Raw genomic sequence first — 72,089 nt, 5'->3', positions numbered from 1 at the left:
ACATCTCATTCACTCACATCCTGATTCACATGACATCACATCTCATTCATTCACATGACATCACATCTCATTCATTCACATCTCGATTCACATCACATCACATCTATTCACGTCCATCACATCTATTCACGTCCATCACATTCATTTACATCACATCCATTTACATCCATCACATCACATTCATTCATATCCATCACATTCATTCATTCATATCCACCACATTCATTCTCATAACCATACCATCACATGCATTCTATCCACATTATATCACATCACTTCTATCCACATCATATCTCATTCATACACATCTCATCTCATTCATCCACATCCATCCAATCGTTCACATGTACGACTACTCACATCTATCCATACATTCATATCTATCACTTCACATCCACATATATTCATGTCACATCACATTTTTTCACATACACATCCACATCCATTCTTTCAAATACATCCACATCCATCCTTTCACATACTCATCCACATACATTCTTCACATACACATCCACATCCACATCCATTCTTCACATACACATTCACATCCATTCTTTACATACACATCCACATCCATTCTTCACATACACATCCATATCCATTCTTCACACACACATCCACATCCATTCTTCACATACACATCCACATCCATTCTTCACATACACATTCATATCCATTTTCATCACATACTCATACACATCCATCCATTCATTCACATCTATCTGATTCACATCACATCTCATCACATCTCATCACATCACATCACATCACATTACATCCATCCATTCATTCACATTTATCTGATTCACATTACATCCATCCATCCATTCATTCACATTTATCTGATTCACATTGCATCTCATCACATCTATTCACCTCACATCTCATTTGAATACAAGGAATATTTCTTGAATCAGTATCCTCAAAACTTCTTGATCAGAATTTTGAATTTCATACCAGAATTCCTTGAATTCTCTATAACCTTGATCCACATATCAATTCGAAGGGTCTCAAACTTAGTTCTCAATTCGCTGTGATACCAGCTAAAAGATCCCTGTCCCCTCCGCGCAATGAATTCAGGGGTGCTAGCAGTGGAAGTAGCACTTCTAGCGCGGGGTAGGGTCCCTCACTCGGGGCCTCGCCCAGGGATATCGAACAAGAGACTAATCCCTCGGTTCTTCCAAAATTGAACCTGGAAAAAACTTCCCTCGCCCGAAAAGCACAGGCGATTCCTCCAGCATATTTTTACTCTAACGTAGTCAAGAGCCTTAACTAACTGAACTGATCTGACCGAACCCGTAAGTATCATAGTTAGATCAAGGAAAAGACTTGCACTTGGATCATAGAGACCAACGCTTTTTTCTTCATTGAGAGGCACAGCCGTTGATTCTTTTCCATAGAACCCCATCCAGTCCCGTGGGTTAGCCAACCGCCCAACCACTAGTTTTGTCCCGGGTACCAGGGAAAAGAGTTCCCAGGCCCCCTAGCCCCGGATATTCATGCAAACTTAAAACTAGTCACACCACTTACACACCCAATATGAAATTGACTTTATCACAGATTCAGCCGTCTTTAAAACGATCTTTTAATATGAAACTATAGTATCATTGATCATAATCTTCCAAAATATCATAATCTTCCAAAATATCCGGTTGAAACTATAGTATCATTGATCATAATCTTCCAAAATATCCGGTTGAATCCTAATTTTTAATTTTTCCTTCATCGGTAATTTATGGCATCATTGGCAAACCAGAACGCTCACCACCTGTCCACTCAGGGGCCTTTTCAATAGTTCCTATCTCATAGTACCTGGCAGTATAGTCACTTATAAAAATCAAAATGGAATCTCCGTCGAAGATCAGCAAGATCAACCAACAGATCCATATAAAAGAGCCATGGACTCATCCATTGAGGACCAGCAAGGTCAATCAACCAGATCCATGCCCGAATTTAGAAAACAACTCTTACTCCTTGTTCCAATATCTTCCACGACGTACGTGTGGGTATCTTTGGCAACCCAGAGCTCGAGCACCGTATGGTCAGTACCCTCTCTAGGATCCTTTGCAAGTCACCTAACGCTTCACTCATAGGCTGCTTCCTTAGTCCCTCATCCACCGTACCGGAAGCTCACCATTTAAATCGCTGGTCAAGACCGCGGCCGACCTTGCTACGTGAGACGTCCTCCGTTGACTCTCCGTCAGTTGTTGCAACTTTATCAGATAGGTCTCCACGACCTCATTCACAAGACGATCAAAATGCTTCCCAAGTATTTTTGACATAAAACATCCATTTAAAAACAGGTCATAAATACAGTTTCTATAACGAACTCTCGTCTTTCCACATTGTTTCACATCAATCCTCATTTATTTCATATGTATTCCCATTCTCATCACATCATTTTCCATCTCATCACATCTTTTCTCATTTATCCGCATCAGATCTCATCACTCGTATCTACCCATATCCACATCTCATCACATCATATTCATTCACATCACATATCATATCTATCCCAATTTACATCACATCTCATTCACTCACATCCCGATTCACATCACATCACATCTCATTCATTCACATCCCGATTCACATCACATCACATCTTTTCACGTCCATCACATTCATTTACATCACATCCATTTACATCCATCACATCACATTTATTCAAAAAGTGAGCTCCTAACCAAGCAAACTGATTCTAGAATTTTCCAGGTCAGTTTGGTCGATTTTTGACCATTTTTAGATCAGTTTAGCTTACTTTTTGGAACTAGACTTGAATTAGGAGAGAGGAGAGATGAAATATCTCAATTTTTTATGATTTAAAACTCCATTACACATGTGAAGTAGGTGCCTCATTCATGAGGGGGGAATTCCCATTTTGAGGTGTCAAAAATCCATTTTTTTAGAATTCCTTTGGTCCTTAGTCCACTCTTCATCTTATGTGAGTATTTACTCATTTTTGGGGGGGGATTTTCTTTATTTATTCTATTTATCTTCTCCACACATTTGGATGAATTTCAAAAGAGGTATTCTCATTAATTTTGATTTTATGCATAGAAAGATTTATAAATTTATTTTTATTTCAAAAGAGTTACTCTCATTAATTTTGATTTTATGCATAGAAAGATGCAAAAAGAAATTTATTTTTATTTCAAAAGAGTTATTGTCATTAATTTTGATTTTATGCATAAAGAAATTTATTTTTATTTCAAAAGATTTATTCTCATCAATTTTGATTTTATGCATAGAAAGATGCATAAAGAAATTTATTTTTATTTCAAAAGAGTTACTCTCATTAATTTTGATTTTATGCATAGAAAGATGCATAAAGAAATTTATTTTTATTTCAAAAGATTTATTCTCATTAATTTTGATTTTATGCATAGAAAGATGTATAAAGAAATTTATTTTTATTTCAAAAGAGTTACTCTCATTAATTTTGAACTTATGCATAGAAAGATGCATAAAGAAATTTATTTTTACTTCAAAAGAGTTATTCTCATCAATTTTGATTTTATGCATAAAGAATTTTATTTTTACTTCAAAAGAGTTATTCTCATCAATTTTGATTTTATGCATAGAAAGATGCATAAAGAAATTTATTTTTATTTCAAAAGAGTTATTCTCATCAATTTTGATTTTATGCATAGAAAGATGCATAAAGAAATTTATTTTTATTTCAAAAGAGTTATTCTCATTAAAATTGAATTCATGCATAGAAAGATGCATAAAAGAATTATTTTTATTTCGAAAGTGTTATTCTCCTTAAAATTGAATTTATGCATAAATAGATGCATAAACGGATTTTTATAAAAGTGTTATTTCCCACTAAAGTTGTTCTTATGCATAAATAGATGTGTAAAGAATCTTTATATCAAAAATAAGAATTCTCTTACATTCCATAAATAGATGTGATAAGATGTGATATGAATCAAATAGATGAGAATGAATAGAGATTGGATGTGATGAGAATGAATAGAGATTGGATGTGATGAGAATAGAAGTGATGAGAATGAGAGGTAAATAGATGTGATGAGATGTGATGTGAATCAGATAAATGTGAATGAATAGATGAGATGTGATGTCATGTGAATCAGGATGTAAATGAATGATATAGGATGTGAATGAATGTGTTAGCATGTGAATCGGTATGTGAATGAATGATATAGGATGTGAATGAATAATAAGGGATGTGAATGGATGTGATGTGATGTGAATCAGATAAATGTGAATAAATAGATGAGATGTGATGTCATGTGAATCAGGATGTAAATGAATGATATAGGATGTGAATCGGGATGTGAATGAATGATAAGGGATGTGAATGGATGTGATGTGATGTAAATCAGATAAATGTGAATGAATAAATGAGATGTGATGTCATGTGAATCAAGATGTGAATGAATGATAAGGGATGTGAATGGATGTGATGTGATGTGAATTAGATAAATGTGAATGAATAAATGAGATGTGATGTCATGTGAATCAAGATGTAAATGAATGATATAGGATGTGAATGAATGTGTTAGCATGTGAATCAGGATGTGAATGAATGATAAGGGATGTGAATGGATGTGATGTCATGTGAATCAGGATATAAATGAATGATATAGGATGTGAATGAATGTGTTAGCATGTGAATCGGGATGTGAATGAATGATATAGGATGTGAATAAATGTGTTAGCATGTGAATCGGGATGTGAATAAATGATATAGGATGTGAATGAATGTGATAGCATGTGAATCGAGATGTGAATGAATGATAAGGGATGTGAATGGATGTGATGTGATGTGAATCGGGATGTGAATGAACGATAAGGGACGTGAATAAATGTGTTAACATGTGAATCAGGATGTGAATGAATGAGATGTGATGTGAAATGGATGTGATAAGATGCGATGTAAACTGGATAGATGTTAATGTATGTGAAGTGATGAGATGTATGGGTAGATGAGATCTGATGAGGATAAATGAGGAAATAAGTGATGAGATAGAAAAAGATGTGATTAGATGAGAATGGGAATACTTATGAAATGAATGTGGATTGATGTGGGTTGATGTGTGGATAATGTGGATTGATGTGGATGGATGTATGGATGATGTGGATTGATGTGGATGGATGTATGGAAGATGTGGATGGATGTGTGGATAATGTGGATTGATGTGGATAGATGTATGGATGATGTGGATGATGTGGATGGATGTATGGATGATGTGGGTTGATGTGTGGATAATGTGGATTGATGTGAAGGGATGTATGGAAGATGTGGATGGATGTGTGGATAATGTGGATGGATGTATGGATCATGTGGATGATATGGATGGATGTATGGATGATGTGGATTGATGTGTGGATGATGCGATTGGATGTGATTTGATGTGGGAATGATGTGATGTGATAGGGGGATCGATGATGAAAAAAATTTGTGGGAAGATGAGAAAAGATGGGGACTAATGTGAAAGGATGTGGAGTGATGAGAAAAGATGAAAATATTATTGGAACTGTATTTGTATGTGAAATCTGTTTTTAAATGACTGTTTTATGTCAAGAATGCTGGGGAAGCATTTTGACCGTCTTGTGAATGAGGTCGTGGGGAGACCTATCTGTAAAAGTTACAACTGCTGACTCAACGGAGGACGTCTCGCGTAGCAAGGTCGGCCGAGGCCTTGACCAACCTCGGTTTGATTTAAATAGTGAGCTTCCGGTACAGTGGATGAGGGACCAAGGAAGCGGCCTATGAGTGAGGCGCTAGGTGACCTGCGAAGGATCCTAGAGGGTGCTGACCATACGGTGCTTGGGCTCTGGGTCACCGAAGATACCCACACGTACGTCGGGGAAGATATTGGAACAAGGAGTAAGAGTTGTTTTCTGAATTTGGGCATGGATCTGGTTGATTGGCCTTGCTAGTCCTCAACGAATGAGTCCATGGCTCTTTTATATGGATCTGTTGGTTGATCTTGGTGATCTTCAACGGAGATTCCATTTTTATTAAAGTGAATACTTGCCGGTTACTATGAGCTAGGAACTATCGAAAAGGCCCTTGAGTGGACAGGGGTGAGCGTTCTGGTTGCCAATGATGCCATAGGTACACCGATGAAGGAATGTTTGGAAATAAAGATTCAACTAGATAATTAGAGGATTATGATCAGTGACACCATGGTTTCATTAAATGATTGTTTTAAAGACTGTTGAATCTGTGAAAAAGGCAATTTCATATTGGGTGTGTAAGTGGTGTGACTAGTTTTAAGTTTGCATGAATATCTAGCTAGGGGGCCTAGGAACTCTTTTCTCTCGTACCCGGGATAACCTAACAAAATTCTTAATTGGATCCCATCACTACAGTGGTTGGGCGGTTGGCTAACCCATGGAACTGTAGGCTGGACTGATGGATCCCTAAATTGAGACTCAATTCTGTTCTGGTTCGATGGATGAAGTAAATCCCGAACAAAAATTAGTCTATGGAAAAGAATCAACGATTGTGCCTCTCAATGAGGAAAAAAGCGTTGGTCTCTATGATCCAAGTACAATCTTTTCCCTGATCTGACTATAGGACTTACGGGTTCGGTCAGATCAGTTCAATTAGTTAAGGCTTTTGACTACGTTAGTAGAGAAAAGTTATCCTGGAGGAATCGCCTGTGCTTTCCGGGCAAGGGAAGTTTTCCGGGTTCCGTTTTGGAAGAACCGATGGATAAGTCTCTTGTCTGGATATTCGTGGGTGAGGCCCCCAGTGTGGGACCCTGCCCCACGCAAGAAGTGCTACTTCCACTGCTAGCACCCTTGAATTCGTTGCGTGGTGGGGATAGGGACCTCACATTCACGACCACCTGTTGGTCAAGGAATCATCATGTGCATATGTGTCAATGACAACATGTGCACGTGTATCACTATCATCATGTGTATATGTCATGATCATCACCATGTGTACATGTGTCAACATTAATATCATCATCAACATAATGTACATGTGTCAACATCAATATCATCATCAACATGATGATCATCATCACTATCCACATCATCACCCCCCACTGAGTGCATGGCATCCTGATACCCATACTTGGGCATATAATCATCTCTGCTCAACGAGTGTAGGGTACTCAATCAAGTCCCCACATACATCATCCCATGCAAGCAATGCCGAACCATCCATGTAAAGATAGCCACATAGATCCTCAACAAATCACCATGTGTAGATTGTCTAGACCATCTAGCAACGAACATCCTCCTCATCAAATAACTGTCTAAAGTGGCTAGGCAACAACATCTCAAGCTCAAACATCCTCCTCATCAAATAACTGTCTAAAGTGGCTAGGCAACAACATCTCAAGCTCAAACATCCATATATGACATGAATCCTCCTCATCAAATAACTGTCTAAAGTGGCTAGGCAACAATATCTCAAGCTCAAACATCCATATATGACATGAATATTATGTGTCATCATAGCATGATGTCGGTGAAGAAGGATCTAGAGGTCAAAACCATGATGTGCTAAGTATATGTATGAGTTGGGCAAATGATATGCATCTCCACACTTGAAATGGTAGATCAAGATGACGGGCATGGAGCCAGAGTGATAGGATACGAGCGGATGCCACACAATCAACGTCGTCTGGGATGGAGTCAACGACGATGATGGTAGGTAGCACGACGATCGTAGGCGAGGTAAAGGTAGTAATGGATCCCCATGTCGTCCGCCAATGCTCGAGAGTTAGGAAACCCTCCTTCCCAAATGTGCCCAAGAATGCCATACCACGTGTGGAAAAAGAACCAATATTCTCAAATGGTAACCCGCATGTGAGGAAAGGCCAAAACAATGACCAAAATGCTCACAATGACTGCCCGCACGTGAACAAAGGCCAAAACTAAATGCAAATCACCACCAAATGTCTACAAAAATCAATCCACAAGGTAGGGATCACAAGTGAACACCCTCAAATGCACCAAAGTGGCCAAAAACACGCGTGTGAACATCCAAAATACACCAAATGACAAAAAGTGTGCGTGTGAACGTCCAAAAAGAAACATAAGCATGTGAGCAAGCACTAATAAAAGCACAAAATTATGTGACACCTCCCCAATAAACCAAATGGTTTATGTGTGTGTGTGTGAAGAGTCCAAAACCTCAAGACGACGGAAAAGGGTAAAGAGGTTGGACAAAATAGCATGAGGAAGTGTGGACAAATGGAGTATGGTCCAAAGCCATGGGTTGGACAAAGTGGGAATGGTGTGAAAGATGGGAACGTGTGAAAAGGGTTTCAAACCCTAAGTTGGGGACTAAAACCATAAGGTGACCCTCTTTTAGCTCTCTTCTTCTCTTGCTTCACAGGCAGGCACCCACTAGGCAATTTTTTTAAGGTGACCCTCTTTTCAGTCAAATTTTTTTTTAACTCTCTTCTTTTATATAAAGAGACTCTCTTTTCAGTCAATTTTTTTTGTAACTCTCTTCTTCACCTTTTTAATGATAAGCTAGCTGCACGTGTTAAGAAACCAGGTGAAACGACTGTGCTCCACGATGGCCGCCCCGCTTCAGCTCATTAGCACACTCTGCTAGAGTGGGTTGTATAGTCGGCGAGGTAATAGATCTTCCCCACAGTGAAGAAGTACCACGGTCGCATATGTTGAATTTCACTTGGTCTCACAGCACCTCCCTGAAGGTTGTAGATCTTCTTGATGAAGCATGTACATTGCATTGGCCATACTTTCCTCTAAGCTTTGATGTTGCACATACAGAGCTCCAAGCTCCCAAGAGAGAGGAAAATTTAAAGGATAATAAAAAATATAATTATTTTAATATAATACTGGCATGGTATAGCTCTAATATTTCATTACAAATGACTGAGGGTCTATTTATAGGTGAGGGGGGCCACTAACCAAGTCCAACTGGGTTCTAGAATTTTCCAAGTTCAGTTTGACTCAATTTGGACAAGATTTGGACCAGTTTGGCTCCCTTTTTGATTTGGTTTGATCCAAGAGAGAGGAGAGATAAAAATGTCACAATTTTTTTGAATTAAAAACCCTTCCACACATGTGAAAGAGGTGCCTACCTCCAGAGTCCCCCTTTCCTTACCAAGGTGTCAAAAATGCATCATTATTTTAAAATATCTCATTTTTTAGTAATATCTCATAATTTTTAACTAATAAACCTTGTACTCAGTCAACTCTTCATCTTATGTGAGCATTTACTAATTTTTGGGTATTTTATTTTATTCTCTTAGATTTATCTTATCCCAACACTTGGATTAATCCAGTTGGCCTATTGGAACCTTAATTGGACCATAATCCAAAAATTTCTAAAAATGTAGGCCCTTAAGCTGCTAAGGTCCCTTATACCATTTTTAATTAATTCCTAATGCACATTGGAAAGTTCATTTTTAACTTCTGTTTCAAGGGAATCCATTTTAGACACTAGGAGGATTTTTATATCCAAAGATATCTCAATTTTGGATTATCTCTCTCTATACATTTTCTCTCTCTAGGCTAAAACAAGGTTCTATTTTAGAGAGGGAAATAATTACAAGAACAGAAGGGGAGGTTCTTACACCTTTACACCTCAAAATCTGGGGGGAGGAATCTTACAGTAAGCTCTCTAAGCAAGGTAATGCAAGAAAATTTCTCAATATTAGTTACTAAAATCTCTACAAATCCTAATTTTGAAAATCAAGAAAATCAAGATTAAGAATATCAAGAAGTTGAAGAAATCAAACAATAAAGTGGATTAGGGTTCTGAAAAGAGTGATTAATACAAATTTAAAAATGAATAACATAAATTTCATTGCTAATCTTATCAAAACAAGAAATTAGTAAATCTAAAAAGTGTGTAAAAATCAATTCTAAAAATGATTAACACTAATCATGATCAAGATAATGCATTTTGGAAAATTTGATTAACAATAATCTAAAAATGCTTATCACTAATTAAGATAAGTAAAATGCATTTTGAGAATTGGATTAAGCATAATCCAAAAATAATTATCACTAATCACTCTCTAAGCAAAGATCTAAGACAAGAGCTCTAATACCAATTGAAATGGAGTGATCAAAAAGTCAGATTAGGGATAAATCATCATGGATTAATATAAGATTAAGGATAATCTCTTACAATGGCCATGATGCCCAAGTGAGTTAATCTCCCACCAAGAGGATGGTTATCAAGTTTGCCATGAGCCCTAGACCATGAAAGGCCATCTTCAAGAAAGGAGCCAAGATGTCAAAAGGTTTCAAAAGGTAGAAAGGTAAAAAGGTTAAAGGTATAATAATAGTACATGAGCCCCCTTTTATATTTGAGCCCATGACCAAGGTCCTAGACCTAAACTAAAGGTGTTGCTTCATTACACTTTTGGTACATTCATAAGTACAAATCAAATAAATATTGATTGTGAGACTAAACAAGGGAGAGCCATATGTATAAGTTGTGATAATTGGTAGTGCAAATATTTCCTAATCATGTGGCCTTCACACAACACAAAAATAAGACTATAGCAACACAACTATATTGTGTTGCTATCCATTTGATGAACCAAAAAAACACAGGAATCCATAAGTAAAACCATAGCAAACAAAAATCATATCCCAACACCATCGCTACAAAAACCATAGCAATCAAAAAACATAGGAATCCTAACCAACTACAAAAACCATAGCAATCAAAAAACATAGGAATCCATAAGTAAAACCATAGCAATCAAAAAACATAGGAATCCTAACCAACTACTTTAAAAAAACACAAATGACTAATCACCAACATTAGTATGAGGAAGGCTCATAAGCTTACTAGTCGTATAGGTTTTCTCTCGCACGTGCATCAATCTCATCATAGCAACCTATGAACTGCTAGCATCCTCATGTCTTCCCTGCTTCCTAGCATGTAGTAAGGGTTGAATGTATGAAGACAATAGTATCTCATCCTTGTCCACCATCAATGCACACACATGTCCTCTGTTCAAACATGCCTTGAAAACAGGGACTATACCATATCCCAACTCCACGAAAATATTATTACGGTGGAAAAAAAACTCAAAAAAGCAATGTGAAGCTCCTCTCTAAGCTACCACACCATGACACCTCTAGCGAATGGTGGTAAGCCACTAACTCCAAAGGTCACATATGTAGAGCCTTAAATAGTGGTGAGACTCTCCAAGCAAAACATAGGAGTCACCATCCCTCGTCTCGATGCACCACAAAGAGCATAGAGGAAGAATACTACAAATTAAACCCAAAAAATGGTCAAATCTAAGACAATTCCACAGGCATAGAGCACCAATCAATAGTGACAACACCACCACTATCCAAAATCTCCCAAGGTCATGTGGAGGAAACCTTGCACCTAAGCCACCTTTGTGTGTCAAGGCAGCCACCACCACCATCAATTAATTGATACAATTAGAAATGTTTCATGCATATGTATGAATTAAACAAAATATTCAACCTTCTCCCATTTATTTTAATAAATAAAATAAAATATCCAACCTAAGAAAAAGAGAATTGTTGGATAATGTATTTTTAAGGAAATATTTTTTTGATATATATACCTTATTTTGAATCTAGCACATTTCCAAGAAGCTATTTGCCTTTGATACCATTTACATTGCTCTCTCTCTCTCTCTCTTTATTTTTTTGTGTGTGTGTGTGTGTCTCCTCAGGCCATATTTTTTTTGTAAAGCTCCATATTTTATTGCTGTATTTTTTTAGAGCACCAAGTGCCATATTTTCTTGCCATATTGTTTTTGCAGAGTGCCATATTTTTTTTAGAGCATTCTACAAAAAAAAAAGCTTGAGGAGGCCGCACTGGCATGGCCTCCTCAAGCCATACTTTTTTTTGTGATTGGAAGGCCATATTTTCTTGCACTCAAGCCATACTTTTTGGCACGTTGTATTCCACATGTCTATGTAGTCTTGGTGGAAAACGTGCTTGCATGTGGGAAACTGCTAGAGCGGTTCATTCTCTTCGAAGTTCATCAAGAAAACGACAAACTCGACATTGGAGCCCTCCTTCTTGGAGGAAGAGTATGCCACAAGAAAGCACTAGTTTGAGGGACTTCTTTGTGTCGTCTATGATGTAGGCAAGCCAATCAGAGCCCCTCTCCAAGATCCACTAGTTCTTTGCTCTGATGATTTATGCACTCTGACATATATGTAAAAACGTAAAAACCCACACCTATCTTTTGCTCAAGGAAATTAAGCTCTCCCTCTCTATTTGCAGATGGCCCTTCACGCTCCACTGGTGCACAAGTGCCCTCACATGCTTTCACACCTTCACGTACTAGGTGATGCCATTGGTTTACTAGGTAGGTGCTCTGGCTATAGTGTGGAAGGTAGGATTTCTTTATGTGATGTAGTCTCCATACTTCCATCAACGTTGAGGCTATGGATTCTTTATGTGATGTAGTCTCCATACTTCCATCAACGTTGAGGCTATGGAGTCTGAATGACTAAATGTAAGCCTTTCCATGACGGTTTAGCCTTTATTTTTTCTATTGGCCATATGGCCTTTCGCAAAAAAAAAGTATGGCAAAGGAGGCCGGCGCGGCCTCTTCAGGCCATATTTTTTGGTGATTGAAAGGGCCCCATATTATCTTGGACATACTTTTCTAGGCCATATTTTCTCGGATTAAAGCCATACTTTTTTTATTGTGAAAGATTATATTTTCAAAAAAAAAAGGTATGGCAAAGGAGGCTGTGCCGATGTAGCCTTCTCATGCCTTTTTTTGTGAAAGGTCATATTGGAGAAAATATGGCCTGTTCACAAAAAAGACGTATGGCCTGAGGAGGCCGCGTCAACACGGCCTCTGCGGGTCATTTTTTTTCAGGCTCCTAAGCTTCCTTAAGCCATATTTTTTTGGTATTTTGTAGAGCATGCAAAATATGGCATATTTTGTAGAGCATACAAAATATGGCCTTTCACAAAAAAAAAAAAAAGGCATCTCTTGACCAAGTTGTTCCATAGCCCCAAACCCCTCGAAGAACAAATTACCCAATTCCATGGCAAGATCAAACATAACCTCATCACCACATCAACACACACTAATGTATACAAAACACACTAATCCCTAATAGAAGTTCCATATTCTTAAAAACTCTCACTTCCAGAAGGCACAATGAGTTTAACAACCTCACAAACACCTAGATGCAAGATAGATAAATCCTCATCATCAAAGAAATTATATCATCCCACAAGATCCAACTCTGGCAAGAAGGTAGCACCTTCACATGCTCTCTCATAAATATCATCTTCCTCTTCATAGATGTTTGATTGAAAACTCTACATTTGTTTGTCTTTAAGCACCTATAAAACTATCTTTCCTTAAAGTCAAAAAACCAATGAAGAACCCCTCTTTCTTCTCATGCCTTCCTTCAGCTTACTTAACACTTCTTAGCACCCCAGTGAACTTCCTTTCTAAAAGTGTAAGCAATCACATCCTCATAACAACTCCACTACTCCTTCTTAGCTATCCTCCTAATTTTAATCCTCTTATAAAATAAAACATTTTCAAAGTACTAAAATAACTGCTTACAGCACAAGGCATACCTTCAAGAAAGACCTCTTTCATGTGTACAACGCATACCTTCACACACAATGATGAGCACATCATGTCATAGTTTCACATGGTGGCCTTCATCTCACGGTTTCACACCTCATGTCCGATCTAAAAGGCCTCACATATCAATGCCTTCTCTCTTGATCCAACTCACACCACCTCACCATATGATAACCTTGCCTCATGGGCCATAACCTCGTAGTCTTCTTAACACTTATACCTAGACTCTCAAGCTCCCTACTGTTGAGAGGTAGCGATTGCGTTTGTGCAATGCTACATTGATATGGGTGATGGATGATGGGTGAGTTGTGGAACACCTCGATTAAGAGGGGGTGTTGAGAGATGTAATCGCGGTGTAATGTGTATGTGGGAAAGCACCCTAAAGGTGCAAGATATTGTGGCAAGATAAGAATGCCACGTGTAATATTGAATGGTGTGTGAGTGTTGACCAAAAGAAGTGGAAAAGGGAGTGCCACATGGATGATGATGTGTAAAGTGGGATAAGGCTAGAAAGCCTAGATCATTATATGATTCATTGTGAATGAATAGAAAAGAACTTGTGTTGAGTGTGCAATCTCTCTCTCTCTCTTATGGAGTTTTTAGTGTGGTATAACCCACCTTAATTATGTTGCTTAATCTATGTCTATCACCATGATCAATCCCATTTTTGGATTGTTAACATGGTATCAGAGCTTGGGTGGGCTCTTGGTCATGGTGATTATTTATGTATAGTTTTTCTTGGTTATGAGTTCTTTGATTAAGCATTATTTTCAGTTATATGAAAAAAAAATTATGCACACTCATATTATCATTTGGATTTGCATTTGTGAGGATTTGAGAGAGATTTGGAGCTGCCATTCTCAAGTTTGAGAGGAGATTTACAACATGGAGGTTGCATAGAAGCTGCCCAAGAGTTGCAAATGGGATTTTTGCAACATGGGAGACCTGCTCATTATCATGGAAGCTGAAAATGGAGATTTCAGCAAGTATGAAGGCTATGGAGTGTTCGGTGTCAACAAGGAAGCTGCCAAGGAGACAAAGGTGTCTCAAGAAGGTTGGTTCTGGAAGTTTTACCTCAAAGTTTTGGTTTTGAGCATGGAAAAATGCTCAATGTTGAAGGGTTGCTGGTTGTTGGGATATGTGGATCCCACGGCTCTTGCATGTGGGCAAAGAGCATGTTTTAAGGTGCATGTTCTGCTTGGCTAAAGCAAGCAAGGTTTGAGACTCAAGATGGAGTAGTCCATGTGTGTGCATCAAGAGTGGGATGCACTCATTTGTGGTGGAGACAATGGCGGAGTCTTCACAAAGTTTTTTGCACCTATGGTTTCAAGAGAAACCATAGGTGAAGCACCCTTGTAGAAGTTTCACTTAAGTGGTTTCAAGAGAAACCACTTAAGTGAAGCACCCTTGTAGAAGTTTTGGGGCATGCAACAATGGATGCATGCTTGTGTGGAGCACCCTTGTAGAAGTTTTGGGACATGCAACAATGGATGCATGCTTGTGTGGAGCTCAATGGTGTGCTCGTATAACTGGCCATGGAAATGGTCGTGAAACCTTATTCAAGGAGATTTGCAAAGATATTGAAGGCTTGGGTGCATATTCGGCAAAGAGGCAAGTCTCAAAACAAATTTTTTGTGCAGCATGGGGGACTGCACAAGGAGGTTTTTGAAGAGCTCTGTAAGATTCCTCCCTTCAGCTTTTTGAGGTGTGCAGGTGTAAGAATCTCTCCTTTTGATCTTATAATTATTCCTCTCTTTGAAATAAAAGAAAGATTCTGTTTTATCCTGTTTTGACCTAGAGAGAGAAAATATCTAGAGAAAGGTAGTCCAAAATTGAGATATTTTTGGATATAAAAATCCTCCTAGTGTCTAAAATGAATTCCCCTAAAACAGAAATTCAAAAAGAACTTTCCAATGTGCAATTGGAATTAATTAGAAATGGGTATAAAGGACCTTAGCCTAAGGGTCTAGATTTTCAAAAAAAAATAGATTATGGTCCAATTAAGGTTCAATTAGATTATGGTCCAATTAAGGTTCCTATGGGCCAATAAGATCAATCCATGTGTGGGGAGAAGATAAATCCAATTTGTAAAAGAAAAATACCCAAAAAAAAATGAGTAAATGCCCACATAAGATGAAGAGTTGACTATGTACAAGGTTTATTAGTAAAAAACTATGAGTATTATTTAAAAAATGAGATATTTTGGGTATAATGATTCCATTTTGACACATGTGTAAGGAAAAGGGATCCCTTCAAGGAGGCGCCTACTTCACATGCTTGAATGAGTTTTAAACTCAAAAATAATGTGATATTTTTATCTCTCCTCTCTCCTAGATCAAACCGAATAAAAAAGGAACCAAACTAGGTCCAAATCTGGTCCAAATTCAACCAGACTGAATCTAGAAAATTCTAGAAATCAATTGGTCTTGGTTAGAGCCTCCCTCTCCTATAAATAGAACCTGAGCCCTTTGTAAAAAAATATGAGAATTACACTATACTAGAATTATGCTGAAATAATTATAATTTTTACTATTCTCTAAAATTCTCTCCAAATTGAAGAAATTGGAGCTTCCCTCTTTCTTCAATCTCCATTGGTGACTCCATCAACATACCAAACCAATTGATTGGTTGGGGGGCTCTACCGTGATCAAAGAATCAAGTAATTTGTAAGGTAAAGTGTGAATTTTGATCAAAGAATAATGGGTTAATGATCCAATTAGGGATCATTCTAATCATATCTATAATGTTAAAGTTCATTCTTTTAAAATAAATTGAGATTTATCTCAATAATAGCAGCGGAGCTATGGTGAAATTTTTGTAAAATTTACACATAAAACATTTTCATTCAAAGTATGAAAAGAGGACTTCCTACCATATTCTAGGAATTATCATCCTAGATTAATTGAAAGATTTTCATTGTAATCATGGAGAAATTGATTTTTATATTTATGCATAATTATTGAATTAAGAAAAAGAGAAATTTCTAGTAATTAAATTTTATGTTAAAAGAGTAATCCCCATGACCTTGGGAATCCATGTATTCCATTGATTTAGAGAAAAGAATTGGAATGCTAAGATTATGTATAATTTATGTAAAAAAATTAAAGAAAGATTTTAGTTAAAGTTGTCTTTTTGTATAGATAAATTTTTATGTGATGAAAGAGGAATTTCCACCATATTGGAATTCAAATATTTAAATAAGGAAAGTGTAATTCCTAGTGCAAAGGAATTAATGGAGATTTTCTTTAAATTTTAAGAGAATAATTTAATTAAATTTATCTTTTGCTTAGATAAGTTTAAATGTTAAAAGAGGAATTCCCATTACAATTGGAATTTCATGATTGGATGAGAAAAGAGAATTTCTTATCATTTTGAAATTATGAGATAATTCATTTAATTTCAATGATGAAATTTTTAGATAAATTTATTTATCTATGAGAAATAATTAAATGTTAAAAGAGGAATTTCCTTTACATTTGGAATTCCATGATTGGATGAGAAAAGAGAATTTCTTATCATATTGGAATTATGGGATAATTCATTTAATTTCAAAGATGAAATTTTTAGATAAATTTATTTATCTATGAGAAATATTTAAATGTCAAAAGAGGAATTCTTACGACATTTGGAATTCCCTCATTTAGTTGGGCAAAGAGAAATTTCTAACATATTGAAATAATGGATATTTTAATTTAGATGAATCTATTATATGAGGAATACTTGATGGGAAAAGAGAAATTCCCAAGACATTGGAATGTAATTAATTAAATGCAAAAAGAGAAATTCCCATGGTAATTGGAATCCTAGAAATTAAATGGGAAGAAGAGGAATTTTTAGTGTAAATTCGATTTATGGTTATTTTTACCAATGAAGAAATATGGGTAGAATTGATTTCTATAAATCTCATGAATTCTTTTATTCAAAAGAAGAATATGAAATAAAATTCAATTGAGGAATTGAGAAGCAATATGGAAATAGTCGTCAGAAAAGAATCTTTAATTTAAACCAAGCAAGTGGCTGAAGTTTAGAAAAAGTCCTATTATCGGTATCAATCTAGAAAAAAGCTATTAAATAGTAATAACATGTAAAAGGGACGTGATAAGATGTGTATCGAATGTGATAAGATGTGTAACGGATGTGATAAGATGTGTATCTGATGTGATAAGATGTGTACGGGATGTGATTAGATGAGATGATGCGATAAGATGTGTATGAGATGTGATAGAATGTGATAAGATGCGTATGGGATGTGATAGGATGTGATAAGATGTGTATCGAAGATGTGTATCGGATGTGATAAGATGTGTAACAGATGTGATAAAATGTGTATCTGATGTGATAAGATGTGTACAAGATGTGATTGGAGGAGATGATGTGATAAGAATACCTATGTTTCAAACCACGGTACAGTGGAAGGGTAATGAAATAAACACAAATATGAGGAGAGGGACCAATACAATGTTTTGGTTGCGATGGACGATATTGAATCAATGTCCGAACAAGAATGTGGTTCATACGCGTGGGAGAGATGCATGCATCAAATCCTCCTCCTCATCCTTGTTTGGCCCAATCTCTAGCTCACACACTTGTACTGACGTAGTGTGATCAATGATGATAGGCTCATTTCCAAAGAGGTTACCCTCCATAGGGCGATCCTTCCAAGATTGTAAATCTACCTTTAGAACTTGGGTATCCTTTCATAAATAGATTTAATCTAAAGCTTGTCCAAGAAGATTGCGGCGTCCACAATGGAATATCGACGTGGTGATACGATGGCTTGGCAGCTACCCTGATAACAGCATTCTATCTTCAAATATAATGGTTTTACTTGATTTAGGGTGCACACATTGTAAATGCCACAAGTATGCTTGATAAATACTTTGGTATGGTAGATAGGCTAGTGATGTGGAAAATAAAAGTGGGCCTTCATGCTCACATGGATTTTAATTGTATTATTAATGTAGTATTCACCATAAGGCTACAAGTTGGGGAGTGGGAAGGCATGTGGAGGAGTGTGTGTAGGTGCATAATTGGGAAAGATTCTTCTAGAATGCCTACATGATGGAAGAGGAGAATTCCGCCATGTGTAAGTGGGATCTCCACCTACATGCCACTTAGACTTGGCTATTATCTCATCACACTTTCAAAGTCAAAAAGTCTTCAATTTAATAATCAATAGAAGACTTAGCCTGAGAGGACAATTGATGGTGGCATCTACCCTTATGTCTCACTGAAGGGTTGAAGATTTTTATGTTGTAATTTGTAACAATGGAAGAGAGGGTGATTCTCCACCTATAAAAGGAGCCCTCCTCTCCCTTTCAAATCAAGGAATGAGACTCCTCAATTTAGCATTTTGTGTCATTGCCATTCTCTTATCTTTAAACCCTTATTCAAACACTCTCTTTACATGTGAATGTCTCATTTAGCATTAGCTCCTCATGCTCAGCCCAATTTTGGACCTCTTTGATGATTCATGATAAGTGGGATAAGGAGTTATTATCTTGGCGGGCCTGTGACTTCGCAAGGTAGCCCTTGCCTTATTGCCGCCCTCCTTTGGAGGTACCAATGGTTTTAGCGATAATGAGCATGTGGAAAGACTTTGGGAACCATAGGTAAATCTTTACGATTGTCCGTTGAGCAATGTTAACCCTTACCCTCTAGCTTGAATCATGAAGGAGATGAGAGGCAAGAGGCTATGTGAAAATTGAGGTTTCATGCAAAGAGAGGGAAGTGCAGTTTTTATGGTCCAATACCCAAATTTCAACCGGTAATTACTCATCACTTGGGTATTGGTTTCTAAAGTTGATCATATGGCTAGGAAGCTCTTTATATTCTCTTTCCACTCATATAACTAATTTCTTAATCCTTTACTTCATTGATGATCAAAATTTCTCCCAAAGTTGCTAACTTTTAGTAGGCGAATTTTGGTCTTGTAGTAAAATGCTCATAACGTTTCGCTCGGTTACCCATTTTTGAAAGTTTTTATATGGACGCGAAGCTCTCTTCAAGCTCTAAGCACCTATGTAATCCTCTTTTATATATTCTATATGGATTTAAAACTGCAATTCTCTATGTATCTCTATATTTATAGACTTTTGGCTATTATTTCTTCTTAACAATGATTAATTCCTCTTAATCTCTTATCAAAAGAAAATCCCATGTGTCTTATCCTCTTGTAAGTGATTGCTATATTCTTTTACTTTAATATGTTCCGTCCAAATTGCCCAATTCGAATGGATGAACTTACCAACATTCCCCGTATGTTTCCGTTCACATAATTCTGAGTCGGAAGATTTTCTTCCAACAAAGAATTGCCCTCTTGTTTGGAGCTGCAAGACTGGCAGAAATTCTTGCTTCTCTGGAGTCTTTCATCTTTTCTTCCATGAATTATGATCTCACCTTTGATGTGTATATCTTTATCTTAACCTAGGGAGAGAAAGGGAGGTGAGGAGGCTGTGAGGTTTCATACAAGTGTGTTTTGATTCTAAGAAGTGACCGAAGTCAAAACCCCAACTTTGTGTCACATCTTTTGGTAGAGACGACGGACAGGTTTTACTTAGAATTATTCTATTTTAACCTCAAGGTCCCGCATGATTAAAGAAAAGTTATTTTGAAATAAGTAAATTTTCCTTGTTGCTACTCATCTTTTGGTGCAAGATGTTCAACATTCCGGTGTTCCAAGGATCGGAAGGAGAAGACCCGGGGAGTTATCTCCGAGAGTTTAACCGAGCATGCCGCTTGACGGGTTGGTCTATGAAGGAGAGGGTAGAAATACTTCCAGATTTCTTAGAGGGTGTGGCCTTAACTTGGCATGAGGCTTTGCCAGAGGAGTCCAAGAATGATTGGGAAAGGTTAACCAAAGCAATGAAGGAGAGATTTGGGACAGTGGAGTCACCAAATACTTTACTATTGTAGTTGGATGCCAAAAGGAAGGAGAGTGAGTTTCTGCCTTTTCAGTGAGGTATGAAGCCTTGTTTATCAAATATCAACAAGCTGCTTTACATGTTGCTTCTTCTTCTTCACCTTCTATGGGAGATTCAAAGAGTTCTTTAGCAATGGAGCACCTTAAGATGAGCAAGCTTATCAGGGCTTTGGATCCCCGCTTGCATGGAAAAGTTCTTAGCAAAGATCCCACTAATTTTAAAGAGGCTCTTCGTATTGCTTTGAAGAAGGAGGCCACTCTTCATATTGAGTCCACATTCCAATCTTCTTCGAGTGTGCCAACCCCACCATGAGTAGAGATAGCCTCAACATCTCAGGTACAAGCTCCATCCTTGAATCATAACATTACACAACTTATGGTAGAATTTGCTGATTTGAAGTTATACTTAGTCAATGCTGCAAGGCCACCTAGAGTTCCACGAGTTGAGGATAAACCTAGGGATAGAAGTAGTGTCACATGCTATGAATATCAATAGAAGGTGCACTATCGCACTGAGTGTCCAAAATTGAGGAAAAGAGAGGATAAAAGTTTAGCACTTTTAGAGGAAACATGCTCATAAGAAGAAGAGGAAACATTGAAGCCATTAATGGCAAAAAGGGGTCGTAAAACTAGGAGTCAAGAAGAAGAAGAACAAGAAGATAAATCTGAAGAAGAGAAGAAAAATAAGAAGACGAAGAAGTCGTCTAGGAGAAAAATTGGACAATCTGACTTTCCTCTTGGACAAGGATCTCTTAGTTATGACCTCTTAACAGATCTTAGGGAGAAAACGGCACAAATCACATTTGGGCAGCTGTTGGCACTCTCTCCAAAGCTCAGAAAGGAATGGGGTAAGCTGGCTAGCACAAGGGAATCTAAGAAAAAGAAGAAGAGGGATAATGGGACTCCTATGGCTCAAAAGGTGGATATTGATGTAGGAGATGATGTGCCTGTATTGATGTCATCATTGAGGGGCAAACAATTTCTAATGCATACATTAATGGAGGTGCATCAATCAATGTCATGAGTGAAAAAACAATGAAAGATGCTGTTTTAAAGTTGTCTTCTACCAACTCTCCCTATCACATTAAACTTGCTGATAATACTAGGGTGAAAACCTTAGGAATTGTCAGGAATTTGGGAGTGGATGTATGTGGTATTTTTGTGCCTACAACTTTCCATGTCATTCCTACAAAGCCTGATGCTAGGCCTTGCCCATTGATATTGGATAAGCCATGGCTTCGCCAAGTGAAGGCAATTCAAAAGTGGGAGACAGGTGATCTTATTCTACAAGGTGAGAATAAGAAGGTCCACTACAACATCAAGAGTCGTCGCAAGAAAGTGGTAAGAGGTGAACCTTCAACTTCCAAAAGTTCAGAGTCAGAGTCATCCGATGAAGAGAGGAGACAAGTAGTAGCTCCGAGGATTCCATCATAGAAGGGGAGGTGGAGGGAGTTGCATTGGGAAGGGATCGAGGGGATGCTATGAAGACAATGGAGCCTTGGAAGGGGAAGCTTCTTCAACCATGTTCAAGAAAGGAGATATGGACCTCACTACTCTTCACCAACAGAATGAGCTTCTTCCACCAAAACAAACAGATCGACTAACCCATGATAGAATTTGTCTTAGGCTTAAGAAATTAAGCATAGACCAGACTTAAACAAGTACAAAATAAATTATCATGGACAAGTGTCAAAGGCGAGACACACTTTGAACGCAGATTCTAGCCATCATTGAAGAAAGTAAGAAACATGTCCAAAAAGAATGGTTAAACAATGGGGTAAAAACATCGTTTAGAATTAATCCAAATAGAAATGATTACTAATACGATGTATAATCGCATTACCCGAATCTATCTAATGTTAGTACGTGAAAACGTACTTCAACACTAAATAACCTTGGAAATTTTTAAATTCTCGAGAAAAAAGAATTATCATGAATTTTTTCATTTTTTCTTGATTTTCTAGGGCCTCAAAATCTGCTAATTTTGAATTCCATCAAACCTATCTTATGGTATTCCTACCTACATTTTTCCAGAAAATTTTTAGCAATTAGATTTGCCAAAATACCATGATATTTTTAAAAATACCAATTTTTAAGATTTCTAAAAATAATTTCTAGAATATTCCTAATTTCTCATAAGAATCCCATCATTCATGAAATTTCCAAATCCGCCTGACAATTCTCAAATCCAATGAAAATTTATAATTTTAATGGATTTTCTATTTTTTTAGGCAAAAATTAGATTTTTAAAGGAATTTGAATGGTCACGGGCGCCTGAATGGACACACCACATGCCACTAACCCCACATTTTTCAAAAATTTAAAATAACCTTTATCTAATTTTTTACTAATTTTTTAATATTTTTAAAAGAATTTTAATTTACCCCGAACGCATTAGAATACAAACGATCAAAAATTTTGGAATCCCAATGGTTTTTCCAGAATACGGAAAGCCAACAGTTTCGAAAAAATGAAAAGACAAAAAAAAAAATCAGAATGTGAAAGGTCAAAAGTATTCGAAATCCGAAAGGTCAAAAGATTTCCTGGAATTTGGAAAGTCAATAGGTTTCCAAGGAAAGCGGAAAGCTAAAAGGCTTCAAGAAAATAGATTTTCAAAAAAAATTCAGAGAAGCTTTTTTTTTCCTCAAATCTCTTATTTTCTCAAAGCTTGGAAAAAAGAAAGAAAATAAGAGATCTGAAACAAAATATTTTCTCTGATTTTTTTGAATTTTTTTTCTCTTTGGAGCCTTTTGGCTTTCCGCTTTCCCGGCGGGAAACCTATTGACTTTCAAAATTCTGGGGATCTTTTAACATTTCAGATTCCGGAAACTTTTGACCTTTCACATTCTGATTTTTTTGTCTTTTCATTTTCCCGAAATTGTTGGCTTTCTGTATTCCAGGAAGACTATTATGATTTTGAAATTTTTTGACCGTTCGTATTCTAATGTGTTTGGGGTAAATTAAAAATTTCAAGAAATCCCTAGAAATTAGTGAAAAATTAGACAAAGGTTTTTTAAATTTCTGGAAAATCTGGGATTGGTGATTAGCATGTGGTGTGTCCATTCGGGCACCCGTGATCATTCAAATTCCTTTAAAAATCTACTTTTTGCCCAAAAATTTAGAAAATCTATTAAAATTGTAAGTGTTTATTGGATTTGAGAATTGTTAGGCAGAATTGGAAATTTCATGAACGATGGGATTCTCAAGATAAATTAGGAATATTCTAGAAATTATTTCTAGAAATCCTAGAAATTGGTATTTTTTTAAATATAAATGATATTTTGGTAAATCTAATTGCTAAAAAAAAATAGGTTGGAATGCCATAAGATAGGTTTAATGGAATTCAAAATTGGCGTATTTTGAGGCCCTAGAAAATTAGGAAAAAATATAATTTTTTTTTCTTAAAAATTTAATATTTTCAAGGGTTATTTAGTGTTGAAGTACGTTTTCACGTACTGACATTAGATAGATGCGAGTTATTTGCATATTATTAATACGATTATACCTCGTACTAGTAGTTATTTCTATTTGAAATAATTTCTAAATGATGTTTTCATTATTTTTTAGCATTGTTTAGCCATTCTTTTTGGACATGTTTCTTACTTTCTTCAATGATGGCTATAATCTGTGTTCAAAGTATGTCTCGCCTTTGACACTTGTCCATGATAATTTATTTTGGACTTCCGTAGAGTTGTCGTAGAGAGAGAGAGAGAGAGAGCTCCAAGCTCCCAAGAGAGAGGAAAATTTAAGGGATAATAGAAAATATGATTATTTTAATATAATACAGGCATGGTCTATACTTAATTTCTTAAGCCTAAGATAAATTCTATCATGGGTTAGTTGATGTAGTTATTTTGGTGGATTTTATTGGATGGTTTTCAAGTTTTATATAGACTCATCAGGTTCTGCCTAGATCACTTGTGTGCTACACACGTGTTTCACTTTCTTACTTTGGAGTTTTGCTTGAACGACACCACGTTCGTATACTCCCGATTGATGAGTTGGCTACCAATTTTAATGCTTCTTTTGGCATGATTAATGACCATTACATGGCATGCATTGATTTTTATGATCAACTATGGTTTTCATGGATTCGAGATGCTTCTATGCTTTTATCCATGGTTTTATAAGGATCTTTTAATCTTTTGGATAATTTCATGTGCTTTGAAGGTAGCATTTGCCTTCATTTTTGTACATAATTTTGGAGTATGTTCCTTGTACTATTGTACATATTCTAATTTAGATACCTAGTTGCTTATATATCTAGGTGAATTGATATTTTTTTACCCCAACTGTATTGTGTTTATTGGGTAGTTATCATTAGAAAGGTGCCAATAAATCAAATTGTTTTCTAATGATGTACATGGAAAGAGTTATTCCTTGATGTGGTCTAAGGTATATAGAGACAAGTTTTTAGTATATGAAAGTCTAGGATAAGGCCATCTTATTTCTTTTATGGACTTTATTCATTTTTCCTAGACGGCATACTAGGGATTTGCAAATTGGTAAGACATGTATGGGTGGTATCATGGTGGTATGGGACGCTAGTGATCCCTTACATATATTATCTTATAGAATAATTTGGTATCATGGTGGTATGGGACGCTAGTGATCCCTCACATAATATTATCTTATGGAATAATTTGGGCTCAAGATTGTTGCCTTACTAACATTACTTGGCATGTTGACCCCAACATTCAAAAATACTCTCATTTTCTGAATTCATTTGAAGTTGTAGTGTAGGAATTTTCTAGATAAATGTCTTTTATCTATAGCCTGCATGTTCTGATGAGTGTAATCTCGTTGGCATTTTCACTTGTCGAAATCTCTTTCTTCCTTTGTAGGCATTTCTTTCTCTAGTTTCATCCTTGAGGTGATTTATACAATCCACCTGATGGTTTATAGATGAACATATGTGACTCATCGAGACGTTAATGACTCTGTATGTTGATATGGGTAACTCAGGATGCCTATAATTCCCTGTGCAGATGTGGGTACATCGCCGCCAATGGATCCCTCGTTCCTGCCATTATAATGCCATGTCTTCCTACTTTATTCCGAATGGTTTACAACGAGGAAACTACTTTGAGTATGAGTTCCTCTTATCATTCGCAGTCTGATGGGCAAACAGAGCGTGTGAATCAGATTGTAGAGAATATGCTTCGTGCATATGTCTCTGGAAAACCATCAAATTAGAAAATGTATCTTCCAATAGAAAATTTCCCAAGTTTTCGCTTGCTAAACAACGACCACACAGTAGCGTTTTTTTGCCCCGTATACCCCATCGAGGTCTTTAACCAAATCTGTCAGGCATTTGAAATTTTCGACGATGCAACCAAAGTCCATCTCCTTGCGCTTAGTCTTGAAGGCAATGCAGAGCAATGGTTCCAATCCTTGGACCCTCGACACAAACACACTTTCAAATCAATGAAAGAGGCCTTCATACTTGGCTTTGCACCTTACGGGTCCAAATGGAGCCCCATCATCCAACTATTCCAATTGGAACAAAAACCAAAGGAAACATTCTATGACTACATTTCACACATTAAGTACCTTAATTCGCATTGCGAAGAGAGGGAAAAATTGAGTGGCAAGCACTTAATGGATCGTTTCCTCTTGGGGTTACACAATCCAAGACTACACGACCACATGTTGGTCAAGGACCCGTCCACCTTTGATTAGGCCTGCAAATGGGTGATCTTTCTCGATGACAGCATGCGAGAAAGCTATTCCATGCAATTGCCCACCACGTCAATGACAACCCAAAGCTCATTTGTAACATTAGTTCTCTATGAATCTGGATTATACTTTTCTTTACCCTTCTCTTGACCCCTCTTGACCAAAAGTTCTAGCAAATTAATTTACTAGAAACAATTGCACATGAGAAAAATGCTTCAATTAGCATTTGGTGGCTAGATATTGGCTAAAAAATCATGAAAACATCATCTAGAATCAATCCAAACCGATAAATTATTAATACAAGGCATGCTCGCATTAATAATATGCGAATAACCCGCATTTATCTAGTGTGAGTACATTAAAACGTACTAGAACACCAAATAACCCTCGAAAATAAAAATTCTCGAGAAAAAAGAATTACCATGATTTTTTTCTAATTGGCCTAATCCTCTCCAAAATGAATTGGTGGCCACTCTTTCTTCAAACAAGAGTAGAACCCTCAATCCCTCAAGCCAAAGGAGAGCTTACAAGTTGATTGGTATTGACCAAATACTTTGCCCTCCAGAGAACCACATATGCTGATGTCGCTCTGCTGGATCAGGAAAGTATATGTTTCTTGAGGCCAGATAATTGTTCCTCTCCTTTCTTTTTGGTCTTTGTGAAGGCACCCTTCAATGAATGCATTACTCCCGTTGGTGTACGAAAAGAGGCGATCACACTTTCCACCTTAATGTGCCCCCTCTTGGTTAATACCCACGGTGCCTTTGATAGGACTATTTTGCCACTCTCACTTTCAATTGGCCATGCACTTTGAAGGCGTCCAATGTTTGTAAGTCATCCCTTGTACCCTTTATATCTCTTTTACCAATTAAATGGTCCCAAATATTTGTTGCCACATTCTTGAAGATATGCATTGGATCTAAGATATGATTGATCTTCATGTCACACCAATATGGAAGCCGAAAGAAGATTGGGTATTAAGCGTTGGTAATACTTTGTTTTACTACCCAAAATCCTCCTTACCTCCCTTACATTGGTAGGTGGTGGGAGGACCACAATTGCCTATACCTTCTCAGGATCCATCTCTATGCCTTCTTCTGAGATAACATGTCCCAAGAGAACCACCTTCCTTCGTGCCAAGCGGCATTTTCTAGGATTAAGACACCCTTTTGCATCATCAATACTTTGCTAGGCCAACCTCAACTTTTCCAAGTGATCCATGCAGCTTGAATAAATGCAAAAATCATCCAAAAAGATCCTTATAAACTTTCCCAAGTGAGGTGCAAATACCTAACTCATGAAGCGTTGAAAAGTTGCTGGTGCATTGGTCAAGCCAAATGGCATCACCCTATAGGCATACACTCCCCAAGGGGTGATAAATGAGGTTTTTCTTTGATCTTCTTCACAAATCCGGATTTGAAAGTATCCAGAGTATCCATCACACACTGAATACAATTCATGACCTGCAACTTGATCCAAAATCTCATCCTGAAAGGGTAGAGGATAATAATCCCTCTTTGTGCATGCATTCAGAGGGCGAAAGTCCACACACACATGCCATTTTCCACCCTTTTTGGGAGTGACTACAACTGGGGAAATCCACTCTGAATTCTCTACTAGAAAAATAAATCCAGCTCTGAATTCTTTACTAGAAAAATAAATCCAGCTTCAAGCAAATTAGTTACCTCATTCTTAAGCACCTCCGCTTGCACTACTCCCAAACGCCTTAGCCGCTGTACCACTGGCTTACTCTGGGGCTTGAGATCAATCTTGTGCTCTACTAGGGTAACTTGGCGTACTTGTGAGTAGCTGTTTGCAAAAAGGTTAGGAAATCCATCCAACATTTTTAAGTAATTCTCCCTTTGAGTACCTGCTAGATGTTTTTCGAGTTTTATATGGACTCATTAGCTTCTGCCTAGATCACTTGTGTCTAGGGGATTTTAATGAGTGCTACATACATGTGTTTCACTTGCTTACTTTGGAGTTTTGCTTGAACAACACCACGTTCATATACTTCAGATTGATGAGTTGGCCACCAATTTTAATGCTTCTTTTGGCATGATTAATGACCATTACATGGCATGCATTGATTTTTATGATCAACTATGGTTTTTATGGATTCGAGATGCTTCTATGCTTTTATCCATGGTTTATAAGGATCTTTTAATCTTTTGGATAATTTCATGTGCTTTGAAGGTAGCATTTGCCTTCATTTTTGCACATAATTTTGGAGTATGTTCCTTGTACTATTGTACATATCCTAATTTAGATACCTAGTTGCTTATATATCTAGGTGAATTGATATTTTTTTACCCCAACTGTATTGTGTTTATTGGGTAGTTATCATTAGAAAGGTGCCAATCAATCAAATTGTTTTCTAATGATGTACATGGAAAGAGTTATTCCTTGATGTGGTCTAAGGTATATAGAGACAAGTCTTTAGTATATGAAAGTCTAGGATAAGGCCATCTTATTTCTTTTATGAAGGACTTTATTCATTTTTCCTAGACGGCATACTAGGGATTTGCAAATTGGTAAGACATGTATGGGTGGTATCATGGTGGTATGGGACGCTAGTGATCCCTCACATATATTATCTTATAGAATAATTTGATATCATGGTGGTATGGGACGCTAGAGATCCCTCTTTGTGGAATTCAAAATTAGCGTATTTTGAGGCCCTAGAAATTAGGGTGAGCTCCTATGGAGAGAGGGACACTTTCTTATGATGTGTGCACTTGTTGTTGGGTGTTGTGGAACACTTATTCCTAGTGGTATAGCAAAAGAGACATGTCCCATTGTTCCTCCACTCGCATGTGTTTCATTGGCTTATTGCTTCCCAAAGCTCCATGCTTGAGGTGGATCCGAAGAAGTCTAAGCCACTTGGTGAATCCAGAGTTTGGAGGACCATGATGACTCCTATTTCTCGATGTTCCATTGGTTCTCCACTCATGTATGTGTTTCATTGATTTCATTTCTTCCCAAAGCTCCATGCTTGAGGTGGATCTGAAGGAGTCTATCCTTCTTCATAGGGAGCACTCGGCTTAATGTTGATCGATTGAAGACTTGGTGGGAATTGAAAGTGTGATTTTATGCGCTATAGTTGACTGTGTTATCTTATCCAACAATTAGTCCAGATCGGGTTTGTCAAAGGTCCTTTGCATTTCATATACATGTCTAAAAATGGCCTTTTTTGTTGATAGTCTCACGTATGCAGGTCCACAACTGTAGACTCACATGTCCAAGCTCACATATGTAGGTTCATGTATCTAGGTTCACATGTCCAAGTTTTTTTCTCTAAACTCATGCCTCTAGGCTTATGTATGTAGGCTCACGTTTACAAGTTCATGCATTCAAGCTCATACCATGTGTCCAAGTTCACTTCTCCAGATTCATGTCTCTAGGCTCAAGTCTGTAGGCTCACGTTTACAAGTTCATGTATTCAAGCTCACATCTTTCTTGTTTAAACTTGGCTCGCGTACTTCCCTTATAAGAAAATAAGCCTACCTGGGGTACGAAAATATAGGAAGTATAGTTTAATTCCCCAATAATTGCAAAGAATAAGAATTTTTCTTGGAATTTGTAGCTGGTACAAGTTGTATGAGAAGAAACTCTTCTAAGAACATGAGTAAGTATATCCGTAAGAATCGTTAAGGCAGTAATAATTGGTACCTAAAATGTTAGGTATACCTATCTCTAGACTCATGTTTCTAGGCTTATGTCTACAGGCTTAGATATCTCCAGGCTTATGTCTATAGCTCACATGTCCACACTCATAGCTTGTGTCCAGGCTCACGTCTAACATGTCCAGGCTCATGGTTGTAGGCTCACGGCTCCAAACTCACATCTTTTTGTGTGGTACTGTGAGCTCACATCCCCAACCCGATAGTTGGCCCGGTTTTTGGTTTTTGGTGATTTTTTTGACTTAATGAGATGTGATTAATGATCCTAATCTTAATTAAAGATCATTAGTTTTCTAAATTGTTTCTTATTGGATTTCCATGCTTCTAAGGTACTAATTCAACAATGCATGAAAACATTATGAAAAAAAATGAAATGCATGAACAAAATTAGCGATCCCACTCTAATCCAACCTAATGGAGCTCGATGCTCATGTTTTTGGAGTGAATTCTAATCATAATTGCTAAGCTAATCCTTAGATCAAAGCAATGAAACCTAAGCCTCTTGGGCTCTAATTACATGGAAATCACCAATCAACTAGGGTTTTACCTTTCCAATAGATGAAAATAGAGTTTCCCTAATGAAAGCAAATTCCAATCAAAATCAAAAGTAAAAAACAAACACATCCAAGGCTCCCAAAACCACATGTTTTTTGGAGTGTGACCTCCTAATCAACACCGGGCAATATCTTAGAATAGGTAGTCAAACATAGCTAAGTCCTAGGCTAGTCCCCACCATCGGCTGACAATGATACCAAATATGTTCAAGTCAAAATCTTATCTTAGCCTTGCCGAAGCATGTGTTGTTTGGGTCCTGCCATAGAGCTGCAATCTGCAACTTCCCTATGTGGGTGTATTAGCTCATCCCCGTTATGACCATGTCGCCTCCATTGTCACACATAAATACTCCCTTGCCAAAGGGGTGAAGAGAGACTAGAAAGAGGCAACAAGAGATGGTCCTTTGTGATGGTTCTCTCTCACAAAAGGTGGGGTAAGAAGAAGCTAATGGAAGAAGGAAACCTGCAATTAAACCTATTCAAACAAACATTCATCTAGGATGTAAGAATCCAATAGAATGCAAGCAAGTAAGAAGAGGAAAGAAGGGGAGCTCACAAGAAAACTATTGCAATGGAATGATTATGTATTGCTTATTGTCAAAAATGACTTATATACAAATGACTAGTTTTCACACTAACTCTCCATATCATTTTCTCATAAGGAAGCTTGTCATCGTGAACTTACATGCTTGGAACTTGTTCTTATCCAGATTCTCACTCACAATCTACGATTGACTGTTTTGGGTAAAATTTGGTAGGATTTTCTTTATGAGGTTGGCCCCTAGTAAATTTTTCGAGCAATTTTCAAGCTTGAATAGCCTTTAGTCATACATCCAGTGCATCAAGCCCTAGGCATGCAATGGGCACAATCTTCCACCATGCTAGTCGTGGGAGCTATGTGAGATTCCATGGTGTAAATAGGGGTTTGCAGCCAGGGTTTGCTTGTGAACAATTACTTGGAGAATCTAAAGCGATCCAAAACCTAATGTAGATCATTGCTTTGATGGATGCGGATCGTTGCTTATACTGCTCAATGCGCATACGTGAGGGTTACAGTTCGTTAGCAATTTGGAGCTCCGACTGTAATTTTCGCAACATCAAGGCTCACACTTGAAATGCTTCTGTGAATAACATCATATATTTATATAAAGTGCGCACTTGGATATCATCTATGATGGCATGGCAAAATAGGCCAAATCAGTGATCTGACTATGGTGCAATCTGAATCCGGTTGATCCAAAACATGGCAATCCGTGAAAAGGTTCATGGGATATAAGCTAGATATTTGTCACTAAAAGTTTTTTGATGTATGTCTTATGTGCATGTACCTTATGAAAAGAGGTCAAAATTTTACCCTAAGGCAAAGAAGTGTGTATTAATTGGATATTCACTTGATCTGAAAGGCTACATGTCTTACAATCCACTCACAAAGAAATGTATATTCATCGGATATTCATTTGATTTCAAAGGCAGAGAAGTGTGTACATTGGATATTCACTCGGTCGAAAAGGCTACATGTCTTACAATCCACTCACAAAGATATTGGTGATAAGCAAGGATGTTGTCTTTGATGAAATGAGTGGTTGGTATGCATCAAAGCGAGGGATAATTTGGATGATGGTGTGGTTGGTCACAAAGCTACATAAAGTATAGGTACTATGTCAAGACCACAAGCACATCTCGGACCACAAGCACCTCGAGATGTCCACCGCAGATCCAAATGAGCGGCCATCTTGAGGACACCTATGGGTCCATATTTACTTTACCATAGACAGGTAGATTGCAGCCAACTAATCCATGTGATGTGCCAAGTGGAAAGGGAATTAGTAGTGGTGGTAAAAAGAGGAAAATGTGCATGTCTCAAGAAAAGGAATTAGTTACCTATAGTAACTTTCACGCACACCAAATACAATATTCTCTACCAAATATAGCTTGCAATAAGTTTTGCAGTAGAAGTAATCCTACAATTTCCAATAATTTGTCTCACATAGACAGTCACCAATGGTACTATAAAGTTGTTAATTATGCACTTTATGTAAACTAATCACATCACCATACATCTACCATACATGTGCACATCCCAAAATCTATGTGGGCGCTTCAAATCAACCGTTGTGTACAATAGACTATGCAAAACATGCACAGAAATACTGCACAGTCAAAAACTATCACTCTTATTGACACTTTTGTAAAGTGTGCAAAAACCTTACAAGGTACTACATGGTCCGAAATGATCGCGGATGGCTAAATGTGTTTGATGCTTGTATCAATCAACTCTATGAATTAATTAGTATAATTTTCTCTTTCTTTGAGTGCTTTCATTTGCAAGACCTTAGAAAGACCTTCATGGTCTTCATGTTGTGTATTTAATCATGATGTTATAATATTTTTTTTTCTTCTAGTGTCCTCTTTTTCAAGACCATAACTTTGACTCAAACCTCAATGATTACTTTCTTCCAATGTTCTCCTTTGCAAGACCACAATTTTGGCTCAAATTTTCCATGGTCTTCATGTTATGTATATGGTCTCGTATGTCATTTTCACTCACCTTTCACACAAACCTCTCTCTCTCTCTCCACAATTCCCCCTTTACTCGCTAATAATGAAAAAAACAATGTAAAGTTCACCAAAGTTTATTCATCATTGGTTTTTTCAAATCTATAATTGTGTCGACAAGGTGTATATATTCTACCCTCGTAGTTGCAATTGTGGACGTGGAAGTGAGAAAATTTTGTCATTAAAAATGGAGGATTGGAGTGTGCTTGAGGTAAACGCTATGTCAATGTTTTAAAAAATATAAATGGGATCACTTCTCTTGTTTTGTGCATTTCTCCTTGAAAGGGCAAAAAGAAACTTGGGCATCAAAAAAAAAAAAGAACTTAAAGAAAATCTTTGATTGATCAAGTTAAGTGGTATGCTTGAGGAATATTCACCGATCAATAGAGATTGCCCTATATTTTCATATCTTTAGAGCTTTTATTTCTTTTTCTTTTTTATTCAACCCTAGAAAACTTAGGCTATAGCTTAATGGTAGCACCTATGCATGTGCTAGGTTCGAATCTACCCTATGGGCATCTAATCTATGCACCTACTCTCACATCCACACGCGCGCGCGCACACACACAAAATTCCACCTTAGATAACTTATGGCAAGCCTATGGTGTTCATTTCATTCCACGTGTTTGCATTCTTTTGGGATTGAGACAAGAAGTCTCAAGGCTGTAGAAGCTGAGTAGGGCAATAGTGTGACTATTCTCCATCTCCAATGATTTCTAGTTGTCGCATTTGCTAAGCTACTTGTCTTAAACAGATTATTCTCCATTAACAGATATTCACAAGATTCTTGATGGGCCTTGCAAGCTTGGCTAGGACATTGTGAGAGAGAGAGAGAGAGAGAGAGAGAGAGAGAGCGACAGAGAGAGACAGAGAGACAAAGAGCTATCATGATGGAGAGTAGGTCTCTTTCTTCTAGCCAACAAAGGCAATCCCTCATAACATGTTTCTTCTCTTGTTCTAGTTTACGGAAAGCCAAGGATTAGTCCAAGAAGGTCAGCCCATACACTCTTACAGTAAGCATAATTGTTCCTAAGAAAAGCATTCTAGTTTAGGCAAAGCCAAGAATTAATCCAAGATGCTTGGCCCATACATTCGTGGAGTAAGCGTAATTGTTCCTGAGAAAAGTATATATCGAGAGACCCTGCAACATAAGTTGCTATGAAGGACTGTCTAGAAATGGGTTGCTTGTATTGCTCTGCTTAATCATGACCAGATCTTGCATTATCCACAACTTTTATGCACTACCTAGGATTGCACGTTAAACTTGGCTTTTGGAACATAAGCATTCGAATGCAACGCAGTGATGCCTTAGTAAACGAGACTGAGGACACGGGTAAAAATCGAGGCGAGTGGATGGTGCAAGGTAGGAAAGAGATCAAGCCTTACCTCTTAAATGAGTAATGTGCACAACATGCTTATTCTCGTACTTGCAAAGCTTCACAGTCCACATCCATTGGGACTTTGAATGGCTAATAAATCAGCCTAGCTAGATTTGTATAAACGCTTTACCTCATATTTGTGTTGATTCTATATACCTTGTTCTGGGGGGCTAGAACCTGAGACATCAAAAAGGGCACTAAGCTTTGGCCGACTCATAAAAACAAATGCAAAGCAAAAGGAGCATGCCAACTTGTTACAAATATTTGATTACTCTTTGCATTCCATTAAAAGGGTGTATAACTGCTATAATAGGCTTGAATCCAAGACCCTTCTAAGCCCAAACCTTTTACAATTCTCATCTTACACAAAAGGATAAGATATTTTGAAACACCTCATTGCACGCACAACAGAAAGTTCAGCGTGCCCACAAAATGGAGGAGAAGAAACCAAGTCTTCCATTGGAAAAAATGATGATTTTGTACACGCAAAGCCATAATAGCTGTGTTTATTACCACTAAAAGAGGAACAGTAGTTAGGAAATAACATGATTTTTTTAAAGAAAAACCACTACAGTCCTTTTAAGAGAGCTTTTAGTGATACAAAAAACAAACCACGACATCCAAATTCAAACCTCACAACTAAGAACCACAGCCGCCCTACTTAGTACTCATTTCACGTGTAATATCTCTTGTCATGCTGAGTTGATGTGCGATTTCCCATGGGAAGAGTGTTCTTGTGACTGGAAGCTTCCTCCGAAGCTCCTGTATGCATGAATCAACCTTTGTATCAGACCCTTTAAACACTTTTTAAAACTTTATTTGGGTTTTTTAACTAAACCCTGAGTTTGACAATCTTGCATTCACAAACCTTAAAAGTGTTGTCTGAGAGTTTTGAGTAAGAATCCTGCCCAAAAAGCAATTCGACAAAAACAATACATCTCGTTGGATTGGGAAACGAAAGAAACATACTCATAGCCTTTGGCATGTTTAGAAGCTGGTCACAAACCCACCTCTAAGCAAGCCAAGTATTCTGATTCATAATGCCGGATGATATTTGCCATAGCTAGCGCTGTTTCTGATGGGCCCTGCCTCAGCACCAAAACACAGTAAACAGCAAAATAACAATTAGTGATGAGAAAACCAGAATGCGAGTTTACGTCTATAGATGCAAATTTCTAGATTGCCAAACATTGGAGAGGAGCATTGTGTGGCAGGATGGGAAAGATACCCCAAGATGAATGACCAGCTATTTGCATGCGATCTTTGTTGTACATCATGAGAGAGAGAGAGAGAGAGAGCTATTTCAACATCATAGCCAACCAGCAGACCACACATGATCCATATCACAGCTGCCAAAGAGTAGGGAATGGAACTTGAGCCCAGGATCTCTTGGTTAGGAGCTTGATGCATCAACTGCTACACGCTGACACTCCAACACGCATGCATGCGCATGTATACACATACTTGAGATGACTTTTCACATCATAGCCAACCCCACCCAGGTTTGTGTGTGTGTGCGTGTGTGTGTGTGTGTGTGTGAGAGAGAGAGAGAGAGAGAGAGAGAGAGAGAGATGAGATGGATCTTTTAATGTCATAGCCAAGCCAGCAGACAAATACAAGGACAAACCTGAAGGAGAGTGCCACCCTGTCATGTGCAAGACATACACTGGCTGAGCCCAAATCTAATCCTGAGGAAACCAGATAAAGACTGATTAGAACCAACGATTAGGAGCAGGTGTTGCTGATTTGGCAGGGGATTGACTAATTGTGGACATGGAGGAGTTGTCGGCCAGTACCTACAAGTGGATGTCCAGTTGGCTGCAGCAAGAAAGAGATATTTGTCCAGTTTGCTGGCCGACCAGTTGATTGTGTCATATCCAGCCTATAAAAGGCATACATGCTCATTGTTTTGACCATTCAGCCCTTAGCTTGGCTGGGTCATAGGATTAGATTTATGTTTGGGGTTTCTACCTTTTCCAAAAGGCAGCGTATGGCTGCAAGGACACTTGTACCTTTTTGTACATTATGAATATACTGAATACTCGGCTATCTCTCTCTCTTCTGCATGCGTTTTGCATCAGCATGTTCCTAGATGGTGTTTAGGGCTGAAAGAAGACTCACAGAGCTTCTGCATGTGACATTGGTATCAGAGCATCAGGCTCAGCAAAGCTAAACATTGATTCAGTCCCAAATGAAGGTGCACAAGTCCAAGGCATAAGAAAGTGCACAAGTATGAGGCCCAAGACAAGGAACACAAGACGGAAAATTTCCCAAGAGGTTGGTTGGTGGTGTTTAACAAAGCCCGAGGGGATGGCAGTCCTGTGAGTCGGGTGCCACTTGGGGCACACCAAGAAAGGCTTTCAAGCAACAGTTCAAGGGGAGGTTGATCCTCCAAGGGGTGGAGTGAGTGCCAGACTCATTTCTCAGGAAAGAAGACCAAAGACAGTGTTCAGGGACAGGGCAGGAACGGAATGGGGACTGGATGGAATCGATGCATAGATCTTCATCAGAGTTAGAGTGGATTTGGAGACCGGGCCGGGTGTTCAGTGAAAGGGTTGCCAGAGTAGAAAGGATGACAAGGGGACTCCAAGAATAGAATGGGATGATGACAATCATCCAAGAAACAAATTCGAATCCTGTCATCAAGTTTAGCAGAGGGGGATGTCATGTGCAAGACATGCACCGGCTGAGGCCAGATCTTATCATGAGGAGAGCAACCAGATAAAGACTGATTAGAACCAAAGATTAGGAGCAAGTGTTGTTGACTTGGCAGGGGATTGACTAATTGTGGACGTCGGCCAGTATCTACAGGTGGATGTCCAGTCGGCTGCAGCAAGAAAGAGATATTTGTCTAGTTTGCTGGCCGACCAACAGTCGGCCATTTGATTGTGTCATATCCAGCCTATAAAAGGTATACATGCTCATTGTTTTAACCATTCAGCCCTTTGCTTGGCTGGGTCATAGGATTAGATTTATGTTTAGGGTTTCTACCTTTTTCAGAAGGCAGCCTATGGCTGCAAGGACACTTGTATCTTTTTGTGCATTATGAATATACTGAATACTCAGCTATCTCTCTCTCTCTTCTGCATGCGTTTTGCATCAGCATGTTCCCAGATGGTGTTTAGGGCTGAAAGAAGACTCCCAGAGCTTCGGCATGTAACACATCCTTACACACACACACACACACGCGCACACAGTCTTAATCATGTTGATCAATCCAGAAATACAAGGACAAACCTGAAGGAGAGTGGCATCCTTGCATTCATAGCCAGTATCTAGTTGCACATTCCCTTCTTCAAAATAATGTGCGGAAACCTACAAGGCACAAAGAGTTTAACCTTAACATCACATTTAAGAGTTTAGCCTGATGTACATATGACCAAAAAAGGGGGTATTGGAGATCAACATAGCCAAAGAATTTCTACATATGTAAAGAGAACATAGATGCTCCTTTCTGGACGAAAAAGTTGATATACGATGCAAACACACGCGTGCATCACACACACACACAAGCCAATATCTCAAGCAGTTAGCTTTTTGCAAAACCTCCAAAGTCAAAGTTCTCAGCACTCTAGCACTCTGGGGGCAGTGGTACACTATACAGCAAAACTGAGCCCCACACCCTCAAGTCCCCGTAGTAGACTTGTGTCTAATGCGCAAATAAATAATAGAGAAGAGAGAGCAACAGAATAGAGAAAGTCACATGCACAATACACAACTACCTAAACTATTGTATATTTATGTACAAGAGAATGAGATACAACAGTACTCTCCAAATATGAAATAATACTAAAAATGTAGATCATAGTTCATAACATTCGTGTTTGCTTCATGAAGCAAACATTTGCAACATACACGTTTGAAACTCGCGTTTCATACATGCTTTTTTTTTTATTTTAATGCTTTTCTAAGGTTTTATGTTTTTTGAAAGTTGCTACGTTTTTTATAATCAAAAATCGGTCCACGCTTGCTATGCATTTATGTAACTTGTAAGTGGTAACTTTGTAAGTTTTTATAATGGAACTTGGAGAGCTTGAGTTTACAATGTATATTTGTATCTATTTGTCTAAATCTTGTCCTTTCTACGAGGTATTATATTGGTCACGTATGTTACTCGGCCTGAGCCTGAAACATACTCGAAACATTCTTACATACCCGAATGCGTATGCGTTTGCTAAACGTAGGTTATGAACTATGATGTTGATCTCTGATGTCAGCCTAAACACTGCTGTAGGTCTGCCTTGATCAACCCCCACTCAGCCCTCTAGAGGGCTGCAATCGCTCAGTAGAGGTAAGATGTGGAACTCAAATTTAAATATCCCACACATCCTTACATAGGGCCCATTTGACCCAGTAGGCTGGTCCTTAACTTGTCAGCTTGTAGAAAGGACACACGACCAGCATAAATACCTCTTTTCATGCATGTGGTCATTTACACTCTTGCCCAACCTGCTCATCATAGGCACTTCTGATCTCTTGCCCTACTACTCCAAAGATCATAGTCACAGGGAATGGGCATTTTTAGACTAGGGAATGTTGGGGATGGCAACATCTTCCCGTCCCATGTCACTCTATAGTCACAGGGAATGGCCATTCTCAATCTTTTCCGTCCCCGTTCCCCGTCCCCATTTCGCGTCCCATGTGACTATGCCAAAGATGCCCGATTGCTCCACACACTGCCCCCAGCCTGTCCGACCTACCCTCGACCCATTCCAATGCAGTAGTCAGCCTACCAGGTGCCCATGGATCAATGTTTATCACACTCTCCCCCACTACCATTATGGCTCTCTCCCCCACTACCATTATGGCTGTCCTCAACTGTACAGCATCCATACAAACTGTCCTTCCAATGAAGGAAAAGACCCAACCCTGTCTCATCCAAGATGAAAACTATCTTGAGCATTGCGTGACCACCTTGTGTCCACTTCTGAGGCAAACATTCCATCCTCACTTTGTCAGCACAAAAAGGCACAAAGCAAACAGCCAACTACTCCTGCGACCAATAATCTCTGGATCCAGCACTGGCTGCTAGTGAGCATCCTCCTAAACCGACACCTTATGTCGAAGTGCTGACTCCTGTAGAGCATCCTCTGCTGCTACCTCCCGATACCAGTATGCTCCAACAAATCTACCTGCATCTTAGTGCTAGTGCTTGGTCCCCCCTCCCCCCCCCCCCCCTCCCAGGACACCTCCTTGTGGAACATACTTCAAAAAGTACACCCTGCCATACACCAAAGATAACACCCCCACCTCCTACAAAAAACACACCCACCGACAAGAAACACCAACTGGCAAAACTAACTGAGGTAAACACATCCAAAGGCATGCCCTCATACAGTGCTGCCATTACATCAGAAACTAAATAGTAAAGGTACCCCACGATGCAAAGGGCAGCTGAGAAAAGTCCTCTTGCACTAGCCCCAAAACCAAAGCAACCACCATTGAAGCCAAAGGTTCTCCACTCCATACATTCGGCAACTATGAAGACTCTCCCTCAGATCTCGGACTGGAAACTTCCTCCTATGCCCGTGCCATAAAGAAATTCTACACCCATGTTGTGCAACTAACTTGAGAAATAAAAAGAGCTTCCTCCTATGCCCGTTCCATAAAGAAATTCTACACCCATGTTGTGCAACTAACTTGAGAAATGAAGAGAGCTGAGACACTTGCACATCTACCGCCTCCACAATTATCCTCTGATTTTGAAGCCACCGCTTCCTTGGAGACGACCTCTCTAATGTCCTCAGGCAATCCTTCGTGATGTGCTCAGTGAAGTCACACTTGAAACATTGACCGGACCCCACTAGAACTATTGTTATCCTCCATGCAGCAAAACGGACAGCTTCCGTCCAAGAGATCATGGGGCTGATGTGCACGAACATATTGGTACAAGGACAACTTCAAATCATACACAAAATGCTCAACATACTCCAAAAGCTAGACAATCAGATAAGTGGTTTATCAGAGGACGTCAGCAGCAAGGGATTATTTGTGTCCAAGGACCTGGCCAACAGCAGGTCAGCCAGTCCACCTGGCCTTCAAAGGCCTATAAATAGCAAGGCTAGGCCATTGTGATTCATTCAGTCCTGTAGAGGCATCAATAGGATAGGACTTTTGGAGTCTAGAACACCTTTTCATGAGCAGTCTATGGCTTACCAAGAGTTGTACCCTTTTGGTACATTATGAATATACTGAAAACTCAGCTCTCTCTCTCCTCTCTCCATCTTTTGTTTGCGTTTTGCATCATGATGTTCCTAGAAAGGTGTTTAGGGCTTAAAGATGACACGGAGCTTCCACACATGTCACATTGGTATCATAGCTTCATGTTCAGCAATTGTCATGTGCACGACATGCACTGGCTGATGGGAGAGAATCAGAATTAGGGTTAGGTTAATGTGGGAGACATACACAGAGAAACAAGGGAGAGAGAGAGAGAGAGAGAGTTGTGGGGATAAGTCAACTCATGAGGCATGAGTGTGTGACTCCCCTATCACACATGTATATTGCATTAGTACACATAGTGCACTTAGTACATTAAAAGTACTAAGTGTACTATGTACTATAACTTATGGGCTTGTACACACTATAAGGGTGGGCATAGTGCCTTTACCCCAACAACCTCCCACTTAAAGGCAAAGTGCCCTTAAGTCAAGGAAAAGAAAAATCAGCATGTACATGATAATATACAAGGCCAACTCAAGGCTGAAACTGGCCTCATCCAATGCCCATCAAGTGTCTGCAATGAGCAAACCGCTCCGGAGGCAAACTCTTTGTCAACAGATCAGCCGGGTTGTCATCCGTGTGAATTTTAACAAGCTGAATTTGCTTGTTCTCTATCACCTCTCTGATGAAGTGATACTTCACATCCACATGCTTCGTCTTTGCATGAAAGACAGGGTTCTTTGCCAACTGGATGGCACTCTGACTGTCACAATGCAACAATGGAATATCCCCTGTATAACCCAAATCAACCACTAACCGAGATAGCCATAATGCCTCCTTGCAAGCCTCTGTGGCTGCAATATACTCGGCCTCTGTACTAGATAAGGCTGTGCACTTCTGCATCCTGGATATCCATGACACAGCACCTCCTGTGAATGTAAATACATAACCGGTAGTAGACTTCCGGTTATCTGGATGACCGGCATAATCCGAATCCGTGTAACCATGCACTAATGCATCCTGTTTGCCAAAGCAAATGCACAAATCCTGTGTGCCCTTCAGGTATCTCATGACACCTTTCACTGCTTCCCAATGCTTCTTGCCAGGGTTGGCCATGTATCTAGAAACCACTCCCACTGCAAATGCAATGTCCGGCCTAGTAGCAACCATGGCATACATGAGACTGCCACAAGCTGAAGCATACGGAATCTTGGCCATATCAGCCCTGTCTCTATCCGACTGTGGGCTGTCCATAGCACTGAGTTTCACATATGGAGGCAAAGGAGTACTAGTCTTCTTCCCCCCGTCCATATTGAACCTCTGCAAAACTTTGCCAATGTATTCCTTCTGAGACAAATACAACACATGCTGATTTCTGTCCCGAAGTATCCGCATACCCAAAATGTGATTTGCATCACCCAAATCCTTCATATCAAAGGTTTGATGCAGCCTCTGCTTCAAGGCATCCATCTCCTTACGAGATTTCCCGGCAATCAACATATCATCAACATACAAGATGAGGATCAATAGACTGCCATCCAAAGCTTTCTTGGTGTACAAGCAGTGATCTATGTCACTTCTCCTGAATTTCTGTGATTTCATGAATGTATCAAATTTATGATACCATTCTCTTGGTGCCTGTTTGAGCCCATAAAGACTCTTTTTCAGCTTGCATACAAGCTTCTCCTTTCCACTCACTGCATAACCCTCTGGCTGCTGCATATATATCTCCTCATGGAGATCACCGTGAAGAAAAGCAGTCTTCACATCCATCTGAATCAAGTCCAGATCATCATGCGCAACCAAAGCCAACACAGCTCTAAGTGTGGTCATTTTGACCACTGGAGAGAAGATCTCATCAAAGTCCACACCATATTCCTGCTTGAAGCCCTTAGCCACTAACCTGGCTTTGTATCTTGGCTTTGCATCTGGTGCAACTTTGAGCCTGTAAACCCACTTGCATGGCAAAACCTTCTTGCCTGCAGGCAAATGCACCAACTTCCAAGTTCCATTTTTATGCAGAGAATCCATCTCTGACTTCATGGCACGCTCCCATAGAGCTTTGTCTGCCCTCTGTAAAGCCTCCTTGTAACATGAGGGCTCCCCACAGTCAGTGAGCATCAAGTAGTCAACCCCTGGAACAAACCTGTCAGGGGCTCTGGAGGGTCTAGTGGACCTCCGTACCCAATGACCATCATTTGCAAGTTGCTGTCCAGCCTGCATCTCACCCATTGGTGGCTCCTGTTCCATGCCATAAGGCTGAAAAATCATGCCCGGTATCTCCTCTAACTGTGGTATATCCATAGGGATATCTTCTGCCATCTCTGGCTGTCCATTTGGACCATTTTCAGCACCATTTAAGGGCTGGTTTTCCTGCTGTAATGGCTGATTTACAGCCCTTTGTTGTTGTCCATGATGTCCATCATCATCAAAGATGACTCTGCCAGGCTCCTGTTGCCTTGCAGGCTCCTTATACATGCATGTTTCATCAAAAATGACATCATTGCTGCGTATAATCTTTCTATTTATGGGATCCCAAAGTCTATACCCCATTTCACCTCTGTCACCATATCCTAGGAATATGCATTTGTGAGACTTAGGATCAAGTTTGGTGCGCATTTCCCTGCGTATGTGCACGTACGCAACGCAACCAAACACTCTCAAGTGCTTGTATGACGGAGGCTTCCCTGTCCATACTTCTTCTGGCACTTTCCCACCAAGCCTCGTGTTAGGTGACCTGTTTATAAGGTGAACGGCTGTCATAACAGCTTCAGCCGAAAAAACATGAGGTAATGCAGCATGTGACAACATAGAACGGACCTTCTCCTGAATGGTCCTGTTCATCCTCTCTGCTGTCCCGTTTTGTGGAGGATCATAAGGAGTAGAGAGCTCCCTCTTGATGCCTTTAGCATCACAAAAGTCCTGAAACTGTTTGGACGTATACTCTCCACCATTGTCGGAACGCAAAGCCTTCAGTGTTTTGCCAGTTTGATTCTCAACAAGAGCAACAAACTTCTGAAACACTGAGAATGTATCACTCTTCAAGCGAAGAGGATAGACCCACACCTTGCGTGTGGCATCATCAATAAAAGACACACAATATTTTGCCCCTCCCAAAGAAAGCTGAGGCATCTCACATACATCTGTATGCACAAGCTCTAACTGAGCATCTTTCTGTCCAAGAGCTTTCTTGTGGGGGCACTGGAGTTGCCTGCCATAAATACAATGCTCACAAAACTGAAAACTTGAAAACTTTAGAGAAGGCAAGTAACCCAAACGAGACAATTGCTCCATTCCTTTGACACTCATGTGTCCCAACCGGCTATGCCACATAGAGATTTCCGGCAGCTCGGTTGCATTTACATTAGCATGGTGACAAACACCTGCATGCATAAAGTAAAGAGTGTCCACCTTAGAGCCTCTGGCAACAACCAGTGAGCCCTTACTAATCTTCCACTTTCCACTACCAAATGTGGTAACATAATCAGCATCATCAAGCTGTCCAGTAGAAAGCAGATTCTTCTTGATCTCAGGCACATGCCTGACATCATGGAGCATAAGCTGTGAGCCATCTAAAAACACAAGCTTCACATCACCTCTACCAAGAATCTTGCATGCATGGTTATCACCCAAATAAACCACTCCTTCATTGCCAGCAGTATACCTTACAAACAAGTCTCTGCAACCTGTGACATGAAAGGAGGCACCTGAATCAATGATCCATGAGTGCATACCATGACCACCTGTAAGAAGTGAATGGGCATCAAGTGAAGACGTAAAGAGGACCTCATCCTCACTGCCACCTGCATGTGACACATTGATTTCTTCAATCTTGACTCCACTTTTGCCCTTCGGCTTTACATCTTTGGCTTCATCCTTGTCTTTGTCTTTGCCTTTTCCCTTTTCTTTTTGATCATTTTTCCATTTGTAGCATTGCTTTTTAATGTGTCCCTTCTTGCCACAATAATGGCATTCCAAATCCTTTTTGGAGCGAGACTTGCTCCTTCCCCTTTCTTGGCTTTTCCCCCTTTGCTGGGATCTCCCACGTGCATTCATTGCATTGGACTTTCCAACAGAATTGTTTTTCCTGTTCATCTCTTCTTGAAGAAGAGCACCCTCAACATCTGCATATGACAGCATACCATGCGAATTGCTAGTGGCTGTCCTGAATGTGTCCCAACTCTCTGGCAAAGTGCATAACAGAAAAGTGGCTTTGAACTCATCGTCCATTGCCAACTTTTGATTAATGACCTGGCTGACAATACCATTAAACTCATTTAGATGGGCTGTCATAGACGCCCCTTCCTTCATCTGAAGACCTATGAGTTTCTTCAACCAATACACTTTGCTTGAGGCACTTTGTTGGGCATACAAGTCCTGCAATCTCTGCCACATTCCCCAAGCTGTCTTCTCTTCACGAATGCTGAAAAGTAATGAGTCTGACACAGACAACATGATAGTAGATCTTGCCAGCTCATCGATATCTTCCCACTCTTCAGCAGTAAGAGAAGCGGGCATCACACCTCTTTCTTTGATAGGCTTGTGCTGCTTTTTCTGGAGCAACACATTGTAGCACTGGGTTTGCCAAATATCATAATTATGGGAGCCTTCAAGCTTCTTGATGTGAAGCAATGAAGAGCTCTCACCTGTGGTTGCCATAGCAAAATGCAACCTGTCAATGCCTGACTCCCTGCAAAATGTGCAAACACTGCACCAAAAGCACACAAAGTGCTCACAGTTGTTCTCCCAAGCTTTATCTCCCACTGCGGAAGCAAGAATGCAACTTTTCTCCCACTTTATGTGATGAAAACACCAAAATCTGGTTGCTGCAGATTTTGGACAGCACCTTAAATGTGCTCTTTTGCCCTTCCAAAGTACTGTACAGCAGTACCAAGTGCTCACCAATGATGTACCAAACCTGTACCGGCAAGTACAGCAGCTGAAATTGAACCTTTTGGTCACTCAAAACAGTGTACAGCCATGCCAAAACTTGCACAAAGCTGTGCCAAATCTGTACCAGCAGGTACAGTAGCAATAAATGCTCTCCTGGCTGTCCAAATGAGTGAAAATCAGACTTTTACAGTCCCGAACACTGCATACAACAGTCCCGAACAGAAATTGGGCAAAAGCCCCTTGACTGCAAGCTGATTTTTGAGGATTCAAGGCATAAATGTCTTGCCTGCTGCTTTGCCAAGCTCAACAAGCATACAAACTTGAAAAGCCCCTTGATTTAAGATCAATTTCTGATCATACATGGTACATTGACGCAAATGAAGGCATCCAGAGTGTTCACGATGCTTCCCCCTGGCCACATATACATCAAATACATGAAAGCCCCTTGATTTACAGGCACATTGAGTGCTTGTAAGGCATCAACACATTATCCACAGCATCAAATGCGATTGCCTGCATGCAAATCAACCAAATCGGCACAAAAGCCCCTTGATTTGCACTGCAATTTGCTGCAATTTTGCCCAAATGTGCGATTTTTCACATCATACTGCATGTATGAGTGCTTAATTGCACAATTACATCAAAAGCCCCAAATTTCGACATCCAATTTCCTGCAAATTGATCCTGATTTGACCAATTTCCTGCAAATTTAACCTGATTGTGACCAATTTCCTGCAAATTGATCCTGATTGTGACCAATGTCACCCAATTCTTGCCAGGTATGCTCACGAGTGAGCCAATGTGACCTGCACCTGTTCAATTGCTTGAATTGATAAGAAATTCCCAAAATATTGAAGGCAAATACCTCTGAAATTTCTGATTTTTCTGAGTTTCTTGACTTGCAGGCTGAGACAGAGGCGGTGGTGGCGGCGACTTCGGTGCTGGGCAGCTTCTGGAGCAGCTGGGCAGTTACACCTGGCTGTGGGCAGCCACGTGTGCTGGCTGTGCAGTTTGGGCAGCCACGTATGTTGGTTGGGCAGCCTGGGCAGCCACGTGGGCTGGCTATGGTAATGGGGCTTTCTTCGTTTCCACACGAGGAAGTGCTGCTGCTTTCGACGCCAGGGACGTTGGGAAGTGTGTAACGCTACACGGCGCTGGCGACTAGGCGATGGCGACTAGGCGAAGTCGGTAGCTCTGCCTTCGCTTACTTGTCTAACGCCAGCCGACGACTTACTTCTTCGCTCGCCTTCGGCTGCTGCCTTCGCCAATGGCTCAACGCCCGCGTGTACCAGCCGACGACTAACGCCCAGTTGCCTTCGCTTACGTTTCGCCTGATTGCTGCCTTACGCTATCTTCTCCACCTTCGCCTGGGAGAACTGAGGGCAGCTATGGTACCCGCAATGGTACCTCTGGCTTGGGCTATGGCACAGCTGCTGCTGCTCTCTCAACCCACCTGCCTGCGACTGGTCACACAGTCGACCAGTAACCAGCACTGCACAAAGGCGACCAGAGACAAATTCTGATGCAGCACGCAGATCCGTACAGCAGCACACGCCTGTTCTCTGCACCGACAAAACCCTAGAAAAAATAACCTGCTCTGATACCAGTTGATGGGAGAGAATCAGAATTAGGGTTAGGTTAATGTGGGAGACATACACAGAGAAACAAGGGAGAGAGAGAGAGAGAGAGTTGTGGGGATAAGTCAACTCATGAGGCATGAGTGTGTGACTCCCCTATCACACATGTATATTGCATTAGTACACATAGTGCACTTAGTACATTAAAAGTACTAAGTGTACTATGTACTATAACTTATGGGCTTGTACACACTATAAGGGTGGGCATAGTGCCTTTACCCCAACACTGGCTAATCCCAGGCTAATTCTGAAGAGGCAACAAGATACAGAATAGGATCAGGACTAGATTTTGGAGCATATACTGTTCTTATTTGGCAGGAGTACCTTGTGGAGGGACACAGAAGGCTGTCGGCCAGTCATGAATGAGGAATATTGCTGTCGACTACGGCATGTTGTGGTTTTATGTGTCCAAGAGCTGGCCGACAGAAGGTCAGCCAGTCCATGAGATATTCCAAAGGCTATACAAGGCTTACGTGCTCATCGTTTTAAGGCATTCAGTCCTTGCTAGGGCTGGATCATAGATTAGACTCGTAGACTAGGTTTTATACCTTTTCAAGGAGGCAGCCTATGGCTGCAAGAACACTTGTACCTTTTTGTACATTATGAATATACTGAATACTCAGCTATCTCTCTCTCTCTCTCTCTCTCTCTCTTCTACATGCGTTTTGCATCAGCATGTTCCCAAATGGTGTTTAGGGCTGAAAGAAGACTCCCAGAGCTTAGCTTCCGCATGTAGCATTGGTATCAGAGCATCAGGCTCAAGAAGGCTAAACACTAATTCAGTCCCAAATGAAGGTGCACACATCCAAGGCACAGGAAAGTGCACAAGTACGAGGCCCAAGGCAAGGAACACAAGACAGGGAAGAATTCCTAGGAGGTTGGTTGGTGGTGTTCCACAAAGCACAAGGAAATGGTAATCCTGTGAGTCGGGTGCCACTTGGGGCACACCATGAAAGGCTTTCAGGCAACAGTCCCAGGGGAGGATGATAGGGATGGAGTGAGAGTGCCAAACTCATTTCTCAAGAAAGAAGACCAGAGATAGAGTTCAAGGATAGGGCAGGAACAGAATGGGGACTGGATGGAAGAGATGCATAGATCTTCATTAGAATTAGACTGGATTTGGAGACCAGGTTGGGTGTTCAGTGAAAAGGTTGCCAGAGAGGGAACGATGACAGGGGGACTCCGGGAATAGAGAATGGGATGATGACAGTTATCCAAGAATACAGATTGGAATCCCGTCATCAAGTTTAGCAAACGGGGATGTCATGTTTAAGACATGCACTGGCTAATCCCACGCTAATCCTGAAGAGGCAACAAGATACAAAATAGGATTAGGACTAGATTTTGGAGCATATATTGTTCTTATTTGGCAGGAGTACCTTGTGGAGGGACACAAAAGGCTTTCAGCCAGTCATGAATGAGGAATATTGCTGTCACCTACAACATGTTGTGGTTTTATGTGTCTGGAGCTAGCCGATAGCAAGTCGGCCAGTCCATGAGATATTCCAAAGGCTATATAAGGCTCATGTGCTCATCATTTAAGGCATTCAGTCCTTGCTAGGACTATAGATTAGACTTGTAGACTAGGTTTTATACATTTTCAAGGAGGCTGCAAGAACACTTGTACCTTTTTGTACATTATGAATATACTGAATACTCAGCTCTCTCTCTCTCTCTCTTCTCTCTCTTCTACATGCGTTCAACATGTTCCCAGATGGTGTTTAGGGCTGAAAGAAGACTCCCAAAGCTTCCACATGTAACAGCAATGTTAAACACTGATGGTGTCCCAAATGAAGGTGCACAGTCCAAGGAGAGTAACACAAGACATGGAAGAAGTTCCCAAGAGGTTGGTTGGTGGTGTTCCACGAGACCCGAGGGAATGGCAGCCCTATGAGTCGGATGCCACTTGGGACATACCAGGAAAGGCATTCAAGAAAACAGTTCCAAGGGATTGTGCGTGACTGGATCGAGTTGGGACTTCTTCGCCTGGCCTACTATTCTACCAAGGACAACGTGGCTAATCTCTTCACCAAACCACTTCCGAGAGCTACTTTGGAGGTGTTACTTCAACGTGCTAGTATTGGACGCCCCTCTGGCGCTGAAGAGGAGGTGTTGGAATATATATCATCTCCAAAAGGTCTACATGCATGCTTGTACTGGTCATTTTAATGAGGCCCTGCATTAGCATATTTTGCAGATATTATTCAGGATTTTTCCAACATCTTATGAGCCTTTTTTAGGCTATTTAGGCATATTTATGCTCCACGACAGCTGGCGACCAACTCATATGGGACATATATAAGGGATTACTCCCTTCTCTTCAGTTCCCATCTCATTCTTACATATCTGCTGGAGGTCATTGGCTGTCGCAACAGTCTCTTATGCTTGTAAGCATCTACGGGCTTCCCTTGTACTCATTTTCAGCAATAATCAACTGCTCTCGGCCTTCTTCAATTTGTGCTTTTGCCTACAACCTGTGTTTGCTCTTTCTTTCAACCTCACCAATCTTTTTTCAAAGTCCAATAACGTCCATAGTATCTAGGGGAGGTAATTTCCCAAACTTCTCCATCCATAACGTCACAAAACTCTTGGGTACTCTAGATATACTAGCATTCCCTCAAATGACTCCATCAGTGAAGGCTTCCTATTAGCATAAAATTGTGCTCTATCCCAAGCACTTCTGATAGAATCCCATGCACTGACTAGCATCTTCTGCATATTAACTAAGATATCTTCAGCCGCATCAATGTTAATACCCTTGAGTCCCGTAGTTACTGCAGATCTAGGTTAATATCCGTACATCAACATAAACGGACTGTAACCAATAGCCGAATGCTTTGCACTATTGGAGGTAAACTTGACCATAGGGATGTACCTCTCCCAATCAAATGGTCGCTTGAAGATGTATGCACGAAGAATATCCTCCCAAAATTTGATTCACCCTCTCTGCCTACGCATCAAACCAAGGATGATAAGAGAAACTCATACTCAACGTTGTCTCTAAAAAGTAGCTCCCAGAAGTGTCCAAAAAACTAAGAGTCCCTGTCACTTGCTGGCAAACCGTATAATCTGAAAAGTTGCTCAACCGCCCAGTCCTAAGACGTTCAACCTTGTTCACCTAACATTGATGACTTTTCACCACATAGTCCTCAACATCCGCCTTAAACATCCGTTTTACCAAATCGTAAGTTCGTTGTACCCCTAGAGAACTTACCGTAGAAACATCATGACATTCAAATAGGAGCCTCCTCCTAATCTTAGCACTATCAGATACGCAAACTCTATTGTTTCAGAACAATCATTTGTTTGGAATCAAGAACTAACTACCAATCACCCTTATAGGTGGTATGACCCTTGAGTCCTCGTCTAAAATTACAGAGCTCCCCACTTGGACCTACTACCAATACACACAACAATGCCCATCAATTTGACATAGCCCCCTCAAGGAATCATATAAGTCAGCATTAATCTTGGTAAAACTTAATAGATTACCTCCCCAATCCCACTCAAAGCATCTATAACCCGGTTTAAACTACCTCTTATACTTTATTAACTATCCCATTAGGAATAGGGAATCCCATGTTGAAAATACAGGTACATCAAGAAACTCTACATGTTGTAGATCCTAGGGTCTCATACCACTAGGATATACCACATATAAAATCTCATTTAAACCGGACGGTTGAGTCACAGTGATCAATCTCGATCTTGATGCAATTAAACCTCCACCTCATGTCCAACCTAGAGGAAGACCTATGAAAAAAACAGTCAAATTCGAATAATCACTCGCTGACTTCCTTAGTGAATTCCAAAAATACATGAAGTTGCCTCACAATCTAAGGAACCGTCAAGATGGGCAATACTTGCTGGAAGACGGGTGCAACGCGTGTAGATTTGCAGCCCCCAAATGCAGCACACTGATGTACTGCAGGTTCTGCTGCCGCCTGTATGAAGTAGAAGCAGCCGTCTGTATGGGAAGTGAAAACAGCCACCTGCAGTCAGCGTTGGCTGGAGGTACAGCTGCCTGTAGTAGAGCAGGCGCAACCAGTAGCAGAGTATACAGTTGCTAGTGGAGAAACATGCGCAGCCAGAGGGTATACTGTCGCCTGTAAAGAAGCATGGGGAGGTGCTTTGGCAGCAGCCTGTAGGATAGGGCAGCCAGCAGCCTCAAAAGCAGTAGCTTATGGTAAAGGTAAAAGCATGCGCCTGTGGGAGAGGTAACAAGCGCAGCAAACTTCAGCCGCCTGGGAGAGAACAAGCGCAGCCTGTTGATGCAGCCGCCTCGATGAGAGTATGCGCAACAGTACAGGGGGAGATGGCAGCCGCCTGCAGCAAGATTCAGTCGCCAGCAGAGATGGGAAGAGTCACCGGTTGGTGAATTCAACGCCAGATAGAAGCGATGGATGCCCACGCTTGAAGGAGAGAAAACGCTTGATGCTTCACGCTTCATGGATGAAGCCTTTTTTAATAAAATTAATGTGGAGTTAACTTTGGTGATACCCACGCATGCATGTGGGGGGATTAGTGGGGGTAGGTGACCATGCCCACCCCCACACTCACTTAAAAGTGGGGCTGCCCACCTTGGCCCCAAAGTGGGTGCCCAAAGGGGGTGCCCACTTTTAAATAAGTGTGAACACCTAACCTTATAAAATAAAGGGCTAGAATAAAAAACATTAAAACAACATGTGTAACATACTTACCACCTGTTCACATGCACTAGAACTCGTCAGAATACAAGGCAGACTTCACGACTCACTGGCAAGCGTCCCCGCTCAGTAAGTAACACGTCAAGCAGGCAAACACACAAATACATGTCATGCGAAAATAGTTTCAAGCATGCAAATCATGTGTGCATGTGCAAATAGTAACATGGACATATCTCCCGTTCATGGAACAAGTACAAAATATCTGTCGGCACAAAACTGGCACAACATAAAACATAAAAACCTGGTCTTCCTATGGAGTGACAGTCCCATAGGTAAGACACAGTTCCAGGCACGAGTCTCCCTATGGTGTGACAGTCCCATAGGCAAAACACGGCACGAATACTGGTTCTTCCATGGCGTGACAATCCCATGGATCGAACACAGTCCAGGTCATACACGGGTGGCACTGATCTGGCTCCCGTCCATACGACACCATCCTGCTAACACACGGGTGGCACCAGTCTGGCTCCCGTCCATGTCAGCAAAATACTGGCCTCTTCACATGAGACACCGGCCTGGCCTCAAGTGAACGAGACGCAAAAACTGGAGATGGACCAAATGGTCGGCCAATTGGTGACATCCCCCCGGGCTTCTAAAGAGTTGACCTCAACTGAAAAGCCTCAAGATATGCCTACAACAATTGCGGATAATCTGCAAAATAATCCTCATTTACCCACTTGGCATCAATAGGCAAATAATTCTTAAACTTCACAAGGTATCTCCTGGAAAGCTTTCCTGCAGGTAGCTTTCTCTCCTTGTGAAAAACAATCTGTTCTGGCTGGAGGATCTCCTCAAGCTCTTCAATCTCTGGCGGATCTTCTGTGACAGGCTCATCAGGATCTGGCCCCACATATTTCCGAAATAGACTCACATGAAAAGCATTGTGAATCTTCCAATGACTAGGTAAAGCAAGCCTGTATAGGACACTTCATTGATCTTCTGAATCACCTTGAAGGGTCCATAATAGCGAGGAGAAAGCTTAGGATATGATCCTTCTCGTCCTGGCCTCTTCCGAAGCCTAGCCTTCTCAAATTTCAGCAATACCCAATCACCTTCTTTGACTTCCATGTCCCTTCTACGCTTGTCAGCAGCCATTTTATGCTTATCCTGAGATCTTGCAATGGCTGTCCGCACTTGACCAAAGGCAACATCCAAGTCACGAACATATTCATCAGCTGCAAAAATCTCATCCTTGATACGAAGGATGGGTGGCAAGACCACTCTGCCATAAATAATCTCAAACGGAGCCTTTCCTGTGGAAGCATGGATTGTATTGTTGTAGGCAAACTCAAGATACTTCTCCCATGCACTCTTTTGATCTGCCACATAACATTTCAATAAATCCAACACGGCTGAATTTGCAGCTTCACTTTGGCCATCCGTTTGGGGATGATAAGCTGATGAAAACTCAAGCTTAGTACCCATATTATCAAATAAAGCCCTCCAAAATAGGCTTGTAGTCCTGGGATCTCTATCCCCAACAATGGATTTAGGCATACCATGATGCTTGAAAATATTAGCAAGAAAAAGCTTTACCATATGATCAGCTTTAATGGTTTTCTTGACGGGCAAGAAGTGAGCTTGCTTGCTAAACCTGTCCACAATAGTCCAAATAGCATCATTCCCATGCTGGGATCTAGGCAAATCCATAATAAAATCCATCGTGATACTTTCCCAAGGTTGCGAGGGAATAGGCAATGGCTGAAGCAAACCTGGAGATTTTTGCCTGTCAAATTTCACCTTTTGGCAAGTAATACATGCACGCACATAAGCCTCAATGTCTTTACGCATGCTTGGCCAAAAGAAATACCTCTGAATCATGCGAGTAGTAGGCATAATACCTCTATGACCAGCATAAGGTGGAGCGTGACATTCGTCCATAACCTTTGGACGCAAATCCTTCACCACACATAAGCAATTATCCTTCATAAGATAACCCTCGTTGATAACATAAGAGGCATGTGAATGACCAGCCATCAAATCAGTCCATATATGGCAAAAATCAGCATCCAAATGATACAAATCTCTCATAGCAGATAGATCTCCATGAGAAGCCACTGAGACCGCAGCAACATAAGGCCTCCTAGATAGTGCATCGGCCACCACATTTTTCTTTCCTGGGGTATGCACAATCTGAAAATGAAACATGGAAAGAAAATTTGCCATTCTCATCTGCTTCTCTGAAAGCTTGGTTTGAGATAGAAAGTATCTCAAGCTTTGATGATCTGTCTTGACTACAAATTCAGCCCCAAGAAGGTAGTGTTTCCAAATCTTTAAGGCGTGAATTACAGCCAAGAGCTCTTTCTCATAGATATCCATATGAAGCTCAGCATCATGCAAACGACGGCTCTCGTATGCAACTGCATGCCCTTCTTGATTTAGGACAGCTCCTATGCAATCACCACAAGCATCACATTCAACCACGAATGACTTGTGCAAGTCAGGAACAATCAATACTGGACCACATATGATCGCATGCTTGAGCTGCAAGAAAGCATCCTGTTCCTTTGAAGTCCATTCGTGAGATCATGTAGAGGAGTGGCAATCATAGCAAAATGCCTTATGAAACGCCTGTAGTACGAACATAATCCCAGAAAACTACGTACTTGATGTACGTTTTGCAATTCGGGCCAATTCCGAATGGTCTCTATCTTTGCAGGATCCATTGTAACTCCATCTTTGGATACAATATGTCCCAGATAATGAATCTCTAAAAGGAAAAACTCACTTTTCTTGGCATTGACGAAAAGTTTATGCTTCCGCAACTCTTCGAACACTCTGACCAAATGAGTTTTGTGTTCCTGCTCATTCTTGGAGAAAACCAAGATATCATCAAAGAAGACTCCTGTAAACTTGCGATGGGGTCGGAATATCCTATCCATCATACGATTAAAAGTAGCAGGAGCATTGGTGAGACCAAAAGGCATTACCAAGAATTCATATAATCCGAAGGCTGTCCTGAATGCAGTCTTATGGACATCTTGTGGCACCACGCGTATCTGGTGATAACCACTCTTCAAATCAAGTCTGCTAAAACAAGCTGAGCCATCAAGCTTATCCAAGATATCATCAATACGTGGAATTGGAAATCTGTTCTTGATGGTAAGCTTGTTCAAAGCTCTATAGTCCACACACATACGGAATGATCCGTCCTTTTGAACAAGAAGCACAGGAGAGCAGTAAGGTGAGGAACTGGGCTGAACCAAACCTTTCTCTAAAAGCTCGTTTACCTGCTTCATAATTTCTTCTTGTTGTGCAGCACTCACTCGGTATGCGGGTTTGTTAGGTGGAGAACTACCTGGCACAAGATCTATACGGTGATCTTCGGGCCTTTGGGGAGGTAATTCACCTGGCAATGAGTCAGCAAAACAATCGTTGAATGCATTAAGAAAATTCAGCCTATCATTAGACATAGCATCCACATTTTGATGATTTGGCACAAGACTATCACGCACAAAAACCAAGTACGCTGAAAGACTCTTTTTCATTGCTTTATTAATTTGGATGTGTGATACAACTGGGATGGAATCCCCTTCGTTGCCAGCATCAATAAAATGCATGCGGCCTTTATGCATAAAAGAAATCATATTGGATTTGTAGTCTTTGCGGGGCTCAAGCCTATGGTGCCACGGCTTGCCCAACAATACATCACATCCATTCAGTGGAGCAACTAAGAAATGCTCATTATCAAGGTAGCCCTGGATATGGATGCGCAACTTCCCTATCAAAGGGGTAACCTACACCTCTTTACCAATAAATGCAGCTTCGGCTTCAATCTGAGGTCCCATGTTTTCAACCTCAATACCCAATGCAGCTGCCATTTGCATAAAGATGAAATTGTCAGTTGCACAGTCATCAAACATAAAGAGTGAGGGCTGATCCTTGATTTGCCCCCAAGCCTTGCAAACCATACGCTCTTTTGCATCATGACCTGTATTTCCTTGCACATCAGGAACTGCATGTACATTAGCTTTGGTGTGCTTGTCCTCGTGCTTTGATTTGCGATCTGGGCATTGTCGGAACATGTGGTCTTTGCTACCACAAGAAAAGCATTTTCCATCCTTAGCATATTGCTCTCTTTGCTCCGGGGTTAATCCAAATTTGTTCTTCCTTGGGCCCTGTTCTTTTGATGTGTTATTTTCAGCTTTACCACCCTTGTAAGGCTCCCGGAAGTTCTTTTTAGGTGGCTGTCCACCCTTTTGCTGATTTGGGACAGCCTTGTCCTTCCCCTTGGAACCTCCTTGATCCTGCTTAATCTTGAGCACCAATTGCTTCGTAGCAAGGGCAGAAGCTGTGAGTTGTTGCAACGTATGTTTCGGGTGCAATTCAATACCCGATCTATATGCTGGTTGCAGTCCAGAACGAAACTTCCTCTTTCTTTCGTCCTCTGTGATTTGCATGAAGGGAGTCACTTCCAGCACCACTTTCCAAAATTTGTTAACATATTGTTGCACACTCTCGTTATCTTTTTGTTCCAGCCTGTCCCACTTTTGAGTGAGAGTTTGCTCCGCATTGGGTGGCAAGAACTGAGCATAAAATCTATCTTTGAATTCCTTCCAAGTAGAAATGGGATCCTTGGTGATCTTTTCAGTGATCCACCAATGGGCAGCAGTCCCTTTTAAAAACATGCTAGCATGGCGCACCTTTGACTTTTCTGTGAAGTCCTCATCGCTAAAAGCAATGTCGAACTGTGCCACAAACGCTAACACCTTAGAAGCATCATGTTCACCATGAAAGACATCAAATTTGACATATTTATCACCTGCTTTGAATTCCTTGAGCTTCCTGGCATGAGGCTCATGGTCTTCTCTTTTTCTTTTCCCCTTATCCAACGGGGTAGCCCTGTCTGCATGGGCTCCATGGGCCGTCATGGAAACTTCATGGGGCACGGTGGCATGTGCTCCACGAACTGGAAACTCAGATGTATGTGACTTACCTGCATATGGCAATGTCTCTCCATGAGACAACTCAGAAGGCAAAATTTTTCTGAAAGCAGACCTGTCACCATGAGATACATGTCTTGCATGCATGTGACTTTCATGCCCTCCATGAGCACTGGCATACATATATCTGTCAGGCTTAGTGCCTTGGGGAGAAGATGCATGTCGAGAGGTGACAGTCACCTCTTCCTTTTGCATAAAAGATTTCAGCCTCTGGGATGCGGGATCTCCATGCTTCAAACGAGGTGGATTTCTGAATTTTAGCTCTCCGTCATCCCCACCTTTGCGAAGGAGATAGGCAAGTGCCAACTCTCTTGGTTTCTTGCCCACTTCACGAGCCATTGATTCAAAAGTTACATCAACCATAGCATCAGCCTTCCTGGCTTCAATAGCACTTTGCAGATGGGGATCTTCATGCAAAAACTTTAACTCTTGCTCTTGAGCCTGCAAAAGTTTTCTCATATGTTCCATTTCAGCCCTCATAGCATCAGGCTCTTGTTCAAGCATAACTGTCTTTCCTGGAGACAGTTGACCCTTGGATTCACTATCAAGAACCCTTTCAAGGGGCTTGTGCCTACCACGCAGGGCATCAGACCCACGAGAAGCACTAGATGGACCCCTCGAATTTGGTACTTCCAAAGGGTTGCCTTGGCTGTCCATTGTGTTTTAAGTTTGCTAAAAGCGGGATGTCCAGTACACAGGTTCGTTTCCCCACTAGGAAGAGGGAAACAACCGTGCTCTGATACCAATGAAACCGATCCCGTCAAGTGGGAAAGACTCCGTTGGACACCCACACGCTTAATAGCACACCTTTAAAACCACAAATTTGAAATGGACAACTTAAAACAACTTGAAATTAAATGAAATGAAATGGAAAAATGGACACCAGCACTGGGGCCGGAACGGGCCGACCCCCCCCTCAATATATGATTTATTTATTGGGAGTATTTAATAAATACAATGCTCCATGGGTTCCAAGAACCAGATAATGTCCATGTACATATGAAAACAGTACCAAACAAATAGGCTCGAATTTCGATGTAGAAGCTCGAAGCAGAACGACCACTAGTGTGGTCCAATCGCTACGGTCCTGTGCTTTCACTGGACTCCGCGGAGAGCGCCTCACTGGTGTTCCGAGACCACGCACAAACAGGCGCTCTCGTACTAACGCCTGGTTCTCCCGATCTCAGCACCTTTGGACCGAGGTTTGCCAAAATAGCTTGGACAACCCGGCACCGAACGGGTGTTGGCCGAGCGGGATGAATCCCTTATCAGATTTAAACATAAAATACTTTATTGAAATCTGAAATTCACTTACTTGTAGATGGTTGATAGAAAACCCATACTCGTAGTATGAGGAAGCCTCCCAGGAGAGGTGTTTTCCTCTTGAAGTCGCCCGTGTAGAAGATGGGCAATACTTGCTGGAAGACGGATGCAACGCGTGTAGATTTGCAGCCCCCAAATGCAGCACACTGATGTACTGCAGGTTCTGCTGCCGCCTGTATGAAGTAGAAGCAGCCGTCTGTATGGGAAGTGAAAACAGCCACCTGCAGTCAGCGTTGGCTGGAGGTACAGCTGCCTGTAGTAGAGCAGGCGCAACAAGTAGCAGAGTATACAGTTGCTAGTGGAGAAACATGCGCAGCCAGAGGGTATACTGTCGCCTGTAAAGAAGCATGGGGGGGTGCTTTGGCTGCAGCCTGTAGGATAGGGCAGCCAGCAGCCTCAAAAGCAGTAGCTTATGGTAAAGGTAAAAGCATGCGCCTATGGGAGAGGTAACAAGCGCAGCAAACTTCAGCCGCCTGGGAGAGAACAAGCGCAGCCTGTTGATGCAGCCGCCTGGATGAGAGTATGCGCAACAGTACAGGGGGAGATGGCAGCCGCCTGCAGCAAGATTCAGTCGCCAGCAGAGATGGGAAGAGTCGCCGGTTGGTGAATTCAACGCCAGATAGAAGCGATGGATGCCCACGCTTGAAGGAGAGAAAACGCTTGATGCTTCACGCTTCATGGATGAAGCCTTTTTTAATAAAATTAATGTGGAGTTAACTTTGGTGATACCCACGCATGCATGTGGGGGGATTAGTGGGGGTAGGTGACCATGCCCACCCCCACACTCACTTAAAAGTGGGGCTCCCCACCTTGGCCCCAAAGTGGGTGCCCAAAGGGGGTGCCCACTTTTAAATAAGTGTGAACACCTAACCTTATAAAATAAAGGGTTAGAATAAAAAACATTAAAACAACATGTGTAACATACTTACCACCTGTTCACATGCACTAGCACTCGTCAGAATACAGGGCAGACTTCACGACTCACTGGCAGGCGTCCCCGCTCAGTAAGTAACACGTCAAGCAGGCAAACACACAAATACATGTCATGCGAAAACAGTTTCAAGCATGCAAATCATGTGTGCATGTGCAAATAGTAACATGGACATATCTCCCGTTCATGGAACAAGTACAAAATATCTGTCGGCACAAAACTGGCACAACATAAAACATAAAAACCTGGTCTTCCTATGGAGTGACAGTCCCATAGGTAAGACACAGTTCCAGGCACGAGTCTCCCTATGGTGTGACAGTCCCATAGGCAAAACACGGCACGAATACTGGTTCTTCCATGGGGTGACAATCCCATGGATCGAACACAGTCCAGGTCATACACGGGTGGCACTGATCTGGCTCCCGTCCATACGACACCATCCTGCTAACACACGGGTGGCACCAGTCTGGCTCCCGTCCATGTCAGCAAAATACTGGCCTCTTCACATGAGACACCGGCCTAGCCTCAAGTGAACGAGACGCAAAAACTGGAGATGGACCAAATGGTCGGCCAATTGGTGACAGGATATGCTAGAAAGATGATCAATATGCATACTCCTACAATGTCTCACCTCTATGAACTCATCACTACTCTCATGCACTATCCCTAACTACTCAATCACAACAACTTGATCCACTCGAATGCTGCCAGGAATGCTAAGAAAACTAGGAGTAGTGATCGTATCCAAAACCTCTCCACATGTAACAAATCTAGAGGAGTAGCCCAACACATCTAATACTAGAACCTTGGGTCTATGCTCCTCATGGTCTATGATGTGCTCAACGACATGTGAAGTGTCAATCCCATGTGTGACTAAAGATGTATGACTAGACGAATGATCATGACTAGTCAAATGCCCAAAAAGATCATGGAATGTATCACTATGGTCATCTAACGTATCCCTATGATCGCTAGGAATAGAGATAGGTAGCTCTATGATGCTCGTAATGCTCAATGTGCTCACTGCTATCCCTCCCATCAAGATCATGCCCACATGATCTGACTCATACATCACTCACTATCACTATCACATACATCATCATCATGTACAGTGGCATCATGTGCACGTATATCACTATCATCATGTGTATGTGTGTGATACATCAATATCATCATGTGTGTGTGCACGATACATCATCATAGGTATGTGGGTGTGATACATCAATGTCATCACATGTATGTGTATCACCATGACCATGTGTACAAGTATCATCATCAACATAATGATCATCATCACCATCCTCCTCATCGTTCACTGAATGCATGTCATAATGATACCCATCCTCAGGTATATAATCATCTCTGCTCACAAATGTAGGGCACTCAATCAAATCCCCATATACATCCTCCCATGCAATCAATGCCGAACCATCCATGTAAAGATATCCACATAGATCCTCAACAAAATCACCATGTGTAGAATGTCTAGACCATCTAACACAAACATCCTCCTCATCAAATAAATGTCTACCCTGGCTAGGTAATAGCATCTGAAGCTCAAACATCCATATGTGACATGAATATGATGTATCATCATAGCATTATGTCGATGAAGAAGGATCTAGAGGTCGACGCCGCAATGTGCCAAATGTATGTATGAACTTGGCAAATGATATGTAACTCCTCACCTGAAATGGCAAATCAAGATAACGATGAAGCCATAATGATAGAATACGAGCAAATATAGCATGATCAAGGTCTGGGATGGAGACATAGTGATATCGACAACGAAGATGGTGAGTAGCATGTCGATCATAGGCGGGGTAGAAATAGTAATGGGAACTCATGTCGTCCCGCCAAAGCCCGAAAGTGTGGAAACACCATTTCAAGAATCCAACACTGCGTGTGGAAAAGCACCAATATGCTCAAAATGACCAACCGTGCATGAACAAGAGCTAAGATGCAAGTGTGAATGCCCAAAATACACTAAATGGCCTAAAATGTGCACGTGAACGCCCAAAATACACAGAAGTGGCCCAAAGTGTGCACGTGAACGCCCAAAATGCACCAAATCGACCACACGGCACACTAACCACCTCCACAAGACTCAAAACATGTGAACAACCCCAAATAAAAGCATCACCGTGTGTGACACACCTCACACGTGTGAACAATCAACCAATATACCCACACTACTCATAAAATATCCCCACAAACTTAAGGCATGAGGACGAACCCCATCTCCTCATGTAAACACCTAACTCAATAGTATACTAGCATGCGTGGGAACTACCACTAGGCTCTAGCACAAGCAAGGGTGTGGCAAGGGTCAGAGTGTGGAATGGCCAAAGAATCCAAAGGTTAAGGGTGTGGAATGGTCAAAAGATCAAGGGTTGGGGTGTGAATGGCCAAGGGATCTAATGGGAGATGTATGGGCAAGATGGGCTAATGTGAAAAAGAAACAAAGGGACAAGATGTAAAGTAGATGGAGGGTGGAGATATAAGTGATGACTACACGTTCTTCTCTCTCTCTCTCACACTTATTCTTTATCTCACACAACACTCACAAACTGCTGGCTGAGAGCTGCAATTTTCTGAGGAAGGCTGAGAGCTGCAAGGCTCTATGATGCTAGTGTAATTACCCTCTTCTCTTTTTCTTTTTTAATGCCTTTTTTTCTGTGTGCTTGACTGAAGCGTTGCCCTTTGAATGTGGCCGCTTAACGTTGTCAAGGCTTGAAACACACTGTTTTGTTACGCTGGGCTGATTGCATTGTTTTGTTCTCGTTTGGTGGTAGTGCTAGGCGCCCCCCTCAGACTGTAGCGAGCTGACGAGACAGCGCTTGAACTTGTTGCTCTGCAAATGCGCTAGTGGTGGTCGTGTTGCTCTGCAAACACCCACTGCAAAGAACGTTTAAAGAACCCGCTTATTTTTGATACGCCAAGCCTCACAGAGGCGATGAAGCCAATCTGCTTACGCTCAAAGCTGCGCCTGTGATATGCGTAATGGAGCCGACCAATCTGCAACACGCGCCTGTCTTCCACTTGTACCTTCACGTCCTCTTTGGCCAGACCAGGCAGTTTGGTTTTGAAGACATGACAGTCTGTTTGCTTTTGTGCGGCTGCGATCTGCGAGCGCTGGGTTGTTCGCTTTAGTGCGGCTGCAATCTACTTTGTAGTTGCGATCTGCTGTCAGCTAGTTGTGATCTGAGCTAGTTGTGATCTGCTATCAGCTAGTTGCGAACTGTTATCTTGTAGTTGCGATCTGAGCAGGGCTCAAACAGCCATTTCTGTAGAGAAAGAATAGTACACGACATTTTGTATTGTGCTATAACGGTAGAGAGAGCCAAAAGATAATGTGTGTGTAGATTCTTTGGTATGTGTGTTTCTCTTCAGCTAGGCCTCAAAGAGAGGTGATGAAGCTATGGCCTCATGGATCAGTAGGTACCACTAGAAGACAAAAGAAACAAAGTAGCCTGCCTTCCAAGTCATTTGATGAAACTTCCAAGCAACCAATGCATGCTAAGCTATCAAATGAAGCGTTTTGAACCACTCTGCATCAATGTTTGCAACCATCTATACTAAAGCTGCATACTCTGCACCTTTTCTTGATAAAGATCATGCTTTTGAATCCTCTTATTGCTTGAACTTGATTTCCAGAAGTTGTTAAAGTGACTTCATTTCACTAATCTTTGCATTCATAAATGGAAAATGTCTTGCATGCATCTGATTACCTTGCATTTGATGTAAAACTTTGCTAAATTTACCAAGATTAATCACTTATCATAAGATAAGTACTAATCTTGCATTGTTTGCTCAATTCTTGACAAAGGAACTGTTCAAGTTGTTCCTCAAGGCTTAATGATGCCAAAATCCAAACTCCAAACTGTTTGCTTTCTCAATCAAACTCTGCACTATTTCTTTATCCATTTGTCTGCAAATTTGTTAATCTTGGACTGATTCAGACCATTCTTGCTAGAAATTCATCAAGATTTGCTTGCAACTGTCCTGATTGCAGAAAGATTTATAACTATTTGTCTTGTTTGCTGGATATCTAGCAAGATCTGTCAATTCTTGTATCGCAGTAGATTCCCTTGGTGTAAATGGTAACACATTGGCTTGCCAATGATCTCAATTTAAATCTCAGAGGGATTGCTATACCTTTGAACTTTCTTGCAAAGATTAACTTGCTGAACACTTTTTCTTGCACATAAACAAGAAAATCAAGAATAGTATGAAGTTTAGGATAAAGATCACTTACTGATGTAAAGTTTTGCACCAATCTTGCTTAAAATACTTAAAGTTCTTCACTTTGCACTGTTTTCTTGATAATCTTTATGGATTTTCTCATAAATTATACATTGACTATCATTGTTTCAAGGAACTCTGCACAGTTACATAAAACTTTGCACAAACTTTAAGAAACTACACAAACTTCAATGAACTGGAGTAATCTTCAATTTTATACACACAATCTGCAACTGATCTGTACCAGAATTCTGTTCTGGCAAAGAGTAAGAGTACTCAAGAAAGTATAATGATCAAAAAAAGTACAATGTCCATGAGCCCTATGTCTCATATAGGATCCCCTAAAAGTACACATGTAAATGTCCCTAAGCCCAAGTGCCTAGGCCCCATTCCCCATGTGCATGTGCACCCAAACCTACTTCATTACAGTTGTCCCCTTTCGCTTTCATCACACTCTAAGTGAGAGAGGCAATATGCCCTTCTTTTATAAAATTAAAAAACTTATGTGCTTCTTGCTTTCTTTCTCTTTTTTTAAAACATGTGTTTAAGATATACACTAGAAAAAGTCCCCCTTGCTCACGTTTTTTTTTTTAAACAGCACCAATCAAAATAGCATTACACTGTTTTTTATTCATGTGCCCCTAATTTTTACATGTGCTTGGTGCCCTGCTTTTTTCCCTTGTCAGCTGCCGTACATGCACCCTCTTCCTCTGCCCTGCTGCCCGCCATGTACCAACTCTGCTCCCCTGTCGTACAGCCAGCACATCGGGCCCCTGTACGGGTTGTGGGCATGTGCCACAGTCCACCAAGGCATCCCCTACAGGTGCATACCATGCACGCCAACTCTCTTACAGCCTAGCAAAAGCAACAATGACCTTTGGTGCAGCTTCTAGCAAAGATTACCCAAATTAGACCCTAATCCCAAGGATTAGTATTAGGTACAAAACACCGGTGAAGGCAACGGGAACTGGTAGGAAAATCCGCTGGAGAGGGGTTCCATGAAGAAGATAGTCAACGACATAGTGCCTAAAGGCCAACAAACCCAAGTGGTAACAAAGAAGCAGAATCCAGACAGCTCTTCGGAGCAAGAATCAGCTGGAGCAATGTGGACTTAGTTAAAGGCAGCCCTACGCACCTTTATACCAGCACCAGAAAGGCGCCCCCTGGCCAGAGGGGGGTATGTTTACAAGACATACAAAAGCGTGGGTGGGGGGGTATGTTTAGTATTTACGAGACATACAAAAGGGTGGGTGTGGCTGGGTACGTTTACAAACAAATACAAAAAGTGTGCAGGGGTGTTCAAAGCTGTCGTGATTCTGGTTTTCTTTTTCTTTATTTTTGCGCCCCGCCGGGGGGCGCGGGGGGGGGGGGGGGGGGGGGGGGTTGTGTGTTGTTATTATCTGCTGGTTGATGGCCCTTTCTCCATCAGCATCGTATTAACCCTCAGCATGGATTGAAGACAACTTGGGGAAGGAGCAGATTCAGCACTGAAATTAACCAAGGAGGTTGGAGGTCTTTAAAGCCCCCAGTTCACCAAAGTAAATTTGGCTTTGGAGGAGAACGTCTGCAAAGTTACTGCCACCTGAAAAGCACTGAGAGCACAGAAAACTACATAACTGTCTCATCATACTACAGCCATTCAACCTTTGCACTTGACATTCACATCCAAGAAGGAACATACTCTGAGATAGAGAAAGAGGAAAGGGAAGGGGAGCAAAGAAGGGAGGTTTCAAGGTATTGCTAAGCATGGCCACCTTTATATGGCCTTTCAGCTCCACTGTCTGCAAGTCCCCATGTAACTGAATTTTCCAAACCGAACACCATCGTCCATTGCTGTTATACCACCCCCCCCCCCCCCAAAAAAAACAAAAAACAAAAAAAAAAACTTGAGCGTAAACAGATCCACTATGAAACAATGAATTTGCAACAGAGTGTTGTAGGTACCAAAAATTTTTTGGGCTGAGTTTAGCCGAAGAAATTGCCACAGTGAGCTCAAATGTTTGCTTGTCCTCAGAATCCTTTCCATGGGTAGCATAGGCTGCACAATGTCCTCTTGGAAATGCTTCCTCTACATATCGCATCACTTCTGCATCAACAGCAGTACTGCAAAATTTCCAAAAAACACACACACACAGGCTTGACTTCAAAAAAAAAAAACCCTCCCTTGCAGTCAAATGAACAACTACAAGAAAAGTTTGCAAAGCAATAATATTGGAGATAATGGAGTCATCAAGAGCATATAGAGAACACACCGATATTCCTCTACATAAGCGGATGGTAACTCATCGTCAGTGGCAGGCCTCACTCCTGTACAAACCTGTAACAAGTAGGACAACAGTAAATGAAGCTTGTGAAAGCTTACAAACGATATCCCATATATCCATTTACACAAAAGCAAAAGACCTGACCAAAACATTCTCTATAATAACTGTGTGGGGAGTTTTTTGCGCGGGCGCGTGTGTTTGTGGGGGTTGTGTGATTGTGTGATGATTTATCTGCATCCAGCCTAATCTAGTCCACTGATTGTGGGCAATTTTTTATGGGCCATACACAAAAGTATGGGAGCTAGAGCTTGCCTGCTTGATGTGATCCACAGTGGCAACCTGAGCTGCCCGTGGGTCGATAAAATGATCAGCATCAATTTCTCCATACTGACATACAAGGACCTGTAGCAGCCAAATCTACCTGCAAATCAGGGAGTTCCAACCTGAGAAGTCCATGAATCTCGTGCAGCATGTTGCTTACCACACCCACAAGGTTATATCATGAGCGACCAGAAAGAAGGAGCCAACGCACTCAAAATACTTCAGTTTGAAGCAACTCCACTTCAATGCACATTCATGAAGGCAGAGCCACAAGCATGGTATGCAAAAAAGAACAGAGCTAGTGTACCTGGCCACTCCCATCCGACATCTCAATAGCTAGCATTTGCTCCTTATTGTACTGAGGAAAAGCCTCCCTAGCAGCTGCTTGAAAGAGATCTTCGTTTGAAAGCACACCTTGCAAATCTACATCGTTAAAGCATTCAACAAGCGTTAGAAACAATCCTGGCCAATGGGAGAATGTGTGTATACGCATGACAGAAAACATGACTCCAGCATTTCCCCCGTCTCACAGACAGTGGAGCCATGAGCGGCCAACCTTTGAAGCCACAGTTTTTTGCTCTCTCTTATATGTGAGATATGTATACCCAAAAAAGAAAAAACGGGAGCATTGCAAACCTATCTATAGATTAATCACAAAAAAATAGAATTGAATGATACATTTTTTTCTCAAGCAATCCAGGCTCGAGAAAATTTCCCATATAATTAAATACATTTTTCACCAATTTTTGTTTTCAAAAAGAAAAACTAAAACAATCCAGGCGTCCCGAAGGAAAACAAACTGCTGTGGATCATGATGGTAGTAATAATGGATGGCATAAAAACAGAAAGCTGAACAGATTGTAAAAAAACAGTCGGCACAGCAAACCCCCTCGCCCTCCAACACACACACGCGCGCGCGCGCACGCACGCACGCATACCTTTCGCTACATATTGTATCTCGCCAGGTGGAGAGTTGAGAAGAAACCACTTCGCCATAGCAATTTTCTGCTCATCAGCGAGCTCCTCGTCATCCCCTTCCTGCTGCCGAGGCATAGCTTGAAACACCAGTAGATGAAGAGCTTCGAAGCTGTCTTATGACTGTGGCTATGGACATAAAATTATAAGAGTACCCCGTCTTCGGTGTAAACCTTCTTTTAAGCAAGGACGTCCCCACATGTAAACCTTTTTCCCTACACCACCTTTTGCTTTTGTTGGGCTAGTTGGAAGGAGCCTTCAAATTTTTCAAACAGATGTTTACACGTGTGAGGCGTGGATCCCATGAGTTTTGATGTGAGAAAATGCTTTCATTTCCCAAGCCAGTCTAGTGTGGGAGTCCTCAAGGGCAGACAACACTGCCTCATATAAGCTAACATGAACCATGAGATCATGCTTGCAACATGCTCGTTTTGCTGAAACCTTCTAAAATGAAACGTACACATTTCTATCTATCAGTAAATCAAAGCACTTGATTTACTTGTCGAAAATCATATTATTTAGTGCTTTGTTAATCGATCAGTAAATCAAAGCACTTGACACTTACTTGTCGAAAATCATATTATTTAGTGCTTTGTTTGGGATGACTCCAACAAGTTTTAAGCAATTGTAACATTACGAGATCTTGGAACTTCCTAAAGGCCTAGGGATCTTAAAAGGATTTTAATACCTTTTGAAAGTAAAACCATTTTATTATTTTTCTCCATGTTACTAGTCATTTTTGGATTGAGCAATAAAAGATATATTGCTATATCATCTTTGTCCTTTCATGTGGAAGGGTGCACCCTTCATGTGGAAGGGATGCACCCTTAATGATATGACCCTACATTTTGCTCTACCTTTCTTGCTACTTGATGAGCATCTACCTTCGTGAAACTAGCATGAGCCTCGCATATCCATTTGTGTGGTAACATAGTGCTTGCATACACACCTTCTTTTGTGGATAATCATTAAGTAGGGTTGACACTCTTGAGTGCAAGCATCTACCTCTTCTTACTTTTCTTTACTTCAAAGATTTCTTCCCCTTTGCACATGAAGAGCATGAGTTGGATACATCATAACAGCAAAGGATTCTTTTCCAACAAGAAGAGTCCAAAAAGCACATAGTATGGCATTTATGCAAGCTAGCTTGCCCTTGCAACCTTACCAATAAAGATCCCTTTAGTATAATGCCAATAAGAAGAAATGTTTCACTAGACATTTTTGTGCTTGGTCCCTTTTTGGAATAAAAAAGCCTTTTGAAATAAATGAGAAGTCAAATGCAGTAACATAACAATTTCACATAACCTTATAAAAAGTCTTTTGTTATATATGAGAAGTCAAGATCATAACATAACCTTATCAATAAATTAAACTAGCACACCTTTCTCATGTATGCTTTTGATTCAAGATTCCATACTAGGGAAGGTAGAAGTATTTCAAAGAAAACAAAGAATGTCCTAAATTACAACGTCGTTAAATTCCATTAAGTGCTAATTCTCCTATCCCCCTTTTGATGCCACTTTTTGCATTTCTTTTGTCCCATTTTACCTTTTCCTTACGTCCTTGTAAGCTTCCTAATCCCAATGCTATTTTTTCTTATGCTTTCCCAACTAAAGGGGATAGTAATAACAATAACAAGATTTTAAGCAAGAGTTGGCATCAATCCTCTAAAATGGTAAATTTAGTTTTAAAGCCTATGGTGAGATGCATTGATGGAAATGGTAATTTACATTTTATGTAATATCTGAAAAGGCTCTAGGTTCTTTTGATCATCTATAAGTTTAGATTATATCATCATCACAAAGGAAGTCTTACAATCAAACCCATATAGAATAAGAGTACATCAAAATGCAATTAAGATTGAATTATATCATCATCATAAAGGATAAGAGTACATTAAAATGCAATTAAGATTGATTTATATCATCATAAAGGATGTCTTACAATCAAACCTTAAATGCATAAGAATAGCATGGAGTACATCAAAACTCAACTAAGATTGTTTTTTGTATTTCAAAGGCTTATTTAGAAGTTTCAATGGCACGTGATTTTAATCCATTATTCATAATTATTAGCTCACGATAAAGAACTAGCTAGAATGCATGTTGCCTTATTGCACATGTCAAAAAAAAACCACAAAAAACAAGAGCCCCAAGGGTTTAATGCAACCTAGACACCTAAACAAAAATAGGGGTTATGTCAAAAGTCATAACGCATAAAGTTTACATGATTTTATTATTAAAATCCCTCACATAAGTTCTTTGCAATACCACAAAGTATACATAGTCCTAAACTATTTAGTGAGAAGAATGGTATGGCACTATTCAAATATGGTAAATCCTTAAAAGGATATATGTTCTTATTTTCTCTTCTAAAAGGGTTATGCATATCATCAAACCATCTACATCATAAATACAACTTAAAATTACAAGAGAACGAGTATGTAAAAGACTTAGTTTGATAAAAAGAATATCAATTTGGGTGTTGTCATAGGATCATCACACTTTGCGATACTTCTTATTCCATATATGATAATATTCCAATATTTATTAAATCTAGGAGCATGCCCTTTTCATTTGATATTTGAGAAATAATTTTGTACAAAATAGTTTTATGAGAAATGATTTTTTTTGCAACATTTACCAGGGCACCATGATTAGAAACACGATATTAGAGCTAACTCCTTGTGGTCTTTAAACAATTAGTAAAGCCAATAAGGCTACTGGTTTTAGCTAGGGTTTTTTATTTTTCTAATTAGGCTAATTGTCTTAGCAAGGGTTTTGATAGCATATTTTGATGAGTTGGTTTTCTTTAAGCCATTAGTTAGGCTCACTTCAATGCTATGAGAGAGAGAGAGAGAGAGAGAGAGAGAGAGAGAGGGAGAGAGGGAGGGAGGAAGGGAAGAAGAAGAACAAGAAGAAGAAGAAGATGGTGATGATGATGATGATGATGATGAAGAAAGAAAATTTATTAGCATTTATTGAAGGCCAAAATCACATATAAGACCTCGAATTTATCATAAGTTCCACCTTCATCTTAAGCTAAATTTGTGGTCTAAGAATAGGCGAAAAATCATCCTACTAAGAGAGAGAGAGAGAGAGAGAGAGAGAGAGAGAGAGAGAGAGAGAGAGAGAGAGAGAGAGAGAGAGAGAGAGAGAGAGGCAAGACTAAATCGAAGTAAGAGCCTAAAGTCTATAGAGCTATACTTCCCTTCTATGTGGTGGTGGAGAAGGCAAGACTAAATCTAAGAAATAGCCTAAAGTCTAGAGATATAGTGCCTAGTGCAATAGTGCAATAATATCCAAAGACTTCTTTGCTTGAAAGTGTGTAACTAATCAACGATGGTTCCCTCCAACAGTATAGCTTAGCAGCTCCACATATGCCATAAATAAGATTTTCACTAAAAAATAGGGGTCCCTTGTTAACCTATTATGGATGTTAACAAATGTTACTACTAATATTCTACATTAAATTTCAAAGATTGACACACTAAAAAGATGTATGACCAAGCTATGAAACAACGGTGTCCAAATATACAACTTGGATGGGCACCCGTAATGGTTTGATGGAATAATTATGCAAGCTAAAACAAAGCCCCATGTGAATGCACTTCATGCACATATTTACATATGTATTATGAGATTAAGTATTGTATAATCAATAGGCCACTTATGAACCTTGGTCAGCTCCAAAGTTTAACTGTGTGTGAAGTGTGTAAGCACTTATGGCCTTGTATATAAGTAAGTTTATTTCATAATACTCCCACTACAAAATTTAGTCTTTCTCTTGCTTCTCTACTCTATTCTTATGCTTGTGTAGCTACCATTATAGGTATGAGAGAGAAGATTTTGTGGCTACTTAGTGGACTATAACATGATCAAATAAATCAAATTACCACACCTTTCTCATGTACAATTTTGAGTCACAAGATAAATATCCATGCTAAGGAAGGTAGAATTATTTCTCGCCCTACTAGTGTTTTGACTAATGTTTTGAAAAGTATTCATGCATGAAGGACAATTATGACATTGAAACACAATAAAGAGGAAAAACAAAAAAAATTCCTCAAATTGCAACTCCATTAAATTCCATTAAGAGGAGCTAATGCTCCTCTCCCCCTTTTGATGCCATTTTTGCATTTCTTTTGTCCCATTTCACCTTTTCCTTACTTCCTTATAAGCTTCCCAATCCTAATGCCATTCTTTTCTCATGCTTTCCCACTAGAGGTGATAGTAATAATAATAACAAGGTTCAAAGCAAGAGCTAGCATCAATCCTCTAAAATGGTAAATTTAGTCTTCAAGCCCATGGTGAGATGTGAAAGCTCTCATCAACAAACATGGTGAGAACCATACTACTTATTTAAGATTGAGTTAATATATAATTTGTGCAAGTTATAATAGACCATCATAACATATGTTTTTTCTCTCAAATTGCATAAATGAATTATGCATTGAAATTGGTCTAGTTTCTTCTAGATTCTATTAAAAATAAGTTGTTAACATCCTTGTCTGTGGAAAATCTATTTTTTGCTTTGGGTATCATGTGTATTTTGAGAGAGAGAGAGAGAGAGAGAGAGAGAGAGAGAGAGAGAGAGAGAGAGAGAGAGAGAGGGAGAGATACCATTTTAAGAATGTAGAATGATGTGTCCATTGGTAGAATGGTAATTTACATTTTTTGTTGTATCTAAAAAGGTTATGGTCTTGTTATCATCTATAAGTTTAAAATTATACCATCATCACAGAAAGGATGCATTGTAATCAAACCTCAAACAAATAAGAGTACATCAAAATGCAACTAAGATTGGAGAGAGATACCATTTAAAGAATGTAGAATGATGATTCCATTGGTGGAAATTGTAATTTACATTTTATTTTGTATCAAAACGCAACTAAGATTGGAGAGAGATACCATTTTAAGAATGTAGAATGATGATTCCATTGGTGAAAATTGTAATTTATGTTTTATGTTGTATCTAAAAAGGCTATGGCCTTCTATAAGTTTGAATTATATCATCATCACAAAGGGCGTCATCAAATCTTAAATGAATAAGAGAGAGAGAGAGAGAGAGAGAGAGAGAGAGAGAGAGAGAGAGAGAGAGAGAGATCATTTGTATGTAGTAGGAAGAGAGAGAGAGAGAGAGAGAGAGAGAGAGAGAGAGAGAGAGAGATCATTTGTATGTAGTAGGAAGAGAAGGCAAGACTAAATCGAAGTAAGAGCCTAAAGTCCAGAGAGCTATACTTTCCTTCTATACGGTGTAGAGAAGGCAAGACTATAATTTCCTTTTATGTGGAGGAGGTAAGACTAAATCTAAGTAAGAGTCCAGTGTCTATAGAGTTATACTTTACTTCTATGTGGAGGAGGCAAGACTAT

General features: G+C 40.3%; 1 protein-coding gene and 1 long non-coding RNA gene across 4 annotated transcripts; both read right to left on the bottom strand.

Annotated features, from left to right (window-relative positions):
- Window positions 1-34,757: 34,757 nt before the first annotated feature.
- Window positions 34,758-66,876, bottom strand: LOC147611580 (F-actin-capping protein subunit alpha-like). Of its 3 annotated transcripts, none has more exons than XM_086784667.1 (10): window positions 66,681-66,876; window positions 66,050-66,165; window positions 65,734-65,823; window positions 65,410-65,474; window positions 65,102-65,260; window positions 64,912-64,990; window positions 37,555-37,632; window positions 35,328-35,402; window positions 35,186-35,221; window positions 34,758-35,079 (listed from the first exon to the last, which is right to left on the bottom strand). In XM_086784667.1, exons 1-10 carry the CDS (start codon window positions 66,793-66,795, stop codon window positions 34,975-34,977), a joined length of 918 nt encoding a protein of 305 aa, XP_086640793.1. In that variant the 5' UTR covers window positions 66,796-66,876; the 3' UTR covers window positions 34,758-34,974. The 3 variants fall into 3 exon arrangements, with proteins under 3 accessions (XP_086640793.1, XP_086640792.1, XP_086640794.1); XM_086784666.1 differs by having other exon boundaries at window positions 65,734-65,838; window positions 66,681-66,874; XM_086784668.1 differs by lacking the exons at window positions 34,758-35,079; window positions 35,186-35,221; window positions 35,328-35,402; window positions 37,555-37,632 and adding an exon at window positions 64,559-64,749 and having other exon boundaries at window positions 65,734-65,838; window positions 66,681-66,874.
- LOC147611581 (uncharacterized) lies at window positions 35,409-37,548 on the bottom strand. Its single transcript, XR_015263772.1, has 3 exons — window positions 36,114-37,548; window positions 35,945-36,005; window positions 35,409-35,666 (listed from the first exon to the last, which is right to left on the bottom strand). It is a non-coding gene; the product is annotated as an uncharacterized LOC147611581 (long non-coding RNA).
- Window positions 66,877-72,089: the final 5,213 nt, after the last annotated feature.

The sequence above is a fragment of the Cibotium barometz genome, chromosome 47 (genome assembly GCF_041138505.1).
Source record: "Cibotium barometz isolate CiBa-2024 chromosome 47, ASM4113850v1, whole genome shotgun sequence".
Classification (NCBI taxonomy): domain Eukaryota; kingdom Viridiplantae; phylum Streptophyta; class Polypodiopsida; order Cyatheales; family Cibotiaceae; genus Cibotium; species Cibotium barometz.
This window is presented reverse-complemented; position numbering and strand designations above follow the sequence as displayed.

Bases quoted from the DNA above. Each gene is read 5' to 3' on its own strand.
- LOC147611580 (XM_086784666.1), bottom strand. From the start codon at position 66,795: ATGCCTCGGCAGCAGGAAGGGGATGACGAGGAGCTCGCTGATGAGCAG. The intron at 65,839-66,049 runs GTACACTAGCTC...ATTTGCAGGTAG, and splicing joins TGTCGGATGGGAGTGGCCAG to ATTTGGCTGCTACAGGTCCT. The intron at 35,080-35,185 runs GTTTGTGAATGC...TCATGCATACAG, and splicing joins TCTCAGACAACACTTTTAAG to GAGCTTCGGAGGAAGCTTCC.